The sequence below is a fragment of the Amyelois transitella genome, chromosome 12 (genome assembly GCF_032362555.1).
Source record: "Amyelois transitella isolate CPQ chromosome 12, ilAmyTran1.1, whole genome shotgun sequence".
NCBI classification, from domain to species: domain Eukaryota; kingdom Metazoa; phylum Arthropoda; class Insecta; order Lepidoptera; family Pyralidae; genus Amyelois; species Amyelois transitella.
The window spans coordinates 6,656,637-6,728,725 of record NC_083515.1 but is presented as its reverse complement, the minus strand read 5'-3'; the positions used below and the strand labels follow the sequence as shown (position 1 = coordinate 6,728,725).

The window sequence follows — 72,089 nt, the reverse complement described above, 5'->3', positions numbered from 1 at the left end:
TGCGAGGTTCGCGGTCAATAAAAAACCGGCCAAGTCCGAATCAGATTTGCGCGCTAAGAGTTCTGTACCATCTAAATATATATAAAAGGTCATTTGCCAACTGATTGACGTGTATATCAACTTCCAAACCGCTGAGTCTAATTTGAGATTTGTCATCTGGAGGTGCACAACGATAGAACTTCCTGAACTTCGTTTTACGCGGTTTTTATGTTATTTTTTTTTCCTGTTTTTATAAATACAAAAGAACATTTTAGTAACGGCATCAAAAATAGTATATAATATTCTGTTAAACTTTCAAAAGATACCGCCCGGTTTCACATTTTGGGTACGTAACCCTAAAAAGAAAAATAAGCGAAATAGGGCCGATGGCACACAGGCTGTCATTCCCCTGGGTCTGGCGAGTGCCAATCTAATTTAACATGGCGGGAAAACACGTAAACACGAAATTACTATCGTCCCCAATAGGCGCCAAAAAATTCGCTTCCGTAATTAAAACGAGTCAATTAAGGCGTGGAGATGACACATTAATTAAGCATCGTAATCAATTAAATAAGTATTAGATGCTCATCGACGCAATTAAAATTAGCTTCATAATTGGATACTGATGTAATTAAAAGTACTGCCAGCATCAGACTTCTTAGCAAATTTAATTGATACTATAAATGTACGAAATTCAATTATGAAAATAATTTAAATTTAAAAACATTCCTTGGGATTTCATTAAGTATGATTTTTGTTATTGAAATACAAGTCTGTGGACTAATACGAAAAGCAATGATATGATTTGATTTAATAGATCTACATAAGAAGAATAAGTAGATAGAATACTTATATTTTCTTTCCATTGTCATGATAAGTTTTGTTACTTTGTAACAGTACAAAGTAAACAACTTAAAAACTCCTTCACATAATTTGGTGAAATGTGGCACACGAGTAGTAGGCAGTAACACGATGTTCTCGAAGTTATCATATATATAAAAACAATATTTTCTTTTTTGGCTAATCAGAAATACTATACTACAGGCTAACTAATTCTAAAGACCTCGATTAACAAATCACTACAATAACAAAGCTGGCGAATATAGATAATAAATAAATCACGTAAGTATGTAAATAAAATGTTTATGCTCCGGCCTTTTGAGGCTGCAATTCGCTGTCCGATAGGAGCCCAAAATTATTTAATAAAAAATTGCAAGCACAAATTCACGTTTGCCCGTCGACTTTTAAACCTACATTTTCGAATTACACATGATTTTCATGCTCGATATAACCGGGACGTGTTCTGTACAAACATTGGTGGAAATTCAAATTGCAAAAAAGATTTTCGTATACAACATGATAATATGATTTTCATATGTTTGCGAATACATTTGATCGTTCTATTCATAACTTTGAACAGTGTCAGACGGTTGAGAATAAAACGCGAACCTTTTATAGCAATAATAAGAGAGTAAAAACACGAATTTCTTGTACCGTAAAATAACAAAACAATGAAATGAAATAAATGTTAGCATGGGAAACGAAGATGGAGAGAGATGATGGAACGACTGCCATTTGTGTCGCTCGCATGAAAAATATTTCCACTGATCTTGTTTACATTGACACGGTGATCCGGCCCGCAGGAATTGAACGTTTTACGCCACACAAACAGACGAGCCAAACGGAGCTAATGACTATTACACGTGTGACATTTTTCTACTACTTAGGTACATATCAGTTCTTTACTTGGCTGATTTATCTTTTACAATACTTACAACCAAGAATTTCAAAATTGATTTAACTAAACTGACCAATATATAGGTAGTTTCAATATCAGTTACATCTTAGTTTTACTATCCTAATAAAGTAAATTTCTATAAAAAAAAATTATTATACTCGATAATTTCCCGGGGGTTCACTCCCGTAGGAAATTACTGCCTGTCGCTGTTTCGATTTTTATATGACGTGAAACGGGACACCGATTGTTTTTCGCGCGATGAATAAGGCTTTGCGTGTGCCGTGCTATGTGGGCTGGTCTTGAAGGCGTATCCTATACTAGCGACATGCCCCGGTTTCACGTGAGTAATACAATGCTGATGTTATACATCTAAATAAACCTATTCTTTCCACTTGAATCACATTTTGAACAAAATAAGTTTTTTTTTTAAATTTAAACAGCGAAGTTATAGCTATGGTTTAAGCACATAGGGACAGACATCAGAAAACCTTTTTTTATACGGCATTGTAAGCGCAAAATCAATCTAATAGTATTTGAGGTTATTACGTTACGAAAAAAATTTTTTTTGTAATAGATAACTTTCATACAGTTGCAGATAAAACTTACAAAATGTTCTTACATGCTGACCTTATTTTTTATGTTTTCAATCCCACCGTGTCTCGTTTAGAGAGTTTCAACCCTATCTGTGCGAAAGCCGTGATGAGGGTTGTCAAAACATCAACTTAATTTGTTTTGACACGTTTCCATCTTTATTACTTAACTTCGGCTCCATTTGACCGTTGAGGACAACTTCTAAATAGAAACTTAGTTAAGTAACTTGTAATTTGCGAAGCGCAATTATGTTGATTAATTTTACAAATTGCTAGACATTTTCTCGTGACTTCGCTCCTGTGTTGATTTTCAAAATTTCTCTATTTATTTTTAGGAGAGAAAACATCGTGGCGATATAAGTAGGTATGTTCAGGCAACTGGATGATGTAATCATGATTCAATACGGGTAAGTTTCTGCTGAAAAGTCGAGTCGTACTTAAAATATAGCTGTAATGACTTACCCAATACAGGATCATGGTCAAAAAGACGCCATCTTGGCTTCTATCTTAAGCTTCCTTGAAGTGAGGATGTTACCAGGATAAACGCCTGGAAGAAGAAACACACACGTATCAAAACAGGTTTTAACTATAAATAATCTTTTATATACGCTAACACCTTGCAATGAAGACAAAAGTGCGCCAGTTAGTCTATGAAACTTATATATTGCATAATATTCAAGATTCATTGCCACTGTGTAGTCGTGGAAACTGAAAAAGGAAAATTGAACACTTACTTCAGACAGATGATTCAATATTCCATAGCAATTTAAGCTCACCAGCCAAAAAAAGCATGCCATTTAATTATATCGATATTTTAATTCAATCACGGTACGGTACCTTACTTTGCCTTTCCTCGGAACTTTTTGGGATAATATTAAAAAACCGATAATCAGTTTGTAATCTCCAATATTCCAGTTGGTTCTCGAGTGATCGATAATAATGTACAATTATCATGCATCTTCATTCATCATATATAGTAAAGTTTATAAGAAAGAACTAGCAGCACTGAAAAGATCCGCATTCCAATCGGAGAAATTTTTATGCATGTTGTGAGTAGAAACATTCAGACTGACTGAAATTTAAAAATCACATTTTTAGCCTAGTAGTATTAGTCGTATATATCTCGATAACAAGTTTTTGCAATCAAGTACAGACATCGCTCAGTCACATTTGTATCGTATGTATAGATGTCAGACCTCCTAATATCACCGAAACAAATAAAGCTACATCTCTTCTACCTCATATACATTTCGGCTAATCCGAACACACATTATTCTGACATTCCCAACTTGACATTGCCACAGTAATGTTCTGCTAATGGGTTGTGGCCATTGTCCCTTAAGTCTGACAAGAACGCGTATAGAGAGAGGACACATTAACAAGCCAATATGTCTAGCTTATTTCAATAAGGCTGTATTCCTGGGACGATTGTTTATATTAATATTTTGGTTAATAAAATTTTACTTTGTTATATAACGAATGAACGCACGTACCCTTTCAGTCTTTTCAAGACTTTTACCTCTATTTACCCCGTAAGGGATAAAGTCGTGGTCATATGTACATAATTAGGTATTTATGCATCTTCTCAATTTTTTTCGTTGTTGACGTCAAAAATAGTACACTGAGCTATGCTCGTAACATTCCATACCATAGATAGGTACTCGGAATCCGAAAAATTAAAGACTTATTATAATTAGAGATATTAATTTGGTCCTGCTAACTACAGTGTTTTTAAGCAGAATAAAAAATATATAAAGGTTCTGTATTGAATTATTTTATGATAGACGTTAACGTATCGATAAACCAATTAAATCGTTTTCGTCATCCCTGTTTGGGAAACAAAATCGTTGAGGGAATCAAAATCCTCTTATCGGCCCGAAGCATAAAGCTTAAAAATTTTACAGCTACAATGCCGGATTTTTTATTCACAATTGAATACACACATTTGGATCGACAGAACTTTGATAGACAACAAAATTAAAATTTTAAACCTGTATAAAGTAAGGAAAAGGACTAACTACTAACTCAAAAAAGTTAATAATACAAACACATCATGACAAGACTCGGACGTCACGTTTAGCATAATTGAAATTGAGACAAAGATTTCATAAAACTTAAAAATTAACTAAAAATTATTTTCATACGGATTTGTTGATGATGTGATGATGATGATAATTTTCTAAATAATCATCATTTTATAATTGGCTAAATGTTATATTTACTTTTTACTCAACTAATAATAAATGCATACCGCGATTAACCCGTGTGGAACTGCAAAAAGAACTGAAATAAAACAACCGTCGTCTGATGCCAAAGTCTCAACATGCCGGCCGCCCCGCCGCATGCCGCCCGCCTTCCTACATGCCGTCAATACCAGTCAATCAGTCAATCACCGAACTTGCTGATAAATTTATGTCGACACTTTATATTTCTGGTCGGAGCCGAGGCTGAATCATCTATTGATTGTCTTTGGGTTGACAATATCATCTTGAGTGATGTCTTCCCACGGACATCAATTTATGGAATGTATGCTAAAATTAGCTTTTTGTACAAAGCTCCTAAACATTGGAAACAACTATGTATGTTTAAAATTGTTATATACATCGTTCGTCTTTATATCTTTTCTTCTTATTTATCCTTGCGTTAGTCCCAATTACATACATTCTCGCCACTTCGGGAAGGAGCCCGGAGTTAGACATTTCCCGTGATCCTGAATTAGTCAGGTTTTGCGCAAAAAAACCGCATCGCAATATTTACAGGGGAACCTATGATGGATATTTTATCATGGTTATATATCCAGTTGCTTGAATGTGCAGGTTTTCTCATTATTATTTGCCATACCGTAAGGAAAGGAGTCATTGCTACATGACCAAGGTAAGATTTGAACCTGTGCCTCGATGAGCATCACGCATTTTATACGGATTCTTACAGTTTGACCACCGACGCTATATAATGTATAATTATATGAATAGATTCTTGGGTCAATTAAAAAAAAAACTATATACCTACATTGAGCTTCCACTACCGCTTCATTTTATCACATGAATGCAGTAGTTGCAAATAAAAATTATAGACTACCAAACAATAAAAACGATATAAGCTAAATTTTATACGTCAGAAAGTCGGTTCGTCGAAGACTCTTTCGGTGAAATTTAGTATGAGGAGTTTATAATTTATGTGCATTCCTACTCATTTGATGATTACTATTCTATAACCAAAAATGTTTGACCACTAAATAAACCAAATACGATGTCATCTTCAGACTAATCAACTGGACCAGATACTTATGCGATGTCCCATATCCCAAAGGGCAAGAAAAAACGACGTCAATTTACGCACTGACAAATGACAATCTGTTTACACGGCCTCATTCGTGGTTTATTAATAACAACCAATTAACGATGATGTTGCGATTATGCACCAGTGATCAAGATAATGAATGAAAGGCCAGTGCTCACTACTCAGGGAACTGGGCAAAAGTGTGTTCAGTGCAATTTCAAAGCGAACTAAGTTAGCACTACCAACTTTTCAGCTTCGGTATAATATGGATGAAAAAATTAAAAATGTAAGTTTGTTACGTGATTCATGGTGCTTTGATTAACTTTGTTTGTTTATTTACGGAAGTTTTTCATAGCATTAATTGAGGGCCAAAAGTTTTTGTGTACGTATTGAGAGGAATTTTGTGTAAATTTTTGTGCACAAAATAAATGTATGTAATACTTATTCATTCATTTTTAAGAATATGAAAAAGTGCTTGAAATATTACCAATACTTGCTAATGATTTGAAGCAACTGAATGTACATAATGTTAACTGAAGCAATTTCAATCTGATTTCACAGCAAAGGATTCTAGTTCCACAACGTAGTTCATTAATTTTAATAACATCTGACATTTCACAAATATTATCTATTTGCTGGTGTATTCTCAAGAGGGCAGATAACGTTAATATTCTGAGTTTAGCTATTAAACCCAAAAACAAGATCATTATTAAAATTATTGTTGGTTTTATTAATTTATTTTTATTTGAGGTATTTTTTTAATAAAGTAGTAATTTTAATGTGCTTTTAACTTTGACGGCCTCTATGGCGCAGCGGTAGTGCGCATGTCTGTGACACCGGAGGTCCCGGGTTCGAATCCCGGCCAGGGCATGATGAGAAACGAACTTTCTCTGATTGGCCTGGATCTTGGATGTTTATCTTTATAAGTATTTATTATAAAATACAGTATCGTTGAGTTAGTATCTCGTAACACAAACCTCGAACTTACTTCAAGGCTAACTCAATCTGTGTAATTTATCCCGTAAAAAAAATAAAAATAAAAAAACTGTGCTTAAATTTACAGGCTATAAACCTGGGATTCTTCTTTAAGGCCATGGGCTAGCAACCTGTCACTAAATCCCAAGGCTATCATAAGGCCATCCAGTTAAACGTAGCTTTTGAACCGTTTCGAGATTGTTTACTGTGTATGAATGAAGAAATGATAAAAACATCATTATCTTATACCTACACAAACCGAGTTTGTTTAATACAAAATTCAAGTTTAGTAGTAAGAGGATATTATCTTTATATTTTCAGAAACGTCTACCTAAATCGCTTGAGGATGAACTGAAAAAAATAGCCCAACAACCATCGTGGAAGTCTGACAATGAAGGTATCCATGAGAGAGTCAACTTTGACGACACCATATGGGGCTTCCACCTGGCTGGAGGAGCGTATTACAATACTCCGCTGAGAGTCACACATGTAAGTTTTTCTTTTTTTTTTTTAATTCTTTGGGGCGAATTAAAGTCCCTTTTATTACCATGCAAACATTAAATTCACGCCTCTTTTTTTGAAGGTTAAGCAATAACAATATTTTGCATTCTTCGGATTTTTCCTGCATACGTCTTTCGTTAAATGAAAATTATATACATACATACCATCACGTCTTCCATTCGGGTGGGCAGACACTATGGATTTCTACTTGCTACAAGCCTTACAGACCTGTCCCGCTTCCTTCACTCTCTTCTCATGCACATCTGATAATTACAAGTACTACTATATTTTTATACTATTACTAACAATTGCATACAGAGAAATATGTACTCGTATACGGATGAAATCTAGTCGTATACTTTATACAATACAATGTTACCGTGATTCAACAGTTTGAATGAATACAAAAATTTATATTTGATTGGTCAGTACCAATCACATATAAATTTTTGTATTCATGGCTATATAATCAGCTATCTAGAGTTAAAAGGATAATAAATGTTTACTAAACTATGAAAACCAGTAAATTCAAAGCACCATCCTATTGAAAGCTTTACAAAACGATGAAGTAGTGCTGCTGGTGCTTTCCTAAATTTCCTCATCTGTAGTATCGACAGCATACAAATTTTCATCGTTATATCGATATAATTTATCTTAAAAGTTCTGAAGTATTATTGTCAATACATATCTATGGACTATTATTTCTTTCTTTTTATGCAGCTTGATTCAAATATTTTTAAGGGTAAAAGAGTTTCTGATATCGGTGGAAATATTTTTTTTTTATTATGTCTTTTCGGACATCAGATGAACTCAAATTATGGGTATTCACGAACGTTAATAAAGGCATACGCAGAGTAAGAGGGCATATGAGTTACATGTTTTGTAGATACTTGAGGATAGCCACCCAATTTGGTTACGTTCCATTCCATCTACTCGTACTCGCTAAAACAACAACCTAATATCGACAAATATATCGCTGCAACACTGGTAGTAGAACGGATATGTATACAGCACTCATTCGCCAAAAGTATAAATTAAGATAAAGCTTACAATACTTATTATTAAAATACTTACGAAAGAATAAAACGCCCTTCTGTAGTTCCGAGTAGTGAATATGAATACTGAAAGAGCTTCTTTGGCTTCTTCTTCTGTAGTCTAACTAGTCTAGTCTAACTAATCCACTAATAGTATGTAGTCGATTTGTTTGAGCGAAGTACCAGCACCCTTTTGGAAGGATTCTGTTCTTTAAAAGGATTCTGTGTCCGTTTCGAAGAGCGTTCCGTTCTGTTCTCTTAAAGGGACACTAGCCTCAAGGGGGTTAGGTGCTTAGGTAGTTTTTAGCTTGTAGCTTTACCAATATATTAGATATAAGTTAAATTTAATTTATTGAAATGTAAAATGACGTGAAAAAGAAATAAATGGTTATCAACATTTAAGGATTGCCACCTAAATCGGTAATGTTCTTTCTACTTACTCGAACAACTCGTTATCGACAGACCCATAGTTACGACACTAGTAGTAGTAGGTACGGATGCGGATACGGCACTCATAAACGTCATTCGCTGAAATTCCAAAGCCGCAGTCAATCGAGCCCCATTCCTTTCATAAACTAGAACAGCACTATTGTCCCAGTGACATCAAACGATCGATATTTCAATAAGTGGACCTCTTATTGCATTCTAAATGAATGAGCGTAAATAATGCATTCAGAAGATGTGCCGAGCTATCGATATTCACTCGGTATCCATCACGAGCTTGAATACTAAGCGTCTGATTAAAACGGATTATTTTGTTCGCTTGTTCTACTGTATGAGTGTTACCCAAAATGAAGCTGAAAATTAATTTAAATGTTTAATTTTAAATTTCGAACTCGTTACTTTTTTCTGTGACAAGTGACAACTGTGACAAGACTGATAAAATGATTACAATGACCGCAGAGCAATTCAAAATTTATACTTTTCGCTCACTCATATCATTGTTAAGACATAACATGTCTTATCTTCTTTTCGGATTCGCATCAGAGACACATGCCTGTAAAGTATATGATTCATGAAAACATTACACGCATTCATGAATCATGAATAAAGTGGGCTTTAATTTATTTTTTATGATTAGATAAAACCTGACAGCCGCGCAGAAAAAGCAGGCATCCAGATTGGTGACACTCTACAAAGGATTAATGGAATTGAAACATCCACTCTCACCATACAAGAAGCCCACGACATGATCGTAAGTTCGGGCATCGAAATCAAATTGGGATTTACTGCGTAAGTTACCTTTTTTATTCCCCCTAATATATTTTTTCCTTCTATCGTTAATTCTAGTAACATCCTCTCTAGAGAGGAGCACGGGGTGCACCTATGATCCTAGATTGAAAAAATCAGATTTTACATGAAGCAATTCCCGTCTGATTTCCGTAACCTTTGCAGGGGAACCTAATCTACGAGTATATTCGATTATGATAGAATGAATGTATGATTAGTCGCCTTTTGGAAAAGGATGGAGAGTCTTATTGAAAGAAGAATCGAGATACCTAAAAATAGTTAAAATTTTAAATGGGTCATGAATCTTTTAAAAAAGTGTTAACATAATAAAACTTGGTACAAAAGTTTCTTGTGGATGATACATGTCCCTAACTTTTATGTGCAAAACTAATATAAAGTTGGAACGTTATTTATTCGCTTGTGGGAGCAACAATTCACGTCGGTTAATTATTTTCCATATTTCAGGCCCGACATCGATGAAGCCACACATAGTGTGTACGTGGATGAGATTGTAAGTGAACAGAAATTTATAGTTTTTGTATGCAAAAAGTCTATTGAACTGAAAACTTCTGAAAAATAACTTTGCTTTTCTATGTGCTGACCACCATTGGCTCTGAAATATAAAATGTATTGTATGTCTCTTTACAGGATGACGAAGAAGAACAAAGAAGACTTTTAATGAAATTAAAAACATCGATTAAAGATTATAAGTTCAAAGGCGCTAAAACGGTAAAATAATAATACATACTTACTTAGTAATTTTACTGAAAACATAGTTTTTTACTAAAATTAATAACGACTTTTATTGGCGAATTTTTGTCTTTGCTGATAGAAATTGTACTTGAAACTACAGTAATGATGTATCATCGACTTGTTCGGACGCAGTTTTCGACACCTAATTTACAAATACTTACCACCTTTACAGTATTATAATATTTCAAATTCTATGTCCGAAACTAACTGTAACTATTCAAACAGGATATAATAACTAGAAGCGAGTTTAGAATATAATTGACTTTACAGAACGACGCCTGGAGCATGGCCTGGCCGTGTAACAAGAAACGTGACGTCATGTACCGCGAGTCCAACTGCTTTCTTGTGCCCAGCGCGTACCAGAAGAAACACCCGTAAGTTTCAAACAATATTAACTGACAAAAGAATCTTTATTCGTATCGTATTTTACCGATCGTTCGTTTATACACAAAAATCCCTAAATTCCCATACCCAATTTCTGAAAATCCTCTCTTGTGAGTAAAATAAGTGCATCCCTAAAACACATAAAGATATAAACATTACATTATAATACATTACACATGTCATTTCAAATCTCTAGACCCAACGATTTTGCCTGTTCATAAATATCGTCAATCAGTCAGTCGATGTCCTCTTTTTTATTTTAGATATAGTGAGGAAAGATACATAGATATCGTGGGTTGATAACGAAATAAAAGAAAAATTTTATATTATTTTTCCAATTGTACTTCCCATTCGAAATAACTTTTCGGTGTCTCAAAATAACATCTAAGCCTTAATTATGAAACTGTCCGACTAAACCAAAGTTTTTTAAAGGTCTCTTTGGAACTTTTCAATTAAGTAAGGTATCGAATGTCCGATAAAAAAGCTTAATCGAAGTTACCGAAACTCGGTCTCTGTTATACAATCCTGAACTGTGGTTTCTTTGTTTCAGGGATAAAATTCTGAAAAATCTGATGGGCGCAGTCGCTTATATAGGTCAATAAAGAAAAATAATAGTATGGTAAAATATATTTATTTTAAATAAGAGTAAGGTTAATATATTGTGAAAATTAAGAATAAAATTTGTTCGTAGCATCAAAATTAAGGTTATTTTTATTTCATGAATTTCTGTGATATAAAAAAATATAGGTATATTATTACTATATTTCAAATTCCGTTGAAAATGTCAAAAGTGGCATAACAGTAGTCATTTTAATTTAAATAATTTGTACTTTGCATAGGTACATATTTGTTAACAAGATTTACATTGAAAGTCAATAACTCATTGCGTGAATACGTATTTCAAAAATTGATTGTCACGGAACTACGTGAAAAAAAACTAATATATATACAATGTTATAATGTTACTGTTTAACTTGAGATTCATCTTTAAGGACATAGTTTCTGAATTTTAATTCATCCATCATTAAGCCACCAACTTCACAAAACTATTCACTTTTGAGAGATTACCCCTTAGGGAATAAATATGTGATTTATGTATAATTGAATATGGATAAACAACACTATTGCAATCCAGTTGAAAAGAAGTAATATAACAGTTCACAAAAAGTTCATTTTCAGAATGCAGGCTTAAACGTCTTGCTAGTAGCGAACAACTAAAAAATTTCTTAAAAATAATATCTGATTATTGGACTATCCTTTCCCACAGTTTTCGAGAAATTGTAGCTGGCAATACTGAAATATTTCTTATCTGTGTCGATTTGAATGCATCTTCTTTTGAAAACAATTGCATCACTGAAATCTTAAGAAACTGCATAAAGAACTTTTTGCCAAAATTATACACGTACCACAAATCTTTTCACAGGATATAAAGTAATCTTCCTTTATATTCTTGTCTGTTCTATACGTTAGCTTTTATTATTTTCATAACCTATAGTCTTACGATGAATAAAATACTATGAGGAAATCAGCGCAGCAAATTTAGTTCCTGTATGTGTTACCTTGACTTATGCTAGGTTAGGTTTTCTGCAAGGTTGCATAAGTCAGACGTAATTTTTTTTAATAATAAACACTTTTATAATAATAATAAACAGTTTTATGCATAAGGCTAATCTTTTGTTAATAACGTAGTTTTGGTTTTATTGGATTAAGCTTGCCTTTATCGCATATGGTTATTGTATATTATTTTAAACTAATTTATGGTAGTATGCAGACAAGTATATTGCTATTTACTTTATTTTATCGTCGCTACCAGAACATAGAAACGAGCTTTTTTATGAAAAGTAAAGTACTTACCCCTTTTATTCATTGTTATTTTGATGTGTCCTATATATATCAGAGAGATCGGCCGCCAATAGATCCTGTCTTTAATAAATGACCGGTCCTGGACATCCTCAAAGTAAACTTTAAAATGTCACCTCTTTCATAGGGACGCGAACCCACGTCCCAACTTTCCGAATGTTTAATACGATTCGTCTGCTGATTTCGCGTGGGTTTTGTTTAAACAAGAAGTTTATGTTGTTTTAGGACTAATGAGCTCTTTGAGTTCCGTCACGACACGATACCCAGTCAATGATACGACCCCTGATTGTTTTCAACTTCAAAGTTCTGTATTAAAATTGCTTTTTAGTGATATGTACTTTATACATATTTTGGATTACGGATGCGTGTAATTTTTATGAGAATTTTTTGCAAGAAATACTGCAAGTAAAAAAAAATCGAAATAAAAACAATATTAAGTTGTTGAGGTGAAACAGGAGTCGCTTCATGGAAAAACCTGACGTAGCCAATCCAATATTGGCTCCTTCCTTCTTTCTCTTCCTCCACATACCATTCTTTGGAAAAATCACCCAGTGCCTTATTATTACGTCTACCACAGATACTTTACTTGCTCTGGCTGACTAAAGCCAATATCGCACATACAAAAATGTTAGAATACCAAAATATACCAGCGATACTGAAATAAAATATTGATGATCCAATTTCAAATTTACGACTTTTCCGTCCACGACTAGCCAAAATGAGCAATGACATCCGTAGTTAGTAACCACTTTCAATACATTATCTCTAGACACGATAAAACAAAAGCAGTAAATGCTATCTAATGGACGGCGTTAATACTGACTGGTAGGAGATATGGCTTAAGAATAATGGATTGCGCGATCTTATCCATGGATACGCTAACTTCAATGTGTGCTGGGTCAAAAATAAGTACCTTATTTCGTTCCACGTTACGATTGCAATGTTTTTGTTTTATGTAAGTATTTTTTTATCCCGTTTCTTTTTTATATTTTTGTTGAGCTTACCCAAAAGCAAGTTCGAAATTGGTTATGTGATGATTTATTTAATATCACCGTTTTTTAAACACTACCTATCTAAGATCGGGCCATTGGTTTCATTTTAAAGAGGTGAAGAGAAAACAAACAAACCGTTTTTCGCTATTATAATAATAAATTATCATGCATACGAATATTTTGATGAAGGCTAATATTTTAAGTTACTTGATTAAAGTGAATAATTCAATCTTTATGAAGTATCGTACACCGAAATTAAATTTACATAAACCCAAAATTTTGACGGAGATTACATCAAGGTTCATTATTACTACTGATTTACTTGAATAATAAAAATTTTATTTTAAAATAAAGTTGTTTTATAAATTACGAATACACTTGACTGACAAAATTACGAATACAAAATAAACATCGCCATTGTAACTATATTTGTATTCGCGCATATTTACGAGACAGGTACTATCCCGTACGTATTTTATATAAGACGTAGATGACCAAACTTTTTAAGTATCCTTTGTTACGCGAATGGTAGCAGACATTACATTTCAAAGTTTCTGTGATGTATCTCCAATGCTGGCTGGAGAGAGCATCCAGTGACAAATGAGCGACATTCCACTACAATTTAAATTACCGTGCAAAACTTTTGCACGTTACTGCTCTCCCATATCAAACGTGGGAAAGCGTTTACACGATGCGCGGGAACACTGCGCCGGGTAGTGGCCAATGTAATGTTTTAAGCTTATTTTTTATTATTTTTATTTATTAAATCTAGGGCATTTCATACCAGATAACTGAACGGGTCAAGTAACACATAAGAAAATCGATGATAATACATATGCATATATCTTGAAAGCATCATTGAAAAATAAATACATACATATGGTCACGTCTATATCCCTTGTGGAGTAGACAGAGCCAAAAGTCTTGAAAAGACTGAATGGATTTTTTAGCTTTATGATAGAATTGAGATTCAAATAGTGACAGGTTGTTAACCCATCGCCTAAAAAAAATCCCAAGTTTGTAAGTCTATCCCCTAGTCGCTTTTTACGAAATCCATGGGAAAGACATGGAGTGGTCCTATTCTTTTTTGTATTGGTGCCGGGAACTACAGGACACTTTAAAATTTTTTAATGGTATTTCTTCATCTATATCGATAAGTCACAGTATTTAAAACGAATAACAGCAAGCTCTCTCAACTCTTAGTAGCTCAATGTCGTAGATATTTAATTACATATCCAGAGCGCGCACGTCGCAATCGCGTTAATAATGTGAAACATACCTTAAACTCGAACACAGAAATATCAAATGTACAGAACTTTGGTACCCGTTGAAACTGTTTCGCAAATTGCATGTAATTTGCGTGGCTGCTTGAAAAGGAATCTGCTAATGGGAGACGGAGCCTGGGAGTGCTATTTATTATTAGTTGACGTGCAAGCAGCACATAGATCTCTTTACGCTATCTAAACCTTGAGGTAGTTTCCAAGGAAGAGGGTTTTGGAGTGCTTAAATTACTCGGAAATAACATTGCATAAAATTTTCTATTTGTAGAAATCACAATGTTCCCATAGATTATTAGATTAAAATTAAACTTGAAAGGATTGAAATATTAGGTGTATTTGATCTAAAGCGACCAGACACACAGCTCGGCAAAGCAACGGTCACCGCAAATAAATAAGTAATTTTAATTACTACTTTAAAAAAAAATATATAGTAAACAGCAACTTTTTAGCGCTTAATAAAAAATCTGTTTGTCCCCCATCATGTCACAAAAAACACAAACAAAAAAATATATCTGACACGCATTTCCACAAGCGCATGTTTCGCATTTGTTCCTGACATCGGCAAAACGTGGTTTGCGGCCGGTACCCATATTCTGCGAATTTTAATAGCTGTGGTTCTTCCCTGATTTAGTTGCAATAGCTTTATCGGTTAGACCTGTTTATGAGTAATTTATTGAATTGTTGGCTTGAAAAATAATTAACAATTTTAAGTTAGTGAAATAACGGTAATTTATCCATTTGTGGATTGAGTCATAAACTATTTTTTTTGTAATTGAGTAAGATTAATAATATTCTAAGATCAAATAATATTCGTCTAAGTACATATATGAACTATTAGCAAATTTAGAACTGTGTAAATTTCTGTGCAATAAAGATATTACAAACAAACAAACTAAACTTAGTTTTGAAATAAGACGATCAGAAAAATACCAAAAACTTAATTATAATTTTTTTATTCCCCTTTGATTGTATGTTTCGCATTATTATTATATCCAAAAAAGATGAACCATATTTAACCAAGTGATAAATGGCAATTCTCATTTTTCATAGAAATTATAATGTAATATCAAATCAATTAGAATTCTAAATATTTATGAATCCAAAAATTTACCAATACTTTATCTAGACCGATTTTAATTTGGGTAAGGCAATACGGACAAGAGAATATTGGCAGAGTACACAGGCCAAATGAAAGGTGCTGCTAGACTGATTGGCGTTTCGGCGGCCGCCCGGCCGGCTCTGATTAACGAAATTCCCACATGCCACTGACTCCAATTGTATTTAGGGATGTCGATGTCCAAAGTACTAATAAACTATTAAGGTCTTAGAGATAGGGACGAAATTAATGTAAAATTAATATATATTGAATCATTTAAAAAATCATAGTAATATTGTAATGTTAGAATTCGCTTGTTCGCCCATCATTCACGTTAGAACCACTAAATCGTACTCCATGACATATCGCATGGAGTTACGGAGAAGAACAAAGCACTAAGGACAAAGAGACTAAAGAGTAGAAAGTTAAAGGGTACATCATAACGTGGGCGAAAGATTGTTGATGAAAACATTATGATGCTACTCGTATGTGTATCTTATTCATTAACAATTTTCCAACGAGATATACTTTGCAATCCTGAAGTAGAAGTCAATCGCTACTTTTACAAGCACAGCTTTTATTGCGTTCCGTTTCTTGAACAACAAAATTGAACTTTCTGAAAATACTATCCAATCAAGGGGTCCAATCGCCCGAATTGCATAAATTTCAATCGGTGCAATCTACAAAGCAGAAATAGCTTAAGAACAATGGGACCGACTTCAAATTGTCTTTAGACACAAACTTCAGACCTTACTACTGTCACAGACGAAAAAATCTCGACAGAACGCGGGTATTTTGTTTAATATGAAATGTAACGCCTTACTGATAAAATTTTATTGTAATGTATAAATGTTAATTATTAACTTAAACTTTATTATAATTGATAGATAAGTTGGCTTTTTGGAGTTTTACAGAAACAAAGTAATTTTAGAATGTCGATTATCTTTGCTAAGAATAGTTCAGAAATAAACAATAAGAGGTCATTCAATGCAAACTCTTTATTATAGTATAACTATTAAAGTATTGTGCAATACAATTACTTCATTCCAAAACGTCAAATGGTCTTCGTAAATGTACGAACTTGCGTATTCATAGTATGAGCAAGTACCTTGACGTTACAGACATATAGTAGTGCCCCAGCCATTGACGCAGAGATTAACGAACATTTTCGCACATTTCGTATTCGACAGACATCCGGCATTGACAAAAGATCCGCTAACCGCGATGATAAAACGACTGGAAAATCTCACTAATTCTGTTTTAATCAATAATGCTTTATTTATAACAGTAAGTTAGTTTCATCTTAGCCATACGGCAAACTGCTTTACTTCTGAAAATAATCACTTTTATTACAAAAACCAAATCTTTATATACATATAGTCAAGTCTATATCCCTTGCGGAGTAGACAGAGCCAACAGTCTTGAAAAGACCACGTTCAGCTTTTTGGCTTGATGACAGAAGTAAGATTCAAATAGTGATGGATTGCTAGCGCTTTGCATTCAAGAAGAATCCCGAGTGTATTATAGCCTACCCTTAGTCACCTTATATGATATCCCTGGGGAAGAGATGGAGTAGTCCTTTTCTAAAGTGTCGGGAACTACACGGTATCATAGAGATAAATAAAGTGATTCTATTACAATCGACGACGTCTCAGTTGGCAAACCCCTCACTAGCTCGGGGCTTAAATGGTAGAAGTTTATAAAAAATACGACTAAATAAAAAAATAAATTGAAGATCTTCCCACTTCTTTCTTTCTGCAAATCGCTTACTCTGGCACCGACCACATTCGTATGAATTTTGATGTAATTTTTATTTATTACGTATATAAATTATAACCGCACAAAACCGGGGATCTCTTGCAAGATATAATTGCATTGAATTGAAATTTTCTAAATTCGACCTTTATAATGATTGGGATGTATCAATCCATGATTTACATGATCAAATAAACTTTAAAATATAATCTGAATAGGAACCTACTCAAGTGTACTGGACATGTAAAAATATTTAAAATAAAATTGAGAAAATGAAAATATTTGGTAGGTAACTGTTTTCTATAAAAGCCTGTCGTTATTAATTTGTAATTTTAATAAAATATGCGTATCGTCTCGTGTAGATGATTAAAATTCAAGGCGGTTTCAACTTGAAATACTAATAAAACAAATAGCTCTCTAGAATTAAGATCGTCAGAGGCCCTGGGCTACGGGTAACAAGGGATTATAAACGGAGTATCTACATAATTCACATAAAATTTTGTCACGCAATAATTTATAGCAGAGGTAAGTTCTTTAGATATTATAAAATTACTAAGCTTTTTTATTAATATAAGAAAGATAAAGAGTGCAATTTAAAATCAAAACATATAAAACAAATGTCAACAGGCTGAGTTATTCCATTTCGAGTATTCGATTTTGAGAAATCAACATTCATACATATATCACGTCTATAAATAGTCTTTGAAGACTAAATCCCATAGCCTCGAAAATATTTTAGGTACAGTTTAGCTGGAGGATGATGTTATTGAGTTTCAGATACTTAATGACATATACTGTCCCTTAAAGAAGAATCTCAAAATTGTAAGCCTCTCCTTTTATTGCGAGGGTTGTAGAGGAAGTAGCTGGCATACACTATGTATTTTCATCGTTACCAAAACTAACAAAAAGATACATACATACATATAATCACGTCTATATCCCTTGCGGGATAGACAGAGCCAACAGTATTAACAGACTAATAGGCCACATTCAGCTGTTAGGCTTAATGATAGAATTGAGATTCAAATAATAACAGTTTGCTAGGCTGTCAGCTAAAAAAAAATCCAGATCAGATAGAGAAGAAAGATTACAGATCCAATATATTTTATTCATCTATAAACGTCTCATATTAGACGAGAATCATCCCCCAAAGTTCATTGTTTGGTCTGTATTGCCGAGAGACTTGTCAATTTATTTTGTTGTGTTATAAAATGGGGATTTACTGTATTATCATCTAGAAAGGAGCAGACGCGTTACATATCCCCAAAAGGAGATAAATATTTTATGTCATAATTCATCCGAGCTATAAAAAGGGTGAGTGTATTCGAGACCGTCTCGAAATGATTTCGTCCCGCTGGGATCGTGGAAGCGAGGCGAATGTTGATATTTTCTTTAATCTTACAATAAATGGAAACACCTAATAAAATTGTGTATTGTGTCTGTCAATTTGATATGTCTAACGAGGCGTGTTATGATTATACCAAACGGTACGTGTTACCACAACGAGTCATTAAGCATAGCCTTCAAATGAAAATGACATACAGACATAATGTAGGTACGCTATATAGATTTGGGAATTTCGTCTTAATCTTGAGTGTTGTAAACATGTTTTATTTGTTGTGCAAATTTTATTGTGCGATAAAAAAAATATATCATTAAAATGACTTTAAACTTAAAATAGGTTTTCTTTTAATATACCAAATAATTAGCTTGCTGATAACAATATCCAGATAAGTCTAATATGAATCTCATTTATAACTTGTATCATAAGATCTCATCCTAAGAGTATTATCTAAATGGACAGTAACAAAGCATAGAGCCTACATAATAGTCCCAATTTTATCAAATTCTCTTATTTAATGGTATAATTGGAAAAGTTGGTCCACAAAGCGCTGGGCATCCAAGGAAGAACTATAAAATTGCAGTTAAGGCACGAAACGACTTCTCAATACCATTACTCTGAAATACGATCTCAATGAGTATCCTTAGGGGCACGGGACACACTGATATTCTATGGTTTTTAATACTTAACTTTTTTAAACAAAAAATTAAAAATGTTAATCAAATCTATCAGTGAAAATTGAAATTGAATCTACTTGTTCAACTTTTGAATTGCCCATGTAATCCGTAAATTACCGTAAGGCATAAACTAACCTTTTAAATACGCCTTAGTACCTTACGTGTACAAATTTAAAAGTACATAGATTAAACGTGAATAGATAATACAACCAAAGAAACGAAATATTCTTTTTTACTTTCGCATTCATGAGTTGGCGTTGGTATAAGATCATAAAGATACGTTCGATAAATTGTTCAATTTATTTCTCCAAAAAATATGTTATTTTCATATAAAAATACTATAAATGCGATCAGTATAATGGGTAATATTATATTGATATACACCTTTAGTTAATATATTTTTACCACATCAAAGTTCGCACCCATAAAGTTGTTTGTTTGTAACAAAATCATGTAGAAAAAGGGTTATGTTAAAGATTCAAAGATTTCTTTTATATGAATTTTACGTAGGACAAGTAGTGTCATGTTTTTGAATAATATTTTTGACCTTGTCCAATACTTGCGATAGCAAATATTAGTTTCACAAAATATCAATGCCTGTATGCATACATGCATATTAAATTACACTTTTAAAGTTTAGTACTCACCCAATCTTATTATATTCCTATTTTTAACGAGCAATATGATACTTTTCTTTTCCCTTCCCAAAATCGTTTTCCCATATGAGATGGTTGCTGGGATACGATTATTGTGGTTTTTCTGGTGGCTTTGAAACAGTTAAAAAAACACTGATCTCCGCTCGGTCACCCAGGTACTTACTATAAGTATAAGCGTCCATAAAAACAAAAGAAGCACTGAATAATAGCTGCGATAATAATGAACGCTTGCAAAAATAACTCCAGTAGGGGGGATGTGACAAACCATTCTAGTTACCTCGGTGACACAAAGTAATGCATGGAGTTTATCAAACGAGCTTAGGGGAGAGAACGCTGTGACTCGACGAAATGCTGAAATTTTGACAAATTATACTCGGGGATTACTCCGCGGAATATGAAGAAAACCACGCATACCCACAAATTACTGACTGGTGACAAATACGGACGTAGATGACCCTCATTTGTCAGCTGCTAAATCTATTTAGAGGGAATATTTCAATGAGAATGACGTAGTAAAGCAAATCTTGCTAAAATTGTATCACACAAGAAGAAAAAAATACAGATATTTTACATATATACTAACATATAGTCACGTCTATATCTCTTGCGGGGTAGACAGAGCCAAAAGTCTTGAAAAGACTGATACGCGACGTTCACGACGACGGCTTAATGATACTCGTAGAACTGACATTCAAATAGAGAGAGGTTGCTAGCTCATCGCCTCAAAGGAGAATCCCAAGTTTGCAAGCCTATACTTTAGTCATACTCTATGGATACTCTAATATTTTACCAGATTTATTGACAGATGCTTAGACAAAGTAAATGCCACCTTAAAATAAGATATCTACAAAAGAACCTTAAAATGACTTACAAAACATAAATAATGATAGGTGCAATAAAAATAAAACGTGTTTTGCAGTGAGATCATTTATACCGGTTTTGCCACTTTTTATTTCTTTCTGATGTAAGTATATAAAACATTCCTATGGTTTTTTTTCTGTTCTTTTAAATACTTTATACAAATTAAATTTTATTACCTGAACTAATAACCTAGGTTTTGTATCCTAACATATTATCATATTGTTACACAATATATATGCTAACATCAGGTTCTAAAAAATATAACTGAAAGCATTATCTTTATTAAAATAATATTTCAATATTAACTTAGAAGATATTTGCGTAAGTTAATCAAAATAATATCAAATAAATACATCTTGCAAACGTTTCTGTTCACCAGGGTTGGTAATATTTAGTGTAAAAATATGACTTACACAGTCCAGGGTCATGGTCAAAGGTCACTCCAGAAAGGTACAGATGTAACTAGGCTAACGTTTGAAGGAAGTAGAAGGTCTACGTCAAATCTAAGTAACCAAGGCTTAAAGTTTGAAAACTCTCGCCCTTGGTTTGTATAAAGGCTGTAGGAAGGTAACGAAAATGCAAATGACGCACTAGAGAAGTATTAAAATATATAATAAAATAGTTGTTGCAAGGGTTATCAACCGGAGTTGTGAAGGGTTAGAAAATTTTAGGTCGGCCCAGGGGATCGAGTGGCTTCAAAGTTACCCGGAATTTCAGCTCTAAATTAGGGTAGTATTACACGTGACATTAAAATTGTATTGTGTTTTTGCGCTATATAAATGCCTTATACTTATTTCGAAAAGCTCAGTCACAAACTAGAAGAAATAGAGTATTCTAAAAACACCCAAAATGAAAATGTATCAAGTATCCTTATAAAATGTGCAAATATATTGCCAATGTTTTTCACAACAGATTTTACTTTAGAATCCTTATTTTAAATCTATATGTTACATACAAACAATCACGCCTGTCTCACATTGCGGTAGGCAGACTATGGATTTCCACTTGCAACGATCCTTACAGACCTTTCCCGCTTCCTCCACACTCATTACTCATATTCGACGATTACGGGTACTCCTTACATCTTTTTAGGTCATTCGAAATTTGGTCCTTGAAAGTTCGACGAGGCGGCCCTGTCCTTTCGTTTGTCTTTATCCTCATCCATTCCCTCGACATGTCCATATCATCTCAACATATCTTTTTAGGGCCGTGTGATTCCCGGGTGCCGTGTGATTCCCAGCACCATTAAAAAAAGAAAAAGATCACTTTTTCTTTGCCATGGATGTCGTAAAAGGCGACTAAGGGATAGGCTTACATACCTACTTGTGATTCTTATTTTAGGCGATGGGCTAGCAACCTGTCACTATTTGAATCTCAATTCTATCATTAAGCCAAACAGCTGAAAGTGGCCTTTCAGTCTTTTCAAGACTGTTGGCTCTGTCTACCCCGCAAGGGATATAGATATGATTATATGTAATGTTATGTTCAAACCCTTTTCAATTTTGGACACAAAATTCTCTTTCAAACCACACATTACTCTTACATCAATATTTTTAATTAGATCTTTTAATCTAACACCACACCTACTTGAACTCTCATTTCTATTGTGTTAACTCTACTTTCATTCTGTTTCTGCCATACCAAACTCTTACTCCCGTACATAAGTCTAGGCATTAACACACCATCATGAACGGCCAATCGGGTATTTTTTGTCTTTAATTCTAACTGCTCTAAAAATGCAGTCAGAAATATGCGGTAATTATAAAAAAAATGTATACAAAATAAAAAATAATCTGTAATTCTTCCAACAACAAACGCCATTAGCTTTTACATTATAACCGACAACAGACTAGTCTCTTTATGTATGTAAATAAACCATGCACCTTCCAAAACAGATAAAGAGATATCACAACCATGTTTGCCAAAGAAATTTCCATCATGGATACATTTATTTAAAGAACAACTCTTGTGCACGATCAATTGCATTACCTTTAGATATCTGAAAATAACATATCGTTAGCCAAAGCAAACAATGTTAAAAGTCAGAAGCTGCCTTCAACAGCTTATCTCTAAAACGCGATGTACGAATGACGCTGTGAAGTTTGTTCTCTTTGTTTGTTACCAGTATTTTTGCCGTCTCGATAACATTGTCAAAGAATCCCCTATTCCCTCAGGGTTTGCGAAGATATGACGTCAACAAACTTTAATAAAACATATAATCTTTTTCTCCTAACCTTTGAAATGTTTTGTTTCGATAGTGGTTTAGATTATGAGGGAAAACTTCATTTATTGAGTTAGGAAAATAATGAAGGTTTATTCTGAGCCAAGATGTTATAGTATTATGAACTTCGGTAATGTCAGGCTTAGTGAACAAAGGAAGTTGAATACTTTTCTTATACAGCTGAGATTTTCCTGATAAAGCTGAAAGATATCCCGGTGTGAGGTTCCCGCGGTTTATTAAGGAACGTGTTTATACACCCTACTAAATCCGGGTTCTGATTATGCATAAAATTTTGTACAACAAAAACGTACTGACGCGAAATTGACCGACAAATCCTTTACAAAACCCGGATTCCTGACAAGAATACGTTTCTAGGGACACTCAGATCCCTTACCCCTTTCTTTGTTATGTAAATATCAGTGTCTGGTGAAAGTTTGCCAACAAATATTCCCTCCGTGTCGATCCATTAGAAAATGAAAGAATGTTTGTATAGAACGAAACAAGAGCTCGCTCATTCCCGTTGATGATATTAGGCACTGAGGTACACCCGTTTCTTTGTTAGACCAACACAGGTTAATATTAGTTTAGGACTAATGATTCATTTGGCTCGACTGGAATTACACGTCCGTATTACGTCTGACTGTACATGTATGACGGAAAGTTCTTAATGTTATTGTTGTTTCGTCCGAATGGGTGTAACTTCAGTTTGTTTGGAAAACAACGACTTATGAAACTCGAAACGACAGCTAGTAAAAGCTACGTCAGAACATTCACTGTCGTACAATGAAATTTCATTACATTTTCAGTGAAATGTATTTGAATTCATTAATAAACTGGACCCGAATGTCTGAATTGATACGAGTATAATGTTTATTGTTCGATTGAAATTTCAATAAACTATACATTAGTTAAGTGTAGCTATATCAGGGAGTTCCCCTTAATGCAAACAAGACACATCGGAGCGAGTGAGTAGATACAAGACACCCATTGTTTATGAAGCCGCCGTAAGAGGACGACGTCAAAGCTCATCCTCTATTCAAACAAACGTGTAGTACACATTGGATCTTACGGTCGTATCTGCGTACTGAACACGGAACATTCCTAATATGTTAATTTCAAATCCGGGATAATCAACGCCGGGACCGAACGCCTTCGGGAATTCAAGACGACGTTTGTAAACTTATCTCGTGTTCTCGTTAGCAGCGGGCGAGCCTCCTGAATACGTAAACGTGTCATTCATGATTAAGCAACCGTTCAAGACGTGACTGTTGACAAAAACACTCAAAGAGAATCCTGATACCCTAGTGAGACCAAAAATTCAGACTCCTTACTCCGGTTGCGCTAAAATATTCAAAGGGATTAGCGACAAACCTGGAGGGATTAACTCGGTTTAAACAGGGAATAAATAGCGATATAATACAATTTGTAGGGACAGTGTAAGAGATGCGTACGTAATGTATACATGTGTATTTCGAAATGAGGATCACGAGAAGTTTGAGAAGCGTATCATTGGCGTCCCGGCGCGTGGCAAACGACCCCGAAAATTGCTTGCAATTTATTCGGTTCAAGGGTGACCCGGGATAAGGAGGAGCGAGACGTTTGTCACTCAGTATATTATTTACTTGTGGACGCTGAAAACCAATCCGCAACAATATGGGCTACAGGATTTTAGTAATACAATTTCTAAAAGGATTTCTTAACGATAAGTCAAGTATGATTTATTTAACAGGTATATAGTATGTTAGTGGACTGGCTCATACACTAAACTCGGTTAAAGAGGCATCTATCTAGATGGTCCAACTTCAATTCTAAAATCCATCAAAATCAGCTAAGCACTGTGGATGGAAAGCGGGACATACCTATACCTGAGTAGGTATAATGATTATTTTTTGAATTCAAAATACAATACATTTGTTTTTACCCCAATACGTTTTCCATGCATCATCATCAATGTATGTAAACTTACGCTAATGAATGAGTGCCTGACCAACAGACAACTATTGTGCACCGGAAAGAACGGAAATTAGATTTAAAATAGCGCTAGCGGAGCTTTGGACATAATCTTGTTTTTTAAAATATTTACCGTCTCGTTAACATATTGACTTAAAAATTCATCATGAAATCAATAAAAGCATAACTCTGTTAAACCTTAGTTCAAGAACAAGAAGTACAAAAGTGAAGGTTGCGTGTCACATATTGTTGTTTTTTATATTACAATTTCAATTAACTTGTAGAAAGGTTTGTAGGTATTTCATTAATACCTTAATTAATTATAAATTATCTATTATTTGAATAGCCCTAATTAATATAATCATCACACTTGATCATAATAGGTACCTAATTCTATTTTCACAAAATAGTGGACGCCCAATTCTCCAAAAAATACAAACACAATAAAAACTACACGATTCATGTTCTATTTCGTAAAAACGTGCCAAATTATCAATATTTACGGTTATGACTTATTACTATTTATCTCTTTTATATTCAGAAAAATGTTCCGAGCTCTATAAACAAGGTAATCTTTTGTCCCCCGACTTATCTCCGGTACGGGGTGGCTCACTAATTTATTAGGCAACTTGTGCAATAGGGCGGAGGCCACTGATGTCGCATTTACATAAAACTTTCACATTCACTGTACACGGTCACGTCTGAATGTCTGAACATTTGTGCGCCCAAACGACTGCTGGGTCGCTGAAAGATCCTGCTGATAACACGCAAAACGGTGATAGCATTCTTGTTATTTGTAGATACGTACGTATTCGTTTTTTTTTTTTCAAACCCTATTTCGAATACATTTGTTTCCTTTTTTGTGCAAAACACATGTTAACAAGTAATTTATTTGTTCCTGTTTAAGTAAACTTTTAGAACAATACGAGATAAACTGATAAGTTAGGTATCTATAATCTAAATTTTCATGTATGCTTTATCGTACGTTAAATGTAATGGCACTCGTACCTATTAATATTAATATATGTCTTATTGTTGCTTCGCTGATAGAGAATTCCCAAACGCGTAGGTCTGTGGTGGTAGCTTGCCTATTTACTCGTTGGTAAAAAATAAACTATTTCCTAATGCTTCAAACAAAATCATTTTTAAATGAATTCGATAAAATCCTATTTTTGGCAAATTAATATTAAACAAAAATACTTGATTCTCCGTACGGTGCAAAAGTTAGAAAATTAGCACCATATTACTCTACTATTTTATTTATTGTTTTATCGGAATAAAATATTGAAATTAGTTTACGTAGGTAACTTTGTACTGGGTTAACCTACATCACTTAGTCCTCTATGCCAATACGATAAAAGCAAAACCTTGTTGGCAAACTCAGTTGGCTATTTAAACCAATTTAAACCCTTTATCGTTTCAGGTACATTAGGTATAGGTGTTTTGTTGACAGATAAGGCCAAGCCAAGTTTCGGTCTGCCGCAGAGCAATTCAGCGGTTTTACGCTCTGCGTCCTACAGATAAACCTTTGTTGCCTTATCGCGTTCCACAGCGGCCGTCTTACGCCTAAATTTAAAATGTAACTTCCCATTTAAAACGTTTCTTTTGTGTAGAAGATTTAACAAAAGATTGTTCTGTCATCCTTCTTCAAAGAACGAGTTTCGCTACTGGGACCTTTGTTGTTGGAAGCATAACGTCGTATTGCTTGTTATGATAAATTAAAACGTTTTGTTTTTATGTTTATGGAAGATGCAAAATTCATATTTGACATACAAAAATAACTGATTTCATTCAAAGGCATTGCATTGTAGGTGATTTGTATTCGTAAATATTTCTAATGCAGTAATTCCATTTACTTCTTTCTTTTTACTTTACAAAACATTATTCCTCTTATAATTAAGCTTTTTTTCTAAACGTCAACGAAAATGTATTCAAAGCAACTCAAGATTAAAGGTGACTAAAATGTTCGCTGTAGAAACAAATCATAAAAGGCAAATGACTAAAGACACATCATCATGATATTTGGGTACTTAATAAAAAACATGCAAAACCTTCTTTCACGAATATGTTTTGGCATTCAGATGAGAAACTAATAACCTTTGGTCCATCTACGTGTTGAAACTGGTTTCCGAGGTTAAACATAGATTTATAATAAAAATATCCTCAGACGTTTTAAAATTTCTGTCCCGTTGATCGTGTCTACGGAGTGACAATGAAGTGCCTTCTATTAGGTGTTTTTGTGTTTGTTTTTGCATCAGTTAATAGCTATAATTTTGACACAGCATACTACGCACCCTTTGGCTTACGAGGACCAAGATCAAGATTTGACTATGATTTTACAAAATTGTCACCACAATATAGAACATCGCCTATAAAATATGATTACTTTGATAATATACTTACACATCAGACTTCTAGTGAAAATCCCGGCCTTAATAAAAATAGACCAAACGCCGGAAGCGAAGCAGCTTTCAACTTTGGTTCTACCCAAAAAATTGGTGAACCTTACAAATCCCAAGATGAAAATATTCCAGTTGACATTCAACAACAAGGTATGCCTAATGGATATTCTTATTCAAATACTGAAGGATCTTCCGCACCTCAATTTCAAAGCAATTTGAGAACAACTACAACTTCCACCACAGCCGAACCAACACAAGGTAAACCTCCTTTATCGATGTCCGCACATCTATTAAGCAGTTTTTCTGATAGTAATTTCAAATATAATGAAACTGACACGGACTACTACGATTTCGACGACGCCGCTCTTTCAAGACCGCAGTACGATATAAGTTCATCAAAGCAACTATTTGCAGAATTTGTTAAAAAATATGGAAAGCTATATAAAGACAAAGAAGATGAAAACAGACATTACCAATTTTTTGTTCACAGTTTAGAAACCATTAACAGATTAAATTCTGAAGGTAGTTCTTCATCTTTTGACATCAATATAATGTCGGATGAAGATCCTAAAATATTTGGAAAATAAAAAGTGGTAAGAGTTCTGAAACAGCATGATTTCAAAACTAATTCAGTTGCATGATTTGCAAGCTTTAAGGTATGCAGGCTAATCTTTGTATTGGCAATTCTAATTTTAGTCTCTTAACAAACAAAATATTGATAAAAATAATCAAATCAACAAATTAAAAACACTAGCCAAGCCGTAAATATTCCATAATATATAGATATGTGAAAAAAGGGGAGAATTATTTATCCATGAGAGCTTCAGTGATGCCCAAAATAACTATTTGCAAACTTTTAAGACTAATAAAAAGGGAAACGTAGTTTACATTCATATTTATGCAAATAACAACAGATATATACATACATACATACATACATAAAATCACGCCTCTTTCCCGGAGGGGTAGGCAGAGACTACCTCTTTCCACTTGCCACGATCTCTGCATACTTCTTTCGCTTCGTCCACATTCATAACTCTCTTCATACAAGCTCGGCGGTTTCGGGTACTTTTGACCTGACCCTTTACCAGGACGTCCTTAATTTGATCAAGATACGTTCGTCTAGGTCTTCCCACTCCGACCTTTCCCTCCACACTCTCCTTGTATATCTGCTTAGTCAACCTGCTTTCATTCATCCTCTCCACATGACCGAACCATCTTAACATACCCTTTTCTATTCCTGTAACTACATCTTCTTTCACATCACAACATTCCCTTATCACGCTGTTCCTTATCCTGTCACTCAATTTCACACCCATCATACTCCTTAACGCTCTCATTTCCACTGCATTTATTCTGCTTTCATGCTTCTTTTGCCATACCCAACTTTCACTCCCATACATTAATGTCGGGACCAACACGCCCCTGTGCACAGCCAGTCGAGCCTTTTTGGATAGTTTCTGACTGCTCATAAAGGCATGCAAAGCTCCATTCACCATGTTCCCCGCGTTCACTCTCCTTTCAATATCACTATCATACTTGCCATCTGATGTAAACTTTGATCCTAGATATACAAACTCTTTCACTTGCTCCACTTTTTCTCCTCCAATCAAAATATTACATGCTGTCATTTCTTTCTCCATTTCAAAAACCAGTGTTTTAGTTTTACTTACGTTCACTTTCATTCCTTTCTCTTTTAAAGCTTCATGCATACAGTTTACCATCTCCTGTAACTCCTCCGCTGATGACGCCAGTATAACCTGATCGTCGGCATAGAGCAGACATTTGACGAGTAACTCATTCATCCTTAATCCACTTTCAGACTCTTTCAAATCTGTCAAGCAGCTATCCATAAATAGGTTGAACAGCCACGGTGACGCAACACATCCTTGCCTAACGCCTTTCTCAATCTTAAACCACTCAGTGTGCGCTCCGTTTATCCTGACACAAGCACTCGAATCCTCATATAAGGATTTCAGTGCTCGTATTAAGAGACTGCTCACCCCATGCATAGAAAGTGCTGACCACAATTCATTCCTCTCAACTCTGTCATAGGCCTTTTCCAGATCTACGAATGTGCAATAGACTTTTTGACTCTTGGCCAAAAACTTTTCGGCTATGCACCGCAAGGAAAAGACCTGATCAGTACATCCCATTCCCTTTCGAAATCCCGCTTGAGCATCCCATATTTTGTCATCAGTTTCATTCCTGACTCTATTAATCAATACCTTAGCATACAATTTGCCGACGACGCTAAGCAGGCTTATACCACGATAATTTTTGCAGTCCAGCTGTGACCCTTTTCCTTTGTAAAGTGGCACGATAACAGCCTTACACCAATCTTTTGGTACTCGGCCGCTTCTCCAACACAAATTGAAAAGGCAGTACAACTGACTAGCTACTACGCCTTTTCCTGCTTTAAGCATCTCGACCGACACTCTATCACACCCAGCAGCCTTTCCCGCTTTCATACTCTTAAGTGCTTCCACAATTTCGAACATTTCAATTTCGCCTTCCATCTCATTCTCTTTTTCTTCGCTATAGCAGAAATCTTTCTTATTTCCTTCCTTTTTTTCAAATAAACTTTCAAAATAGTCCTTCCATATCTTTAGTACACATTCTTCTCCTTTCACAACGCTACCATCCTGGCATCTGATCCTAGTCAGCTCTCTGGTTATAGTATTTCCTCGGGCTGACCTTACGGATTTCCAGAATACTTTCAGATTTGACTGAAAGTCTTCTGATAGCCTTTTATCAAAATCCTCTTTATACTCTTCTTTCTTTCTAATCACAGCTTTCTTAACCAAATCTTTCATTTTCTTATATTCCTTACGTGCTTCATTCACATCTTCATCTATAACCTCTTGCATTCTTAAGTTAGCTTTTGCTGCTAACAAATCCAGCCATGCTTTCTTCTTTAATCGCACAAGTTCTTGCACATCTTTACTCATCCACGCATTTTTGTGATTTTTTCCTTTCCTTCTTCTACTTACACCACACACTTCAACAGCTACTTTCACAATTCTTTCTTTAAATTCCTTCCATCCATCTTCAATATCGCTCATTTCATCTAAATCTTCAAATTCATCCTTCAGTCTATTAATATACTTCTTACCTACATCCATATCTTGCAAATTTTCTACTTACAGATATATTTCAGTAACAAATATTCATTTTTTGTCAATTGACCATCCTTCTAAGAGGGAACAATTTTATGGGGATCTAGTTCAGTAAAAGGCGGTTAATATGCAAATTGCAAATCCGATGAGTAAAAGATCGATAGGATGGGACTGTAGCTAGGTATTTTTTCGTTTCAATACAAATACAGTTGCTAAATATAAATACATATCTCTAAAGCAAGCATTTTTATGCAATTTCTTGAAACAAAAGTAGCCTTTTTTTCTAGTTTATTATGTAAACATACATATAAACATAAACATCGAGTCATGTCTATATACCTTGCATCACAAAAACACTAAAAGACCACGTTCAGCTGTATTGTTTCATGGTGGAATTGAGATCAAATAGTAAGAGGAATCCCAAGTTTATAAGCCAATTCCTTAGTCGCCTTTTGGTAAGTCGATGATTATGTTTATATGTAATAAACATAAACATCGAGTCATGTCTATATACCTTGCATCACAAAAACACTAAAAGACCACGTTCAGCTGTATGGTTTCATGATGGAATTGAGATCAAATAGTAAGAGGAATCCCAAGTTTATAAGCCTATTCCTTAGTCGCCTTTTAGTTAGTCGACATCCATAGAAAAGATATGGAATGGTTCTATTCTAAAGTGGCAGAAACGACACGGCAATCAGACATAGTTGCATAAATCACGCGTTTTTCCCGAAGGGGTAAGGAGTGACATCTTTCCACTGGCCACAATTCCTGAATTCACATTCATCACTCTTTATGCAGGTTCGTCGCAAAGTTTTATCAATATTGCGGCAGGAATTGTTCTATTGAAATTCGGTTGAAACGATGACGATTATGATGACGAAAGTATGATAAAGTTTAAAAAGAAATTTCTAATAATTTTGGCAGGCAATAAACTTTTTACGCTTGGCGATCACTAAGGACAGCAAATTACTGGCTGTACCTACCATAATTTTGAAACGTAATGAACAAACATCAGGCCTCATTTGCCACGATCCCTGCAAACTTCGTTTGCTTTATTCATGAATGATGATCTTTTCAATCATTAAGTTCTTCTTTCCAAATTAATCAGCTATATTCATTGTTTAAATCGTGCGGAAACAATTGATTAATTAACTCGACTCATTTAACTAATTTTGCAACTGTCTAACAAATTGAAGGATTGTCTTAAACTGTATCATTTCTACAATTCCCATATGGCCCTAGGTATTACCTTTTCAAAGGGGAAAATGAATGTCCGTTAACAAGAGGGTATTATCAAAGAATTTTGCATAGGGACATTTTCGCCCTGTCGAGAAAGGGTCGACACAAGGCGGCATAATGAATTAAATTAGGTCCACTGATAACCTCTCCGCACAATCTCGGGTAGGAGCTAGGGTTGACACGTGGTTATAGAACCTACTGGAACTGTCTCACTCACTTACATCATCAGTTTCAAATTTTTAGAGCCAACTCTTGATGGTGGAGTTAAGTGGAGCGTCCTCTATTCAATCTCTTCCTCTTTTCTCTGTTATTTTTCTTTTAAAAGTATGTTGTAAGGTAAACTTTTTGCTTTGTTTGATCAAATTATTTTATTCTTGGTCTTCCTCTCTTTCCATAAATTTTTCCCTCGATTAAAGTTTTAATATTCGTCATGTCGTATTAAATGGCCTATTATGGAGAGAAAATAAATAAATATGATAAAAGGAAAATATTAACATATTGTTTTTATTAGATACTTATAACAACATAACAAATAATACTGACTTAATTTACCACTTAAGTTATCTGCTTGCCAAGGCAACTTGTGTATATGCTATAACTAACATTTTTAATACAATATGTTTTTTTAATAATAATCAAAAACTTAACTAAAGAAACTATTCACTTTATTCCCTGTAAAAAACATAGCTGCAATATTTACACACTGCACTGTAATAATGAGAAGGTAGGTAGCTAATGAAATTAATGAGTACTAACTGAAAAGGTAAATAATAACACAAATTATTATATTTACATTACAATGCCCTTTGCATTTATTTTATTACTTGCTTATTAAGCATGACAATGTGCATGAAGAAACAAAACTAATTTCGACCGTTAATACTAAAGCAACTTAAGTATTTGTTTGGGCATATGTTCTATATCATCTGACTCCTACATAACCACCAAGCAATGGATTTTAATAATAGCTATATTCACCATCGATACTACAATCAACTGGCTGTACAGAGGTAATTGACCTTAAAATTAGAGACTGTCACTTCCAGACTGTTGATTCAAATCTATGAGACAAGACCTTGCTAATGTCAAGTGGTCCGAAGCCCAAGAGTTATGTGCATAACGCCTGCCCTGTGATTTATCTCGTTTGAGATCCTACCCACATACATATGTATGGCCACATACATTTTAACACACGGTTTTTGACCACAATTGAAAAGGGCTCGGCGGTTTTATTTCGAAATGTTTATGTATTTTTTTATATCTGTTACAGGTTGAACAGACAGGCAGAGGATGAAGGACTGAAGATTTTGGGATCGCAAAGATCAAATATACCTAATATAATCAAATTACTTAGATACTAATTTAGGTAATTATAACCTCATCAAAGACAAGTATGACTTTTAATTTTCAAAATTCAATGAATACGTAGTATCAGAAGTAAGACTTTCAATTAATTGGTTTACTAATCCTTGATCAATTATATTACCTAATAAAAATAAAAATATTTCGGTATAAATAGTAAGATTTTTATTTCATTGGTTACAATTAACAAATCCTTACTCAACTACAAAGAATAAAAATAGTCAAAAATTATACCTGGGCACCCGCCCCCGTCGCAAAGCACGCACGTCGCCGTTTAATCGCGCGAAAAACTATCGCTGTTTCGTTTTTTATTACGGTGTGAAACGGGACGACGATAATAGTTATTTGTGCGAAGAAAACCGCGGCGTCGCACGTATCATGCTACGGGGGCTGGCCAATACCAGTCGAAGGAAAACAATGTGATTTCTCTCACTGCAAGAGCAAGGGTATCGGTTACAAGTACATAACTCAGAAAAGAGTAATTGCTACATGGCAGAGGAAGGATTTGCACCTGACACTCACACATAAGAGAAAAATTTAAGGGAAATTGATCTAGCTTAGATACTTAAAGCAAAATAAATAATGAAGTTTAAAATAACATACCCCGAGGCTTTCCATCAGATTTTATAAATGCTTATTGCGTTTCAAGAAGCTTCTACAAAAACCTTTACATTGCTTGCTCAATCATCGCCTGAGCACTCGCTGAACGACCTACTCAAGCACGAATGGAAGTAATAAGTGGCATTAAATAAAAATCATATCACTATTCGTACAACAATAGATTAGACATTATGCAAAACAACGATGCGAACTTTGGAACTCTAGAAGAAGTCCTAATAGGTAGGTACCTACCATTTCTCTGCATCATCACGTTGCATCCTAGAATAAATTTAGAACCCTGTACAGTATATATATAGTTGATTTGGCTTGCAATAATAACTATTTTCAATTTTATTGTTTAAATACAAAATACTACCGTTTTATTTCATAATTGTAATTTCTTTAATACGTAATATTGTTTTAAAGCACATATGTAGGTATCTTCATTACTTGCAGGTTACAAAAATTTGATTTTGTAATAAAAACAAAAAAGGTACTATTTTTTTTAGTAAGTAATTTTATCTATACTTGGTCAGTTTTATAATTATATACCTACGTATTAAGATAGTAATAAATCGGTTCCTTATAATTATAGTCCCGCACCTATATGATTACTTCCCAAGGGATATAATATTATATCACGGCTTTTTCTATCTTACTGTGACATATAAGTACATAATGATTACATATCCGTCTTGTCTCTTACCATTTAGCACAGCGCAGCATTCCGATTGCATATAAATAGCTTCTGCTCATGCTCACATGACCTCTCTGGAGAGGAGCTGAATTCGGAGTCTGACCATGATCGTGGATTTAGTAAGAATACTTTTTATAAGACACGGCTCTCATCGTCAATTTACAAGAACAAGGTTGCAGATAGGTGAACCAAACCATATCAAATAATGATAAAAGCTGCACTATATGAATGAGCCTATTCCTCGAAGCTCGATCATGGTAACATCCATTTACCTGAATTTCCGGATTTTGGATTGAAAACGGCATCAGTTAAAATTCTTAAATATGATGGGTACGTACTTGATCTATCAACATGCCTTGATAATACCTCTATTTACATTAGCTGGGGACGTCGTGTGATTCGTATCTAGGTAGATATCTTACCTACTTAATACGTTCCTACCGCTCGACCACCGATGGTCAACGCCATGGTTTATTATTTACCAAATAAAATCTATACTAACATATAATAAATCTGTAGAAGGGTCAATTCTGTACATTGAAAATATTGAAAAAATAAATAGCAGGGGGTGTAACTGGATCGATACCAAACCCGAATATGTGATTAAAAATTTTTTGTCTGTCTATCTGTCTGTATGTTTAGGCATCACGTGAAAATTAACGGTTCGATTTCGATGAAACTTGGTATAATTATACCTTATTATCCTGGGCATAAAATGGAATTCTTTTTATCCTGGAAAAATACGTATAAAAAATAAATTTTAATTTTCCAGTTTTATCCATAGAAGTTGTTCTTTAGAACCGCGAACACACGTTGCATTACCCGTATTTGGGTCCAATAGATATTTATATGATGGCATTCTCAGAATTACTCAAAATGGAGAAATAAACCATCCACGCGAAGACCGACATCCGCGCGGACGGAGTAGCGGGCGGAAGCTAGTAAAAAAATAAAAATAAGCATTAATTCTCTCCACAATCTTTTATCTTAAAAATAAATTGAAATGAGCTAAAATACAAGTAATAGAGACTTCCCAAAAAAAGTTTGACATGGAATATATAGTATACATTACTAGGTATGAAGATTTCATATAAAAAAATTATTATTTATGTTGAAATCTACTAACTTGAAAAAAAAATGTGACTGAGTCGTTACCTGCAGAAGCTTAAGAAAAAATATAATGACTGAGGTATTATTGAAAATAGAAAAATCGTTGACTCGGCCTAGTTAAGTTGAGATTGGGCTGGACGTTTCCTTTGTTAGCTGCATGCCATCATATATGCACCTTAGCGGTGACTGAAGGGCGTAGACCTAAGGCAAAAACTCCGAAGGAGGTAGCGGTATGACATCGACATGATTTGTATAGGTTGGTTAATTTCTGCAGTCATGTCAGGAAGTTTGCACAGTTTGACAACGTTATCAAGATAGATTACAAAAATATTGTGGCAAGTGGAACGCTGTGATCTGTACCTACCACTCCGGAGAAGAGGTGTAATTGATGTATGTTTATGTGTAACACGCAATAAGCACGGCTGCATACAAAATATTCTTCGCTTAATTTAAATTTCGTGCAAATGTCATTCCATCACTATCATGTCAAACAGCTGTCATATGTCATATTCGACAGGCGGCATGAAAAAACTGTCAGTGTCATTGTCAACTTCGTAGGTGGATGTTGTGTTGTGGGTTGGCGATTGTATTAAAAACCTCTTATTTAATTTTGAATTAGAAAATGCTCATCAAATCAATAAAATGTTTAATTTGATGGATTCCGTATAACATCGTTATAAGTTCTATTCATTTGAGACTCCAAATTTACAAAGGTAAGTTATATGTTTATTTATTGTTAAAAATTATTACGATCGTAACTCGTAACAGCTTTCATTAAATTCAATCGTAGCACATTACGTGACTAGAAATGAACCAGTCACATATAATTACATTTACTGCTATAAATTCAAATACTTACTTTGACAATAATACAACTTGTATATTTAACTTTTGGGTTATTTTAAACTTTGACATAAAAATAGTTTGAAAACTACTATGTAGGTCAGTGCTAGTGCACAACAATTTGGGTAGTTAAAATCTCAAGTTTCGGGTTGAGCAATTTCAAAGATACTTCCATACATAAGTAGGTACTTCTACAAACTTCACTACACTACAAAATAATAATAAATGGGAAACAGTATGTTGGCTCTTCAAGCTATATCTTAACTACAAAACTTTCTGAAACTTTATTCAAAAAAAATTATAACCACTAAGAGAGAGTATTTTAGACCTAGAAAAAATAACACTGTTTCTAGAGATATAGAAATATTATTTGTCGGTTATAAATTTGGTGTTTTAGATTAAACTAATCCGTGACTTTTACTTCAATAAAGATCTTCAAAATTATTTCAAAGTTTTATGAAATAGGTGCTGTTTGGTTTCTGATATGTTATGCTGATCTGATAACAAAGAAAAAACATGTATAGTGTATCAGCTGCTTCTCTTCTCATGCAGATTGTAAAAGTCAATCAAGATAAAGGTTAATAAACTTGGGAATCTTTTTGGCAGGAAACCTGTATATGATTCTCATTCATCACAAAATCATCCAACTGAATGTGTCCTTTCAGTCTTTTTGTGACTGTTCACTCTGTCTACCCCAAAAGGTATAAAAGGGTGACATGAAATTACATCATCAACTGCTTACCTTATAATAGTCGTCACCTTTTGTAGCTATTTTGAGGCTCAATAGAATAAAAAAAATATTGGCTCCTGTTACTTCACCAATTCACTTAACATTACTAAACTACCACTTAATTATAGTAGTCATGTGCATTATTTTTTTTTTAATATTTTAGGATAAAAAGGATTGCATGCGGCAGAAAAAAACATATATCATTCCATATGTGGTAGATGGAGCCAAAAATCTTGAAAAGACTAAAAAGCCATTTTCAGTTGAATAGCATAATGATTAAATTGATTTTTATAAAAAACTTTTACAATAGTGACATATACATAAGTCTGTCCTCCACGAGATAAATCTGAAATAAATCTTAATAACCCAAATTATTAAGTCATTGTTCAGGGTTTACTTAAGTACCTAACCTGCCATATATCAATGACTTAAAAATGGATGTGTAAAGAAAAATACTATCCAATGACTACCTATTCTCAAATTGCATTAAACAGTGGAAAACTGACCTTATACATTTCTGAATATGAATGTCATGTATAGAATTGTTATAAATACACTGTTAAAGTCCATTTGTCAAGCAGTAACTATAAAGCATAAAGTGCGCACGCGCCGATGCGGAGTCAGTGAGAAGCCGCCGGTGTTTTGCAAGTGTGTTTATGTCGCAAAATTAATAATTATGTATTGAATTTTTTGCTCGCATTTAATGCGATGCGAAATAAGTGCTGGCAGTCGCAAAAAGTTCCATTTCCTGATTTGATTTTTAATTTCGTAAGTAGCTCAAACTACTTTTGTTGTTTTGTATTTGAAAACAAAAATTGTGATATGTTCATATACGAATTTATATACGACATTATATAAGGATTTTATTTTATTATGGGGTATACGTATTTGGATATAAATTTTCTTAAACAACCAATTTTATCCCTGGATACACAATTTTCAGCTTGATGGCATTATAAAGATTTAAAATTCTTTCTTCGCCAGCCTATCACCGAAGCTTGCACAAGACGAATGTGCTTTATTTGTTTAGTCGCCATTTCAACAACTAACTTTCTTAAGTGCCGGAACCACACTGTAAACAATTGTCTTTCTTAATTTATACATACATACATTTAACTAAATAAAAATTTACATCGCGTGTAAGAGTAGGTACCAGTTTGATAACACTTTGGTTTCCCGATAGGTAATAGTAGGTATAGTCAATCAATTATTACGCAGATTAGCATATCAATGTTAATTAGTAAATACCATGAATTTGTACGTGTATTTCTAGAGATTAGTGCCTATACACCACCATTTGTCTATATTGTTGTTCTAGACTATTTATTCTTATTATGATATAGGTGCCCACATAAAGTTATGTTCCATTTTTTTATTTATTATTTCGCAAAATAAATAATTTATTTATATACAGATATCAGAAAAAAGGAACTACTAGCAAGATGTAACTCTTTCTCGGAGAGGTAGGCAAAGACGTACCTATGCATGTATATATATTTCTACTTACCACGATACCTATAATGGTTTTGCGTAAATTTTACTACTTGCTCTGATACTGCGATAGCACAAATTATTTTAAGTTTTTAAATTGCATGCAGGTATCCTCCAACAGAGCGAGGTGGAAATCATATGGGGAGGTGTGTGTTCAGCAGTAGCCGTCCTACGGCTGATATGATGATGACAATCATAGGATCAATCATAGGTGAAGGCCAGACCCATGATTTGATAAATTATTGTTGCATTTGATACAACAATCACGAGGAAGTTTATCTCAGCCATTATCTAGCCGGTCAATTTCAGTAGTTGCGATAGTTGGAAAGCGCATACAACCGGTGAATCCTACTTATTATAGAGCAACATACGAGTATTTTGAACTGAGTCAAAAGGATTTCCTTCTTTTCCACATTTTTTTGAAGCAAGAAGGAGTAACTTTCTGAATCAGTCTGCCAGTTGACTCCAAAATAACTAATGATTAGCAAAAAGCATTGAATTATATTTAATTTTGACTCTTCAAAATCACACTTCACGATTTGTAGCGGTTTTACCTAGCTTACAAATTTTACCTTTATAGTATGCATGACTCAAAATAAAATAACATACAGTTGGACAGTCAAACATAACGAAACTACGATTCCGTTTATGCCATTTTGTTTCCGAACCCTGATCACAAATTGATTATCTTTCAAAGTACTTTTAAAATATGATCTTGCTACCAAATCTTAAAAGTATAAGAAATGAGAAACAATCTTAGAATAAGTATAAGAAGTAATCATCAGATTACACCCCTTTGCTAGCGGCTGGTTTACGCCATAATAAGTAATCACTGCATTACTTCTTTGGCCAATTGTTTCTAAACTATATATTTATTGCTCTTAATATAAGAGTACACTTTAAGTACTCAATAGACAGTGTAAATGAAACGAATGTATCCATTGAGAGAACATCACGAAGTTAAATTGTTGACCGCAATTGTTCCTTTTGCTTTGTTTTGAATGTACCGGTGATAAAATCAAAAACTCACGTGTGTCCATGTTAAACCACATTGTATTTTATATCTTTAACAATGTCTAAATAATATACGTCGCACTGGGATTAGTAGCGATTACTCACTATATTTATTTAATTGCAAATAGGTATTTCAAGAAAAATTAAATTTTTACTCTATTAACAATCACTAAAGACTATAAGATGTTGCTTACAAAATTATGAATTTTGCTGTTGATAAAATCCAATGTAATGGTAATTAATATTCAAAGTGCCGTGTGGTTCCCGGCACCAATACAAAAACGAATAGGACCACTCCACCTCTTTCCCATGAATGTCGTAAAATGCGACTAAGGTATATATAGGCTGTAAGCCTATAACTCAGGATTATTTTTTAGGAGATGTGCTAACAACCTGTCACTATTTGAATCTCAATTATATCACTAAGCCAAATAGCTGAACGTGGGCTATCAGTCTTTTCAAGACTGTTGGCTCTGTCTACCCCACTAGTACCCCACATGTATGTAGGTACCTAATATACAAATTTCATTCGATTTATTTGCGATTCATTTCGTTTTCGTTATTGTAATAGAAAACAAGGATATAACGCAATGTCCTTTCCCAAAAACACGGAACCTATTACCGGGATTTTTTACAATTCCGTGGTTTATAAAATAACTAAATAACCTTCTACACGACTTTCGTCTTAACGAAAGTCGTTCAAAGCTAGATCACCCTTCACTGTCACCCTGGAGTCAGGTTTTATTATAATAATAAATATAATGAGCAAGTACTCTTGTATTACCTTACACGCTTTTGGTGGTATATCACACGTAAAATTAGGCACTAAAATTTCGTATTATAATGGTGTTTATTCATGTTTCATGTTTCACCTTTTGTGACGAAATATTTGAACCGATATCTACCGTGTTTGTTATGAATATAATCGAATGATACATATGTCTAAATGCAAATCAGATGCTTGATTATTGTGATAAACAACAATTACATTTATTAACTTTAATACAAACACGACTATTTTGCTTCCATTCTTATAAAAAGTAAGGGCATATTATCGAAAAATTCCTAAGGTTTTATCAAACTACACTTTGTTCAGAGATGTAAGTACATCAGCGCGTCGATCCTATTCCTGTTTTTAAATTTAAAGCATTCAGTACAGAATCCATTCATTTTGAAATCTATAGTGATTGCTGTATTATTTACTGTATTCATTGCTGTTGTAAAATCAATTCCACGATAAATCCTTAAATGTTTCCATAATGCCAAATAGAAAGATCTTCTCGAACACAGGTCGCAAAAATAACACTAGATATCTTTCTTTGAAAACTTTCATCACAACTGACAGCCTGCCTCCCACTTTTATTGTACTCTCGACTGGAGTGTCAGGCTTCCACGACATTCCAGTGTTTGCCGTCTGCCACGCGACACCATGCTCCCGTATCGGTTTACTCGAAGCCACATCCAATATCAATCCGTGTATGAAAAAATAAAAGTATTTGTTCTTATTCTCAGGATCGTGTGTGATATAAACATATTTCAGAGAGAGAAAATGTTATTTATTTTATAGCTTAACTGCGCCTTCGTCATTCTGGTGGTCTTTCGTCAAACCTGTGGTACAAACCCTGAGGAAAACATGGAGTTGCTTGTGGTCTAGGCATGTTTACCCCTAGTATTGTAAAGCAATTCCCTTCTCGCCGTTTAAAGGCAAACTTTCCCTTCTTGTAAGGTAACACGACCAGCTTGTATCATTGTTGCACATTCAGTTGCATAAATGTTCAAGAAACCTCACGATGTTTTCTCTCGCTAGAAGGAGTGTTCAAACGTTAGGTAATTTAAGAACATTATAGTAGTAGTAACTCAATTAATAATAAATAAATAATAAATATATACGGGACAAATTACACAGATTGAGTTAGCCTCGAAGTAAGTTCGAGACTTGTGTTACGAGATACTAACTCAACGATTCTATATTTTATAATAAATACTTATATAGATAAGCATCCAAGACCCAGGCCAATCAGAAAAAGTTCTTTTCTCATCATGCCCTGGCCGGGATTCGAACCCGGGACCCCCGGTGTCACAGACAAGCGTATTACCGCTGCGCCACAGAGGCCGTCAATTACCTCTCTAGTTTATTTTATGCCAAACTATTTTCAAAAATGTTTGCAATTACTACAGTGATAAAATAATAAAGAGAGAAACCAAATGAATATTTTCACATTATTTTTAGTGCGTAGAAAAATTCCCTGGACTACTGTTGAGTCGTAACTGGAAGCTACTCTTGTTATCTTATTTAGAAAGCTGGCAGCCTCCGTGACTTGAATAGGTATTATTCGTTTAATATTCCTAACAGAAGCGAACTGATTTTGTTTACTTAAAAGGTATTCCTCCACAATTCCGGTTTACGATCTCTAAGAGTATGAATACTTCACAATTTCATATGTAGGTATAGTTAGTTTAAGGGTAATGTACATGTACGAAAAAACTGAGATTTTTTTCGAGATCTTACAGACATATATTTTAACTGTTTTCACTGCTGTTTACAAGCTTAAAAACATTTTTAATTTAACACTAAAATAATGAAATAATTATATAAGCACTTGACCATGACTTATTTGCTGTGATTGCAGGGGTTTATAGGCATTTGACCCATTTGTCACCCTTCCCTATTATACATTCAGTCAGAAAAGTATCGGGAATGGATTATCTATTTATGGTTCCAAATTCAAATTTTTGTTTTTTTTGTTGTTGTTAGATTGGCACAACTGTTTTCCATTTTGACGCGGAGTTTGAGTTGCATCTGATGTTTACATTAAATACAGTGCTATTTTTAGTTATATCATATCTAGTGTGTATTGCTAATTTCATAATGGATAAAAACAACGAACAAAGAGTTTGTCTTAAATTTTGCATTGCCAATGGAATATCGTGTTCGGAGTCACTGAAAATGTTACAGAAGGCTTACGGTGAATCGACTTTATCAAAAACTCGTGCTTATGAGTGGTACAAAGCGTTCAAAAGCGGTCGAGATGTGATGGAAGATTTGCCTCGCTCTGGTAGGCCATCAACGTCTGCAACTGAAGTTAACATCGCAAAAGTGAAGGAAATAGTGACTGAAAATCCTCATTCAACTTTGAGAGAGATAGCCACCGAACTTTCTGTATCTCACGAGTCGATCCGTACCATTTTAACTAATAATTTGGGTATGAAACATGTTGCCGCTCGGCTAGTCCCAAAAGACCTGAATTTTTTTCAAAAACTCAATCGCATGAGAGTTGCTGAGGACATGCTAGAACGAGTCAATTCCGACCCAACATTCATGAAACGCATTGTTACTGGTGACGAGACGTGGGTTTACGAGTTTGACATGCAAACTAGTCAACAAGCTTCGGAGTGGCGCCTTCCAACTGAACCGAAACCGAAAAAACCACGCCAAAGTCGTTCAAAAGTCAAAGTCATGTTGACTGTTTTCTTTGACTATCGCGGTGTTGTGCACTCGCAATTCTTGCCGGAAAGTCAAACGGTAAATAAGGAATATTATTTGAGTGTTATGCGGCGTTTAAGAGAGCAAATCCGACGAAAAAGGCCAGATTTGTGGAAAGAAAATTCTTGGATTTTGCACCATGATAATGCACCTTCGCACAAGGCCATCATTGTGAACGAATTTTTAACCAAACACTCAACAAATACCATCGAGCAACCACCATATTCACCAGATATGGCTCCAGCCGACTTTTTTCTTTTTCCTAAACTCAAATTACCACTTCGTGGCACCCGTTTTCAATCGGTAGAAGACATAAAAGAGAATTCGCGGCGAGAACTGACCTCAATTCCGGAAACAGCGTTTAAAAAATGTTTTGATGATTGGATTATTCGTTGGCGTAAGTGTATCGTTTCTAAAGGAGCATATTTTGAAGGTGATAAAATAAATTTGGATGAATAACAAACAGTTTGTGTATTATTGATCTTTTCCCGCTACTTTCTTGACAGAGTAGTATATCACGCTATAAATAATATAAATTACTACTCGTATTATTTTATGTTAACAAAACTATTAAACTTTTTGGCCACATGCGCGTAAAAATGGTCAACTTTTGGATATTGTTTCTTATACGACCCTTAAACTCTGCTATATTTTGAGACTATGGAGCAAGCGTTGCGGAATTTCACGAAAAGCTATTCGTATTTATGACTTCTTTGTACTGTATTGTTTTTTCTATTGGCTTATTTATAGTTTCTTCTGCTATGATACTATTATATCTATTGGATCATTAAGCGGACTTGTTAATATCTATCAAATATTACCGAATTCTGATTGATCAGCATATTAAGAACTGCTGAATAGCACACTAGCAGCGCGCAAAGCGTCGTTTTGATATCTTGCAATCTGAAGAATTTATTGCTTGTGTTTCTTCGAAATAAAATGGGTTCGTTTAATCAACACTCGGGAATCGGGCCTTCGAAAAATTAATTTTGTTGTTCGACGTAGGGAGTCGCTGCTCTTAAGTCCCGATAGCGTTGACGAATCGCGTCCCGGACGGGTCCAATGGATGGCCGTACTACGTGCCAAGTCGCGCCGAGTGCCGGCTGATGAATCGGCGACTTGTAATCGTTGGACTAACACGGATCCCATAATTTGTTACGGGAACGTTCGAAAGGGTCGACCCCAGCAGATGTGCACCATCATCAGAAGAGCAATTTCATATTTTATGTCCCTGTAATTTTTCATACGCGTTCTTGTGTATAGGAGGCATGAGACCCGTTCGTAGGGCGTGGCAACTTTTAAATATGTATCTAACAGAACAAATGGCAAATTACTAAGCAGCCAAGATTACTGTATATTTAGCTTAAGAGCATTTAGATTATTTAAGAAGTTGTTTCTAAGAAAGGATTTCCCAAAATTTCGTACGAGGAACATAAAGAAACGATTTAATAAATATGTAGTTGAATTTCAGAAAATTTTCCTTAGTTTTCCAATTTCACATAAGTTCTAGTTACAAACTTTTAGAGAAAACTAAAGACCGCCGGGATTCTACTAGAGCTTCCTTTTAACATACACATACACATAATCACTTCTATATCCCTTGCGGGGTAGACGGAGCCAACAGTCTTAAAAAGACTGATAGGCCACGTTTAGCTGTTTGGCTTTATGATGGAATTGAGATTCAAATAGTGGCAGGTTGCTAGCCCATCGACTAAAAGAAGAATCCCAAGTTTATAAGCCTATCCCTACGATACGAGATGGAGTGGTCCAATTCTTTTTTATTGGTGCCGGGAACCACACAGCACTATCAAGTCTCTGATGCCATATTATATATTTGTTTCTTACATCCAGCGCACCATTTTCATCTCATTGACTCAGCTAGTTTATTGTGCTCCCATTCAAAGTATTAAGTAATGGATTTTAAAGGCCCTGAGAAGCCAAACAAAGAAGCAACAAAAGATGATTTGAAGTTATTTATGCCCATTCAACATGGAAAGTGCGAAAGCTATAGAAACATATTGTTTGTTGAAATGTTATCCTACATGGCAGTTAACCTGTTAAATGTCTCTATTAAATCTCGGGCATTGACATATAATGGGTTGTTTCGGAAGTTACAGGATAACACCTGTTCTCCCCTTCCGCGTCCCTTTCAATGGGGTCGGAAAAACGGTCTTGAGTATATTAATGAGTTGTTTGGTGCGTGACGCCTCTGAAACTTTAGGGTGTAATCTATTCGTGATCTTTTGGGCTCACTCATGTTGCTTTTATCTGTTAAATATATTCTGTAAGTATATCTTAGAAGGTATAATTGATATCTAAATCTAAAGAGAGACTCAAGGGTAAGGCTGCGAGGGATAGAAAACAACACGCTTACTTTCGAATAAATAAATCGTGAGATAGGTACTTAACTATTTGACTGAGATATAACACGCATTTTGACCTACTTCCCGCAAATAATCATAATCACTTATTCAAAGATTATCTGAAGATTATAATTGTAACTGATTATGACACATCGCAGTAATTCAGGGAGTAAGCTATCTTACTTTATCTAAGACATTATCAAGGCTACGAACGCGTTTATTTTGACTCATATTGATTATATTGTTATCGAATATTTCCTACGAACGATAACGTCGAATTTGTCAATATCAAGGTTACGAGATGGTGAACACGACCTATTAAAAAAAATATTATAAGCGGAACCAAATAAATTAAAAATTTTGTTACTAAATATTTTATTATTTAGTATCGTATTTTAGTATATAATTAATATTACGTTCTTTCAAACGAAATGCAGGGGACATTTCTATGGTTATGGATTTATACACAATCTTTCAAAACACACGTTTAATTGCAAAAAAGAAAAAAAATAAATATAACACTCAACTATTAAAATAGGTATTACATAGATTTTGTTTATATCGAAACTTAAAACTACTGGACCCGTGTTGATGAAATTTGACATACAAAACCTTTAAAAGTGACAAAGTAGCGTATTTTTATTTTTTTACTCCAACTAGAACAAAGCGTCACGAAATATCTAGTTGTCTCAAATTGATTAACATACTATAATAAAATTCTTATCAAAGGCTTTACACTCGCTAAATCCCGTTATGCATATAAATATTACTGGCTTTTTTGGAATGTGAAAAGTTTACAGCCTGTTTCTCAAACGCCTATATAATTTGCATTAATAATATTTATTTTATACACATACCACTACTAAAGTTTTACTTAAATATATATTTAAAAGGTAAATGGTACAATATATTGTACTTTACAAATATTACAATTATATTGTTACCATAAAGAATAAATATATATATATATTTTAACTTAATAGTAAATAATTATTTCAGTCATTTAAGGTATCACATTGTTTTCATACGATTTTCAGAATACGAAGATTTTAAGTGTTAATGTTTTAAAGTAAGTTTATGTGATGAAACGTGGATAATGTAATAGACCTCATGTAACATTATATTTTCTAATTACTTACAACAACAACGTAATGCTGCATCACAACTGACTTGTTCATTGATAGTTTGCAATGGGTATTGCTATACTAAACACGTTGAAACGTTGCTCGCTTTGTCCGACAACGTGAGATAAGCCTGTTTTGCAGTCGGTATCTAAATTGGACTATAATTCACCGTACGTTACAAGTTCCTTTTCAATTCAAAATTTTCATATCATTATCCTTAATCACAGAATAATTAACACTAACTCAACTTGGAATTCGGATTAGTTTGTAATAAAATTGCCTATCAAAATTAAGGGAATAGGTAGTAATTTGGCTTCAGCATCTGCATCTCTGTTAACATGTATAAGAATCTGAAAAATATATATTTTACTAGAGAACAATAGCGGCTCCGCTCGCGTTAAATGAAATTGCCCGTTATTTTTCGTTCCCGCTGGAATTTCGAGAAATTATATACCCCTATTGCACCTAAGGAACTTATATGACAAATTTCGAGTACTAACCTCAGCTTTTTGGGCTGTGTTTGTTTCGTTTATATATTTAGATAAATTATAGACAAGTATGCACTTATTAAAACATCGCAGTAACGACAGGTCACCCCTATGTGAACGTAACTCGGATTATCATTTTTGGGTTACGTCTTGGTGACACATTCGTCAGGTCGACGTTGACGGATCGCCTTGCCCCGCTCAGGGTAACCAGGTGTGCTGTATTCTTGGACTATTATTAGAATTTTTCTACTTTTGATCCTATATAAGTTGGTCTATTCAAGCGACGAAATTTTATCTATCTTCACGAACGACTGGTTTAATTTTATCGGATGAAGAGAAGTATATAAAATTTTACTTTCATATGTTTCGGAATTTCAAGGTATTCAGAGACCAAAAGTTGTATTTTCAAATAAAAAAATGCCCTGATAATCATCAGTCATTGACTTGATAAAATGTTGTTGAACTATATATGCTCGAGTATATTCCCTTCTACATAAATCGTTGTTCTGGCCACCCTGTCGCCGACGCATGTCGTCGGATTGATCGCAGAATTACGTGCCTACCACCGTCCCGAAATGATAGATAGCCATTCTGGGATAGGGGAATTACTGCTGAATCCAAAATCGGCGTTTACTAGGCGACAGTTGATTGTAATGACGCAACGATACTATGCCAATGCTCTATTCATCTGTAATTTATATAGTTTATTGCCATATTGGCTGGTAATACGTGATTAAACATACATTATTTAGAATTGAATCACCTAAGTGTGTAATATATTAATTCCGTGCTTCAGAAGACAGATTCATTAAGCCGGTGTTACCGGTGGTCATCTAGTGGTTTAATTGCCGAACTTAACCATGTTGTCCATGCAAATTTAGTCGAAGTAGGTACCTACTAGAATTTTTTTATCTACGTTAATACTCAACCGAGCAATCCAATTTAATTTTTTGACGAAGGATTCACAAAATATCACACTCTGACGTTACAGAATTTTAGTTTCCACCTCTTTGTTGTCACGATCTAAGCCACGCTACGTGATACTGTCATCTTCTATTAAGGTGGTACGAGGGAAAATAAGAAATCTGTCAAAAAAGTTACTCTAGAGATTTCCCGCGCAAATATGAAAAAAAAAATGCGATGTACGCAGCGGTGTTGAATAGCGGTATTCAGGGTCTCACATGAAAATTAGGTGTGTTGTTTCATATCATAACAGAAATGAAATCTAATAATATATTAAACCTCAAAAAATGTTTAAATAATGAACTCTATTTTGTTAATTTTATCAAACTGAAATTGTTGGTTGTTTGGCAAACGCATGATTCACTGATTTATTTGTACATACTTCTTAACCCAATTTTTGCCATGGTTTCTGGTCCTTTGATTTTATTGTGATAATTTATTATACGTATTTCTAAAGGGTTCCGTTTGAAAACTGATGGAATAGGTACTTGGTATACTTACTCTTGCCTACCTAGTGTAGGAAATGAAATCTCAAGGTAAACTACTATCATTCATACAAATTTATTTTATATTATTAAAACTTTATAAAATATTCGATTGTGTTGTGGCTTCTATTATAATATTTTTTTCCAATCCTCTGGTGACTTTCATAAAAAAAAGGAATTACATGAAAGAGGCTAACCTCTTAACTGATTTTCATGTAATTCGAATAAGCGAAAAAGACAGATAGACTTTCGCATTTATAATATTAGTTAGCAAGGGTTTAGTACAGTAGGTAATTAGGGTTAGCATGTAGGCATTCCTGATTATTGAAAACTATTATGTTTTTTTATTGTCCACGAGTACGGTTATTACCGTAAAACGTAAATTTATCTCGAATTCCAAGGTTTCTTACAAATGTATATGTAACCAAGGCTAGGCGTTATGCATGACATCGTGTAAAATGATTCTGCTAATTTACGAATGACATTACAAAGGTATACTTTATATTATTATTTTTATTACGTTTATAAATCATAGATACCTAATCAAAAGATTAATGAGATAGATTGATACTTATGGATTGTAAACAAGCAGATGAAGATGATTTATGTATATTCATGTATAGCATAGTAGCACACGCACAAACTATACCTATAATCACTACCTTAAACTCGCAAAGTTTATACAATAGTTCTAAACTTAATAACTTCTTAGATACCCTTTTATGTACAAGCCAGAATGGAATCCTTGCCCAAATTTCAGCGAGTAATTGCTTAGACCCACCTGTTTAAGGCAACAAAGCCCCGACCGGCATTGTTCAACGGTTTTATCAGGCCGATGTTACATCACGTCGCAAATTAACACGGGGAACCACCAGTATTGTCAGGAACATGGCCAAACGTCCGTGTCCGAACAGCCCACCTTAATAGCTAATTTTCCCGCAATAGTTCTCCGTGAGAGGTGAATTGACAGTAATTGATTTGTTTCCCCCGCCTCCCTCTCAACGAGTCATTACCCACGGACTCAACTTCGTTGTATTTCCACTTCTTCCACTTCCTTCGGGATATTCGGCATAATTGAATTTTGTTCATAGCAACTTTACTAGTTTCCCCTGCGGACAAACCATTGCCCTCACAAAATATCAAAAGTCATCAATTCCTATTCATAATCAACTTTTTATACTCAAACCGTAATCCAATTAAGTTAATGCTCGGATTTCCTGCTTTCCGTGGCTAACGAACCCTTTCAGTGGCTTCAACAAAAGCTTAATAGTGTTCTCAATATTTATACGTATAATTTGAATTCCTAACAATAAAACAAGATCCATCGATTATTGTGTTGTGACCCTTTTCTGTTTTGGGCTTATGGCCTTTGTTTTTCCCGGTCTTGTTTAGAAACGGGCGTTTATTAGGAAATGGAAGTGTACGGCGGTAGCACAAAGGGTCTTAAATTAAATCAAGTGACCCGATATTCTCTATGGGAATGCTTTGTAGGCTTCGCGAAGGTAGAGTACGTTTTAGTAGACGCCTCCCTATTTTATCTGGTCCTGGATTCTATATAAATCCGTAATAGATTTATCGACTATTGCTTTACTCTAGATGTAATATAATCTGTAAAATGGTTGTTATGTATTTGTGTTATCAAATTTGTAATATATATTTTTCACAGATACCTGAAACATGTCGTCGCCCTCGAAACATCGTTACAAGAGGCAGTCCTGGTGCAGAAGGTTTATGTACAAAAGATTGCCCATCACAAAATGGTTACCAGAGTATAATTCAGAGAAGGCACTCGCTGATGTAATAGCTGGAATCACTGTGGGTCTGACAGTTATACCACAAGCATTGGCATACGCGACTTTAGCTGGTTTAGATCCACAGGTAACTTTTAAATCATCATACTCCAACTTCTTACCCTCATTATCATCCTATCCGTGTTACATCCCTAACTATGTTGCCTCAGAGCCCAGGGTAACCTATCACAGGTATTCCAAGAATTGGAATAGAAAGACGACCGACCACTTGCTACGGTTTCTGCATAGATCTTTAACTTCACCCACATCCTTCACTCTCTTCATGCAAACTCTTCCAGAGAAGTATACAATAAGCTCTTTAGCTAATCTTTCACTAGGTCGACCCCTATTTTGTCAAGGTACATTAAGTTATATTAAAAAGTGTTATTTTTCTTGTTACAGGACGGTCTCTATTCCTCTTTCATTGGCTGTTTTATTTACATTATATTCGGCTCGTGTAAGGACATTACCCTCGGACCCACGGCATTGCTGGCACTAATGACGTACCAACAGATACAAGGAAGGAATTCAGACTACGCTATATTGCTATGTTTTCTTACTGGCGTAGTTCAACTGGTCATGGGACTGTTACATTTAGGTAAGGAAATTGCCAATTTCGATTAAATTGTGACAACACGAGACTCTTTTGTAATAAACTTCTGGAGCGATCGGACTGATATTTGGTATGCAAATAGACAAAATGCGATAAAAGGGGATAAAAAATTATAAGAAAAACAAACGTTTCGCCTAGAGCGGAGCTGCGGGAAGCAAATAGTTTACGTATAAGAATAAAATACTGACAGAAGATATGTATAGTTACGCAGTTAAAATCCTTAGTAGTTATGTAGTTTCACTTTCCATTAATTGGCTTTATCCTTTTTTTTAGTGGATACAACGCATTATAGCAGAAAATTAATTGAATTATTTCAACGTATTTTTGTCTGTATTGCACACACACACATACAAATCACGTCTAGATTCTATACTCTCTACGGGAAAGACAGAACCAATGGCCATAAGTCTCAATGGTCACATGTTAGCTACATGATCGTTTAGTTTTTTATAAGTATTAAATATTTAATATGTAGCATGTATTATTTAATATATGTACCTCACATAAATTTAATATAATTATTCAGATAGGTTCAGTAGTTAAATTGTGAAAAGATAACAAACAAACTCACTCTCGCATTTATATATTATTATAGATGGATAGTATGGATTACCAATATGAATTATTACCTCCTCGTCCAATCTGCTAAACCAAATACGAGTATAATTTTACCATATGAAACTTTCTTAAACACAATCTGTCAATCAGGATAGCTGAGATGGAGAGAAAGTGCCATCAGCAAAAAAGTGCGATTCCTGTAGCATTTTAATCTTGCAAATATTTTTCACTATTCTTTTTCCCGTTAAACATAGGTATGCGTATAAAAGCCAGCTGCTTAAAAACATCTCATTTGTCTGCTCTAAATAAATTTATTTTATTAATAAACAAACCTAACCAATGAAAAATTTTATTATGTCCCTCCTTTTATTTTATTGTATATTTGTAAATGACTCACGGTTGTTAAATGTATACTAATTAGTTTATATTTTATCAGGTGTTCTAATAGATTTCATATCTGTCCCTGTGACCGTGGGATTTACGTCAGCAACGTCTGTGATCATAGCTGTGTCTCAGCTGAAAGGCTTGTTGGGATTGCAGTTCAAGTCTGGAGGATTTATAGACACTCTAAAAAAGGTACGCATCCATTGTAATTTAGGTTAATATAGCAAATAGTACAAAAAGCATATGTACAACAAACACGCAAGCAAATTACTGCACGCTAGTGCTGTGGCGAGATGTAATTTCAAGGACTTTGAAGATCGTTTGGTCCACCTGTATGCTATATTGGTTTCTTTCAATAACGTGTTTTTGAATTTTTGAATGAAAAGGCTTAATATCTATATTCAGTCCAAATTCTAGTCTAATTTTATCACTTTTTGAGAGTAAGAAAAATTAGGTTTTGGTCGTAAATCCTCAAAAAAAAATTAATTACTGTCCTAAAAGATTAATTTTAAAGTAAGTATGTAGATATCACAATTCACATGATTTACTCATCCAAACTGAAGATTCCGATTTAAACACTACCGCATATTGGTTTGAAAGAATAAAATTTACAATTCAACCCGTTTGTTTTCTTTTTGTTTGATTGCATCGTCCCGATTTTACCCATTATATCGTGCCACGAATAAAAAATCGTCGTGCAATTCATTAAAATGCTTGGAAATAATAAGCGATTTGCAAAAGCCGCGCTGTTTAATTCCAAAAGGCCGAGCAATCGGCTTAACTTTACAATATACAGGAATTACTGCCATCGGAACTGGATCTTGCGTGCACGGTTGTGTGCCGGCCAAGTTCAGAAATAAAATGACCTTGTTAATGCCATTAAGCATATTATACTATTAAAACTGCTATTCATCGACTAGCAAATTGTTTCTTATTCGACAAGGTTTGACTGGTAGAGAATGCCTTATGGAATTAATCCACCTATTGAACATTTTAAGTGCATAAAGTTTAAATAAATAACACAGTTGTACAGATACCACTTTAAACTTACATAAAACAGATACTATCGGAAAACATAATGCGTCAGTTGAAAATATATTTATATAAGTAGTAGTATTTGCTGTGAAATTATTTTTATTCATTATTCGTTTGTCCATGTGTAGCAAGTATTACTTTAAATATATCTACTATTTATAGAGCTAATTAAGAAGCAATAATGGGAATGACGAACGTAAACATAAACAAGAATGGCTGAAAACAAGAATAACATAAATAACCATAAACCATCAACAACAGTCAGTTGCAACATAAGAAAATACTTTATTGTTCAGTAGAATGTGAAGAGCACATTAAAAATATGAAACATTACAAAGGATTATCATAATTACGGACTTGGCTCTTCTTTTCTCTTGGGCGGCTTAATATGGGGATTACTGTAATCCTAATGTATGTCGATTGCAGGTAATAACCAACATGCCAAACGCAAGATTCGCTGATAGTACACTGGGAGTGTCGTGTATTGCTATTCTTCTGTTAATGCGGGTAAGGATAAAAATATTTAATAATAATAATTATTAGTAAGTTATATATCTAATCAACCAATATATTTTTACACGGAAATAATATAAAGAAACTTTATGAAATAATGCAAATATGATCCTCAGTAGTCAAATTGCTAAGTAGAAGCAATAACTTTATGACACATTTAAGGATTTATTACAATTTCCAGAAAATGAAAGATCTGAACCTGCCGCCAAGTCAAAAGGGTCTGAAGAAAGCGCTCTGGTTGTTATCCACGTCCAGAAACGCAATTGTAGTCGTATCATGTTCGTTGATAGCTTTCCTAATGGAGGCGCATTCAGAGTCGCCTTTCAAACTCACGGGAACTGTGAAGTGAGTATACTTAACTGTATTATTAAGTTAAACTAAGAAATCTATATATGTAAATCTACATCTCAATTCCATCATAAAGCCATATAAGTACATCTGAACGTAGGTGGTGGTAGGTTGTAGGTTTTGTAAACTCTTGCGGAGGAAGCTGCGGGCAAAAGCTAGTATAGAAGCAAACCATAAAGTCCTTTTACGACAGTAATACTACCAAAAATGTGGGTTTTAAAATGTTGACCAAAACATAATTGCAGCTTCAATAAACATATTTACGAATAATTGCGTTGTTTTCGTTACTTTGTTTCGTTTGTGAGAGCCATTTTGCATTGTGAAGTATGAAACATCCTCTATAATACAGACATACATAAAACCACACCTCATACTTTATTATTTAATACTTTATTTATTTTTCATTAGTATTATGATACAACTGCTCAGACTTCTCATTTAAAACTTGTTTGACAAATCTATTTTAATTTTTGCCTGTTTTTGTACTCACAGTGTAAAAAGAAACGACTAAATTCATTGAAGAAGATTCAATTAAATTATCAAGATACCAAGATTCTGTCCTCAACTAGATGCCCACAAAATCCTGTCAATCTCTTTTTCTATTTCTTCTACATTTCCCAAGGAAAATACATTATTAATTTCAGCGTCGTATAAAATAGACACACCTTTGCTATCAATTACAGGGTAGCCAACAGCCAACAGTCTCGCAAAGACTGAAAGGCCACGTTCAGCTGTATGGCTGCAACTGCAGTCACACTAAGATTATGATATATTTTTTTTTAATTTACACCCTTTATTTCAGAGAGGGTCTCCCGTCATGGAACGTGCCACCATTTACTACCAGTTATGGAGGCAGAGATGTATCTTTCATTGAGATGTGTTCGGACCTCGGATCGTCCATAGTATTAGTGCCAGTTATAGGAGTCTTAGGAAATGTCGCCATAGCTAAAGCTTTTGGTAATTGTTTTATAACTTTATCGATTGTTTATGCAATGATTCTATAATAGACAAAATTCTATAAAATAATCTTATATATAAAATTCTCGTGTCACAATGTTTGTCTCCGTACTCCTCCGAAACGGCTTTACCGATTTTAAACCAAATTTTGCTTGCATGTTCAGTAGGTTTGAGAATCAGCTAACATTTATTTTTCATACCCCTAAGTGTTAAGGGTTGTCCACCCTTAACATTTTTTTTAACTAGAAATTATTTATATGGCAAAACAACGTTTGCCGGGACAGCTAGGAATATTTAATAATGCTTAAGGAGTAGTATAATAAACGCTAATAATGCATTCAACATAATGCATTCTTTTTTTTCTCATAAGATTATATTAGAGTTAGTTAGAGTTCAATTTCTCTTATATCAGCTTTTTTCTTATGTTAATTTATTTTCATTTCTTTCCAGCCAGCGGTGAATCAGTGGACGCAACGCAAGAACTACTAACCCTGTCGATGGCCAACATATTTGGGTCGTTTGTGGGCGCTATGCCCATAACCGGCTCGTTTTCCCGAAGCGCTGTCAACCACGCCAGCGGTGTTGCCACGCAGTTTGGTAGTTTATATACTGGTAAGTAGTTTATATAAAAATTCCTAATTTTGAGTTATAATCCAGTTCCCAATTTTATTAATTTGATCAAACCGAATAATGTGAGCTAAAAGAAAGAAGTATGCATTGAGCAAGTGATAAGATATAGTTTCTGCCTATCCCTCCGGGAAAGAATTACCTTCACAATATCAAAATCGCGATAAGCCTGAAAGGGCCGGGCCGTGTAGTTCCCAGCACTTTAAAATAGGATCACTCCATGTCTCTATGGTGGAATACATATGAGGCGACTAAGGTAATAAAGTTACATGACAAAATTCATTGAAAGTAAACTGGTTATATTCATGTTATAGCAATGTCACTCGTAATAAAAGTAATTAGATATGTAGGAAGTACTTGTCTCTTATCTTCAAGAGTCATTGTACGGTTATATTTCCATTAATTAAAAACTAGTAAAGATATAAATAATTGCGTTGTTATTTTTTTATTCAGATCACCTATTTGTTTAAAAAGGCTTGCTGCTTGCCTGACCCAACTCAGAAAGAAGTAGAGTGGTTGTTGTTGTAGTTTTGTGCCAGTGAATAATCGACTGAAGATTTTATATATATCTTTTTTTAATATATCTATAGTATATTAGTACACAGATATACTCACACTATTAAGTTTAACGCACCCAGACTATTATAAGTCTAGTCTAAGTAAGTTTATTCACTATGAAGCGACTCCCATCTGATCTCCGTAGTACTTGCAAGGGATAACCCGTAATGGATCATGATCCATAAATTCTGCAATGGGGATGAATTTGCCTATTCTTTTAGTCGCCTTTTATGTCATCAATTCGAAAAAGATTAAATGGTTCTAAACTATCGGAAACCACATGACCGTTGGCATGTATAAATTAAAATTGACGTGTTAAAAGTAGAATTTAATTTTCAGGTATTTTGGTGATATTGGCCCTGAGTCTGCTGACGCCATACTTCTATTACATACCAAAAGCATCATTGGCTGCAGTGGTGATTTGTGCTGTGATATTTATGATAGAATATGAGGTGAGTGACAACTTAATCTTGTTACAACTTTTACGTACTTCAACGACTCTCATTTCCGTCATTAAGCCATATAGGTGAATGGGACTTTCAAAATTAGGGCATAAATTAAAGGTATAGTGTAAAGGTTGTAGGCTTAGAGCGTGTAGTTAGTATTTTTACATGAAAATTTTGTTGGTGAAACATTTATTTAGGATTGCTTCCATGTTCGTATGAACTTCCGTAATTCCGACCGTTTGTTAAATAGTAAAGCCATATTACCGTTTCATAATTGTTGATAGTGTTTTTTTATAATGTCAGGTAGTAAAACCGATGTGGCGGTCTCGTCGCGCGGACCTGGTGCCCGCGTTCGCCACGTTCGCCATATGCCTGGTGGTCGGCGTGGAGCTGGGCATACTGGCCGGAGTAGCGGTTAACGTCGTATTGCTACTGTATCCGAGCGCCAGGCCGCAGTTGGAAGCAGAGATCATTACGGTAACAGAACATTTAAAAATATATGAATTAATATATAAGAATTAATCGTGTGCTTCCCCAACTATTAGAAAAAGGAATTAGACAAATTCACTCAAATTTTTAAGCAAACTGGGTTTACATCATACAATTTGACTGTGACAAGAACTCAAGGTTTACTAACGCCATCTGTAATAAAAAAGTTTTAACGACAAGATGGCGCAGCAGTACAACCAAATCAAAAAAGCTTAATATTGCTTAACTTTCAATGTTTCAATTTCAGAACCCGTCCGGTTTCAGCTACCTACTAGTGACGGTCGGCAACAGCTTGTACTTCCCCGGCGTCGAGTACATCCGACAGTACGTGGAGAGAGCCGCCAAGAAACAAGGCGGCTGCAGCATGCCCGTTGTCATCGACTGTAGATACGTTCTAGGTAAGATCCCTTAACATTCAGTTCCCGTACGAATTTCGAAAAATCCTTTCTAAGTGCATCCTTAGATCACATAAGGAAACTACATATCAAATCTCTAAACTCATCGGTTTGGGTTCTGAATCGATCAGAGTCTTCTTTTTATTAAAGACTAGTATTTGAATACGCCCCCCGCGGCTCTGTCCACGTGTAACGCGAAATCCCGCAAATTTTCGTTCTTGTGGTAATTTCGTAAATCATCTCTAAGTGCATCCCAAGACAACATAAGGAACCTTAATGCCGAATTTTCAATTGCGAAATAGAGAGGACTTGTATTCCGATGCAGAAGGCTCAAGAAGGCGGTACTAACCGGGGCCGCAAATCCAGAACATCAGAAAAACATTACCACTTTAAAAAAGACACAAAAATTTTATTAATTTAGAAATCTTTTATTCCAGGTGCCGACTTCACAGCAGCTAAGGGTCTCTGCGCACTATCGAATTCGCTGTCATCTCGCGGGCAGCCCTTAGTTTTGTTGTCGCCTCGAGCCAGCGTAGCTTCGGTGTTCAGCGGCGCGGGTTCCAGTGTAGTATTAGTTTTGACACCTAATGACCTGGATTCTACTTTGCAAGGTGAGTCTTATTTGCCTGATTTCATTTTTTATATGAGGTTCTTTTGTCATTGCAATATTTTAATTCATCTCCACTTTTCTTTGACATGATTGTTACAAACTGGATTCCAGGCCCCTTATTATTCCCCTTATAGAAACCTCAGTCAAAAGCGCTTATATTTAATCTATTTATTTAGTATTGTAGCTTTATTTGATCGGTCAAATTACTAACTGACAAAAATCAAGTCCATTTAGCCAGAATCAGATGGGGACACCAAAATAAATAATATTGACATTTTTTCCAGATCTAACCGGTCAGATTCCAATGATCAGTACAAATGAGAGGCGCGCCACTCCGCCACCAAACTACGATTCCGTTCGCCAACACGACGACGAAATAACTGAAGTAATCGTGTCCAAAGACCACAACAACGTACCCTTACTGCAGAGGAACGGCAATGGAGCCTCGAAATCTTACGAATCTGAGGTCAATGACACGTGACGTATTTTTATATCTACCTTTTAGTGTAGAGTAGATTTACTTTTAGTGTTTAGATGACGACAATATTTAATTTGAACTGGACTCAATTCAAAAACAAACATGGACTGCATTAAAAAAATCAGTAAAAACTAAGAAATCATTTGTGTAAATCTCGCAATGTGCAACTTGATCCAGTAAGAAAGTCTGTATACACTAACTGTATTATGTAGTTCAAGGAAATCTTTAGAACCGTTTAACAACTACATTTCTACTGACACTTCAAATATTCAGTCCAGCTAAAAATTCAAGTCAATGCCATTAGAAGTTATGGAGCAGTTTTACCAAAAGTAAGTTTTATTACTGAATTAGATGCTAGTATTAAGTACTTTTTATTATTAAGATAAATGCAATTTTAAGTTTAGTTAAGGTATTTTTAAAGACGAAAACTGTAAGTTCGAAGTTTTACACACGTTTTGTTTATTGCATTATAATGCATTGCAGCATCATAAAAAATCATGAATTGATTTGATTGTTTAAGTATTTTGTGTGGTGTGATTTTCCTACAAATTGTTTGCAAAGTTATTAAATACATGTAATCAAAAACTTACCAATTTTTTATCACCAATATTGAACTTCACAGTGAAAAATTTGGCAAAGCTTTTGACGAAACATTATGTCAATCTAAGGGATCCCCTAGATATAAACAAACAGATACACCTACAAAACAGTTTCAATGTTCGAATTTTGTAGCAAAGATCCATCTCAGTTACATATTGTATTATTGTCTAGTACTTAACTATTCTATATTCTTTTATATCACGCCAGAGAATGTGTAATTTTTCATTCATCTGTTGGTTTTTCATTTTTCTGTATTAAAGGAAGTTGAAGTTTGAACTACGTTCTTACTTAATTTGTACCTAAGCATATCTTTGATAGCAACAAAACTTAACTTATTAAGTTTTCTAAGTAATTCGTTTTACAAATATATGATAATAATGAATGTTTAATGAAATTAATTTTGTGTATTTACTACATTTTATTGGAAAATCATACTTAGGTCTGTCTTATGATTATGTTTTGTCTCTCTCACACTTTTGAGATAAAAGGAGTTTATAAGTTTCTTCTTTAAACTAAGAGATGATTTTATTATTAATTGATTAATAATGGCTATTGCCATTGCCATATGAAATATGTATTAAATACTTTACTCTCATATATGTAGTTAAATAACTACGAGTATTCTCTCTGCTGTATTTTCTCTCTCACCAAGGTTTTGGAGTCTCAACGATAATTTTATTTAGTCTATAAATATTTTTATGCTTATAACATTTATCCTTTTTATTTATTTATTAAAACCTGCTATAATGTGGAATTAAATTTCAAATCTGATGTTTACAGTTATAAGTTTTACAATGAAATTGTAATTTCCATTGAATTGCTAAGAATAAATTGCACCATTTTGAACATTGACTTGAATTATATTATTTACCGACTTTTAACATCTAGCTGCCACCAGTGACAACCTCATAGCTCTAACATAAAATTTTTTTCAAAACCGCAAATTTTTCAGCACCTGTTCTTTTCGTTTTCTGACGTTGGTCAAAAATTCCTTACGACATTGATTTCCCCAATATAATAACCAATTACTTATGTCGTTCAAAGTGTGTATTCACCATCGTTAACGAAAATAAAATAATAGAAGTTAATTAAAATACTCCTAGCTACCTAGGCTCACTACTAATATGGCAATAACATGTGATTATCAGTTTAAAATAATACAGTTCGCAGAATATACATACATACATACATATCATCACGTCTATATCCCTTACGGGGTAGATAGAGCCAACAGTCTTGGAAAGACTGAAAGGCCACGCTCAGCTATTTGGCTTAATGATAGAATTGAGATTCAAATAGTGACAGGTTGCTAGCCTGTCGCCTAAAAAAGTTTGTAAGCCTATCCCTTAGTCGCCTTTTACAACATCCATGGGAAAGAGATGGAGTGGTCCTATTCTTTTTTTTTATTGGTGCCGGGAACCACACGGCAGAATATACTTAGTAAAATTAGTTCAACAAGTAAAGAAATGCCAGTAATTAGGTAATAATTTATTTTCTTCGTATCTTTAACTATACATAAATAAATGCAAGACTGTATAACTTAGCACCATTAATTACAAATAGTAAATGCACTTCCTGACTAATTAAATAATGAGTATCTTAAAACTTATACAGTACGTAAATGTTTCGATACTAAAAATCCGACAGCACCTGAAATTTTAGCTAAAAGCCTTGATATGTCAACTATTTACAACTGAATATATTTGTTACAGTTTAAATCTTTGTCGTTTAAATAGTAACAAGAATACTTCAGGAGTCCAATTTTCCCTTACAATTGTCACCAGAACTCCCCAATCTATTTCCCTTACCCTAAATAATTGTTAAGTCTAATAAATGCACGTTTCAGTACTATACAAAATTATTGTCGATCATAATAGTTGCGTCATGGCTCGAACTACGGGAACTCTTATTGTTCCACGTTCTGGTGGTAGAACATTGGTTTGGAAACAGTCAGAAGTTTTTCGGAGACCACGTGGGCGATTCTTGCGCTTCGTCTCCACACCAACTCCCTGGTACGTTCGTGGTTGCTATCAACATTCACCTGAAAAGATAATAATATTAATGAATAAATTCTGCCGATCTGATGTGTAAGTGTCATAATAGGTACAGCATTATTTATTTACAGAAGCAATTTCCTCAGATCTCTGAAAAATACTCTTAGTGCTTCCATACACTCCAACATAACCGTTCGTTGATCGGTCTATTTCTTCTTTTATAATAGCCCGATCATCAAGTCAATGAACTTCGGGATTAATTTATGATTATTCCATTACGGACCATCTATCCTTCTCATTGGTTTTGGTTTAATTTCAAAAATAATTCTCGTTATAAGATGTGCCGTAAGCGTTACCACGCTAAATAGCAATGGCCATTTTTTTCAAGAAATACAAGTCGCCAGATTTTATATTTAAATTAAAGCTTACCTGTTTAGGCTGCAGCACTTTGATAGAATGCAACGTGGCGACACCCAGGTTGTTGACTCTGAGCGTCAGTTTTCCTGTCATCTCAGCGGTAGTCGCCGTCGCCGATTTGATCTCCTTTTTGGCTCCACGACCAACCTGATAAGAAAATATTATTTGAATTCTTTTAGATTACAGCCTTAACTCTTGCCAGATAATAATGTTGATCGTGAAATATAATAAAGTAGGTAGGTTTTATAAATGTCTTCTTGTCTGGTAAAGACATCAACTATTTTTGTACCTTTGGTTTTAATTTTCCGATTAGCCTTTGTGTTTGTAAGCTACAGACTGATTAAATTCAGGCAGCCACGCATATTAAAATAATAACTTTATACCTTCCTTTTTGTCTTGTTGTGGTATTGTTTGCAGTTACAGTACTTTTATAAGTAGATAAGATAAAGTAAACACAGGAAAATATCGATGTAAAGGAAGAAACAATTCATGACATACCTCTTTTTCGACTCTCAAAATAAGGGGTCCTACAGCAAAGTTGCTCTTCACGGTTGTGTGATCCGACATAATGTTCACCGCAACATCTCCAACTCTTCTCAAAGATGACAGTCCATACAAAGTTCCCTTCGCTCTAGGCTTGTTCTTGTTACTGGAAGTCTTTACCTTATTTTTATCTTTCTTAATTACAGGTTTTTTGGTTGTAGCTTTAGGTGGATTAGGTTTACGCGTAGGCTTTGTTTGTTTGACTGGAGGTTTTGGTTTAGTGGTAGTAGGCTTTGCTTTGCTAGCTCTAGACTCCGAAGGATCGTTCTGCATTTGTTCAGTCACTGTCTTTACAGTTTCTTCTGGTTTCAGATCTTCGACTTTGTTTAGAGCTTGGTCTGGATTTTGAGTGGACACTTGTTCTAATTTTTCCTGGATTTTTTCTGCGTGTGTGCGTGCATTGTTCTTCTTCTTTTTATGTGCTGATTTCCTGTTTGTAAGTCTTATGTTAATGATCTTTATTCCAATTTATTTATATTACAAATGAATAAAATATATTTTCTGTCTATAATACGTTACCTACTTACAGGATTAGACTTAACATTTATTCTCTCTCTCTCTCATTTTGCGTGTTCCTAGTTGCACCCTCCACTGCTTTTTTTCAAGGTTCGATATCGGATACACTTACTGCATTAGCAAAAATAATAATGAAGCAATAGTGAGAACCAAAAACTAACCTCTTATTGTTTTTCTTCTTATTCTTATTCTTGTCTTTTGGCTTGCTGTTTTTCTTGTTAGCATCAATAGGTTGAAGTTTAACGCTGACAGGATCGTACGATTTTTTTAAGATATCATTCATTTTGTCTAAGATGTTGTCGACGAATCTATTGTACTTGACGATATATATGGCTGGAACTGGCTCTTTCTTTGGAGGCTCATTGGTCAAGGCACCTGTTTCAAACAATTCTTTAAATCAATTTTCCTTCGTAATTCAGAAAAAAAAATTGCAACCCTTTGTTAGTTTTTATTAATTTGCGCTAAGCCATTGTTTAACAGTTGACGATGTTTATCTATTTATAGTTTTTAAAATGTTGAATTAAAACTTTAGGCAAATTTTTACATGATTAAGTATACCTGTCTCATTATAGAGTATTCTCGGTCGTTTTCTTGCAATGCATTTCGAAAAACGTTAAAGTTTAAATATACTAAAGCAGTTTTCCTTGGTTCATCATAATCAACGATAATACACTTTCATCGCAGGTATTGATTAACAACGCCATCAGAAAAGTTATATTAATCTAGATTATGTGCTGTAAAACTACAAAAAAGGGAATCACATCAAAGTACATTTTCTACCTTGCAATCATGGTTAGGTTTCGCGGCATTATTACTTGCGCGTAAACGCTTATACAAAAATGACTTAGTTCTGAGACTTACACTGAACTACAAACATAAAGTTGCCTGAACCAGTACGACAATTCCGTATCTGTCTTCTTAACTAATTTAAAATCTCTGGACAAGTGTCGCCATGGATTTCTATTATTGAAGCGGAAATTGTTTAAATTTAAAACCTGATAGATAAAAATTTGTTTGTTCATTCTTTATAAAATTATGGCTTTAAAACGAAATATTTATTAGCAGTCTTAGGTGATTAACATAATTGATAAGAAAGTCTGTCTTTTGCACAATAGAAAAACAGCCTCTTATAACGAAAAATGTTTTGCTCGTAGTGGTGTATAATATTATACATATTTGGTATTTAGGATGGATTCCGCTCAATTTCGTAAATATTTTTGAAAATGAAATAGAGAGTCATCAGAATTATTAATTCAACCTCAATAAGTAAGATTTCTCTTTCCACGAAAAATGTCAGGTGACTAATTTGTACTGCTTGAGTGGCATGCAATGTATCTATATCGGTAGTATCGATTCCAATTTTATAATTATGCGACCAAATAACTATAGGTACCTAATTCGATCCGCGTCGCCACGGCACGCGAGCTAACAGTACCGGGCGATAGGAACCGCACTTGAATTCTAATACAGTTACAATTAATACGACCACTCAACGGTGGAATTTCTATTTTCCACACGTAAAAGAAACTGCGTGCCTAGCAGCTAATATTCAAAGAAATCTAATTGTGTTGTGGCATACAATATTGTTTGAAAACCCCGTATTATAATGTCATGCGACAATTTCAATAACCATTATTACATAGCACTATAGATAATCTCAATCTCGTTGCGAATTTAATGAATTATGTAAGTTTATAATACATCTTTTGGTTATTTTCTGCTAATCTTTACATTATTATTATGCTCTTTAAACATTATTTGATCATAAAAGTTTATCGCTTTATTTCATTTCCGTGAAAGGAAGCAAACATTGCGAGTGGAACAGGTGTGTACAGAGCCGGTAACAAACGAGTTCCATTTAGGTCGAATATGACTCCTCGCGACTCTCCCTACATTTCACGACGACAAACATTTAAAATTTCTCTTTTCGCATCTCATTATCTCGTTTTCACTAAGCCGGACATTCAACACGCAAATTTCGCGGCGAATTCGTCATCGAGTGAGAGTAATTATCTGGTTCGATTTACTTTCTATCGGATCTTGTGTCGAAATGTCGTAGTTATAGCCGTCAAGGTCGAGATTGGGCTTCGGAGCAAGGTCATAGAAAGTGTCAAGGCTGTAGAAGAGATCGGGCGGGTTCATCGTCCGGGCCGGGAAAGTAACCGGCCGACCCCTTAACATACATCGACACCGGACCAGTCCCTCCTCGAAGACACCTTGCTGCGTCCGCGCCGGTGATTTCTAGATGGCTATCGCCGCCGTCCACTCCCTCCTATCATTTAATGGAATCTTGTTCGACTCGAATAGATGTTACCGTTCTGAACTGGATGATGGGAAAGGAATTAGAGATCGGTTGTGCGTTAGATTATAATATATAGATAAATCGGTCAAAAGGCTAGTTATTATAACTACTTTTAATCTCTACATATACAATACTGTTATGTAACTGCATGATAACAAGGGAGATGTAAAATATATAAATAGTTGGATATAAACATATGTAATACTTATGGGTAGAGGTATGAGGAATATTCATAAATACCTAATTCTGACTAGTCAACATTTATTTATACTACCAAAATTAAATTAATATCACTAGATAATGTCACTCGATTAGCTGACAATGAAAATAGTATAGTCAACTAGAATTTTGACCGATGCATTGGAAGCTTGAAAGTTTATTACGTATGTTTTAAAATACGCACAAATAATCTCGATGGTATGATAAAAAATTTCACACAACAAAAGTATAACAACAGATTTATTCCAAATAAATTGCCACGAGACCAGTGTGACATGATCTAGACATTAATTTAACTTTTAACTCTCTCGGTTCCATACTCACGCTTTCACACATCAGACACACGCACTTAATAAATAAAATAAATTAATAGAATAAATAAATAGTCAATAAATAGCTAAGCTAAAGGAGGGGACCGTGGGGCCTCTCAGGTGGATTTTGTGGCGTGGCTCGGCCATGGCTCCGGCGGGCCTACTCACTATCTTAATTTTTTATGTTCCGCAGTCGCGGGTGCAACTGCAGCGGACGTTGCTTTGGTTTTCTTTACTTTTCCGATGTGATTCGCTTTTTTTCCAGTCTTTTTGGCATATGCCGCGGCGCTCGCCTTCAGCTTTTTGGACTCACGTGAGTGCTTGGCGGAGATTTTCCTTCCGAGGGCGTCAGTAATGTCGTCGTCATCATCGTCGTCCTCCTCTTCATCTTCGTCATCGTCATCCTCCTCAGGGTCGAGGGCGTCAGTGATGTCATCATCATCGTCATCGTCGTCCTCAGCATCTGCTTCAGCTGGGGCAGCCTCTGCAGCGGGAGCCTCTACCTCGGCACTAGCGGGTTCCTTCTGTCCTCCAACAGCTTCCTCTTCGCCTTCTGCGGCGGCTTCAGACTCGGCCGCTTCTGTTTCTTCTACTGCGGCGGCAGCTTCTTCAACAGCTGGCGCGGGAGTTGCAGCAACGGTGTCTGCGGGGGCGACCACGGGCTGAACGGCTGCTGGCTCATCATCATCGTCGTCTTCGTCTTCTGAGAGATAATAAATATATAAATAATCGAAGTTTTATCATATATCAAAACGTATATTGACGAATAAATTTTCGTTACTTACCACCTCCTAAGATGTCGTCGAAGAATCTCTCCAGGTAGTCTTCATCATCGTCGTCATCGTCAGCTTCCTCTTCATCATCATCATCATCGTCGTCGTCGTCATCATCGTCGTCTGAAGCAAAATATTAAGTTAAAATCTTTACATTCTTAACCACTATGATACAAAAAAAAATATTGATTAATATTTGTTCTACATATGCTATACTTATTAATATAATATTTTATCGTCGTTCTACATTTTCTAAAATATTAAACCTATTTAAACCCGTTCTTGATATGAGACCGGTTGATTAGCGTTATTAACACCTAAAAGTAAATGGACTGTTAAACAAACAGTTAATCGGTGAGCGCCGCACGCCGCAGTGCGTGACGTCCAGAACCGATGCTTTCCTCTAGAAAGCAGGGGAGCGTCAATTTCTCTGATTGAGTCTGTTTTAATTAGTTATTGAGAGCAGCTGTCACGCTGCCCGCTTCACATTCCGTATTGGCCGCACCACGTTCTGATTCTTAGGAATGTTTATCGTTGGCACGTAACACTTTACTGTAAGTAGCGCGAATTTAAATTTTGAATAGTAATTAACACAAACTCTATTTTTAGAATAATATAATCTAAGCTCAAAACGGAAATGCAATTTAAAATCCTAGAATTCACGAAGCAAATCATGTTAATATGATTTTACGATTTTAACTCTATTACAAAATTATTGCCTTGCCTTTAGTATCATAGAATTGCGGTTCTTTATAAGGTCGATGCTTACGAGCAATAAATTCTTTTGATTAGTATGAGAACTAGCACGTCGCAAGAGTTGATAGCCGATTCAAAATAATTGGAATTGATGAATGAAGCACAAGTCTCACGGGCTATATTACATACGTCTTTACCGTTATGACTACCCATTTGTGTGGTTTTCACGCAAGTAAGAATATAATTATTCAACCAGACATTGTTTTAAGAAAAAGTACGCATAAATTCATACTATTTTCCTTTTATATTTCCTATTTTACTTTAACCAATATATTTGAAGTTTAACTAAAACTATATTGTTTCTGAAGTTTAAGCGCTTTATCAATAGTAAAATAACAAAACAGATTCGGAAAATAAAAACACAGACGCACCTGCTGCTAGCGCGTCATCGAGATCCAATTCTTCATCGTCATCATCGTCGTCGTCATCATCATCGTCGTCATCGGTGGCGGCGGGCGCGGCTGCAGGCGAGGCTGCCGACTGTCTCGCCACCTCCTTCTCCTGCTCCTCAGACCGCGCGATAGGGCTGGCATACGCCGACAACACTAAGCAGCACAAAGCTGCTAACAAGAATAACGACCTCATCTCGTATCTGAAACAAACATCACCTTTAATCATCACCGTCTACCCACTGACACTTGATCACATCACTAACACGAACACAAGAGCACGTGCACTGGTATCCTTGACACTTCACCTTTTGACGAACTGTCACTTTGAGTTCGGCGGAAGGGTTCCGCCCGCGTCCTTCTGATCCGTGCTCGGGACGCTGTAGCCGTGCTTGGCGGACGGAAACGGTATAGCGGCGGCGTCTTCACCGCACTCTCTTTTATAGAGTTACGTCACACGCAGGGAAGGAAAGTAGTGATGGCCACTGCTGCCGCCAAAGATCACCGACTACGCAGACAGGTGAAAGTTCTGGCCGATGCGGTAGTCAACATTTTATGTACATATGTCTGTACACACATATCCTTGTAAAATTCACTAAGAACACTGCAAGGGATAATTATTCTGCAATGTTCGGACAATGGACAATTATGGTTTCGCATTTTGAAAGGAAATTAAATTTTACCGCAATGGCTGATACTTAGTTCAAAGGATATGCTAATAAGGAGTAAATTTGGGTCGGGTACAATCTGGGATGGTATTTCTTATACATATTTAATTAATCAAATTGTTGATGGTTCACTTAAATTATAATTTGAGTGCAGTATATAAAAAAAATTTAATAAAACATTGTCACCGAAAATTAACAGTTACGTACTTACGTGTCTTGTACGTTGTGTATGTTGTATATGTGTTATGTTGATCTGTCTTTAAATTAAGGTCAAGGTAGTATTACTAAGAAAATTTCTGAAAATCAACAGTTTCAATAACTTGCCTAAAACCCGATGTCGCAATCCATGACTTGGGTTCATCTTGATTCATAATCTATGACAAAGGGGGGTTGGTATACTTCGATCATTAATTTATTCAGCTTATTTACCGACTCGCCATGTCTCGACGGAGAAAAGTGTGGGCACTGCATGTGTGAAGTCAGAATCTTAAACATTTTAAACATTAGTATGAGGGGACCGGTCCTATACTTTCACTTGAGGTTATGTATGTAAACGCGCTTTAAGTAATTGATAACGTGACGTAAAATACTTACAAGTAATAGTACGAATATTGAAGACTCAATCGCAATAAATGAAGTTTTGCGAAATTGTACATTGCGACAATGAATACTGTTATAAATTTTTTTTCATAGATACTTACTTTATTTGGGTTTGTTTAGAGAACAACAAAATTAAATGGCACAGGAACTATCATATGTATATAATATTGTATCTTTTATAAACCAGAAACTTTATTCTAAGATCATTCCTTAAGACGATAGTTAAAAGATAAAAATGTAGAGAGCAACATTAATAAACTCATGATATATAATTGTAAAATATTATTTAGGGAAAATTAAACAACTGAAGCCAAAAGAAGGATTTATTTCTGTTTAACTAATTTGGCTTTTAATATTAATGCTCAAGATAAGCAAAGTCTATTTCTATCAGATAATCTTATATTATTTTACCGTTAAATCTTTAATAAGCTTATCTATTCTGATCAAAATATTCAAGTTACGCTATGCACTTATTCTGATAGTATTAAGCTTAAAATACTTGCAGCAAAATTAACATAGATAACGAACAATAAGTTACATAACTCTTTAATCAAATCTAACCAACAAGATCAAGTTCAATGCTTCTGAACTACTACTGTATATGTTTATCGCTGTACCTACGTAGCTTATGGATATTGAATTAAACCTTTTATTACATAAAACGGACGAAATGCAGAAGAATACTTTTCTTTATGAATTAATGAGTGAAACTTTCACTCAAATGAACCAGGATATAACATGACGACACCATGTCGTTTATCTTCTTTTTTAGTGATAAAGCGTTATCCATTTATCTGAAATTTTTTTTTTATTTTCCATGACTTATTTTGTGTTTAGTGTAAGACTGTCTTATCCTAAACATTTTTAATGAAAGTGTGAGTGTAAGTTTACAATTAAAAAAAGATTTCTTTTTTTTTGTTTTTATTGAGTAAACTCACAAATAACGTAATACATTATTGATTTCAAGGTCGGTTACCTGGAAGAGATTACAATTGGATAAGGCTGACTTTGTGTTTTCCTACCATTTTCGTATATAGATATCTATTGTTCTGTAATCTTTTATAATGCAATAAACAGAAGTTTCTAACTATCTAATAAAAAGATCGTACTTTACACCACGGTAAACTCGTCCAGAACACACTTGATATGATTAACTAAGACTGTCAAAAACAATCATCTTAAAATCTAAGGAATGGGTTGGAAACACACTGATAAATGACCTAAAATTTAGAGTGCGTGTTTGTATGTAAATATTTTTTTTTTTTGTATTGACACTTGATTTCCTGACCTTTTCCCATTTTGAAAATAGATGTATGGACAGCGTTAAGGAAATTTTGAGTAGAAAAGGAGTGACCAGTGATGGCAAGAAACAGAATTATTTGGAAAAACAAACATACTGTGCCGACCCCAAGTAAAGAGTGGAAAAAGGTAACGACAAAGAAGAACTGGTAGATAATTCTTAAAGCTTAAAGGTTACCTTTTGTAACTTAGGGCTCAATCAACTTACAAGCATCACTTGGATACCATATGGCCAGTTGTTTCAGCATTTGCCTACGTAGATAGAGGCTTTGCCTCTTTGAAGAACATGTTAAGGCTTGAATCACTTTACGTATGATAAGAAACATGATTCCGTGCTTCAATAATAAGGTCAAACTGTTCCAAATCGCCATTTGCATGAACACTTAGGTAAACTCAGTATGTTAACTATATCTTATCCGATAAAAAAGATGTAGTATACTGTCTTGAACTAACCTCGAGCCATACAACCAAAAATTTAATGGCGAATAACAGGCTTTAAAAAGAATGGAACTAAGATAAAAAATATGAATGATAGCTGACTCGACGGACTCCACGAGACATTCTTTTCAGAAAAATGTTATTGCTTAATGAACCTGCTATTATTTCTGATGTTGATTACGTATCGTCTACCCCATTAGACCATAAGACAAAGAAGAACAAATTTATCAAACTAATAGACTCTTATCATCCGCTGTCTTGATATCGCGATGCTACGACCAAACCTAGAAAGGTCTAAACCCGTTTTTGGTATTGTAGGCGTCCACAAATATTTGTATGCGCGTTGTGAATGGGCCACGAGGACTTTCTCTTGCAGCCACTGAGTCTCTAACGCACACATTACATGGCCGTGTGTAGACACGCAATGTTGCAGTCAATATATAAATACAGGTATTTTTGATTAAGAATTTTATTAGATATATATTATGTTTTTTCGAATCAATATGATGTACAATTCATCATTTGTATTATATAAGTATATAAATGAAATTTTCATAATTATTACACCTGTTAAACATTTTTGATTTGATTCCAGATATATCTACCTACTCATAATTTTTAATAGTAATACAAAATATGTAATCTATCCGAAGTCCCTTAGAAATTTTTCATAATATTACCCACAGTTGTTTTGCCACACACACAAAAAAAAGGAAAACAGGAATATAATAGAAATCGGTCTTTATCAGATTTTGATGTGAAGCGTAAATACTCGTAAATCACATATTCAAGGAAAAGATACAAACATAATATTAAAAACAATGCTCCGTTAGACATACCGATGTCTTAAATTCTCGTTTTTTCTTTATCTCATTATCATCATCCTTCTGACATTCTTTTCAGTTGACGATTCTGCCTTATTAGAGTACAATTTATTAGAGTAAAATTCAGGTTCCCAAATCCGTAAATAGAAGAGGAAATACTTGTGACTTTTTCTAAAGTAAGCAAACACACCCTTCTTATTATTATATCGATGCACACACAAAATCATTGAATAACATTTCAGGATTTTAAGTTATTAAAACTAGACATTTGCGAAAAAGTTTTTATTTTTTTACTTCTAGCCACACACACACACACACATACAAACCACACCACCAAAGGCACAATCACACTTGTCACCGTCGTAAGGTCAAAGAATTTGATTTGGCGATACAGTTACACCAAATATTGGCGTAACTCATTCTCAAGTTCCTCATAGCTGCACCTGTTTTAATTAGCATATTGATGATTTTTGTTAACGCGAGCACGAAGTATACAATACTGCGTGTACTGTTGTATATGGTATGGGCTAAATGTTTAACGTGATTACCCTTTTAATGTGCGATCGATTTTTTGTAAAGAAATATATCTTTTTATGGTGCCGAGTGGTTCTCGGAACCAATAAAAAAAGAATAGGACAACTCCATCTCGTGTCCATGGATGTCGTAAAAGACGACTAAGGGATAGGCTTAAAAACTTAGTATTCTTTTAGGCGATTGACTAACAAACTGTCTCTATTTGAATCTCAATTTTATCATTAAACCAAACAGCTGAACGTGGCTTTTCAGTCTTTTCAAGACTGTTGGCTATGTCTATAGACGTTATCATATGTATGTTTGTATGTAAATAATTGAAATAAATGTTATATGTGTACCTATGTATGTATACATTATAACATTGCAAACAAATATCCAAAATTCACTTGTTGTATGAGCTTTAAAGACTTAATTATCATATTTGGTTGACTGGTT

At 34.6% G+C, this 72,089-nt stretch overlaps 4 protein-coding genes across 9 annotated transcripts; 3 read left to right on the top strand and 1 right to left on the bottom strand.

Annotated features, from left to right (window-relative positions):
• The first annotated feature begins 5,851 nt into the window (after nucleotides 1-5,851).
• LOC106142451 (uncharacterized) lies at nucleotides 5,852-11,155 on the top strand. Its single transcript, XM_013344209.2, has 7 exons — nucleotides 5,852-5,872; nucleotides 6,883-7,050; nucleotides 9,178-9,329; nucleotides 9,792-9,837; nucleotides 9,975-10,055; nucleotides 10,350-10,453; nucleotides 11,014-11,155. Exons 1-7 carry the CDS (start codon nucleotides 5,852-5,854, stop codon nucleotides 11,063-11,065), a joined length of 624 nt encoding a protein of 207 aa, XP_013199663.2. The 3' UTR covers nucleotides 11,066-11,155.
• A 16,140-nt stretch (nucleotides 11,156-27,295) lies between these two features.
• On the top strand, nucleotides 27,296-33,401 carry LOC106142404 (uncharacterized). 2 transcript variants are annotated; one of them, XM_013344151.2, is made up of 2 exons: nucleotides 27,296-27,813; nucleotides 33,187-33,401. In XM_013344151.2, exons 1-2 carry the CDS (start codon nucleotides 27,366-27,368, stop codon nucleotides 33,189-33,191), a joined length of 453 nt encoding a protein of 150 aa, XP_013199605.1. In that variant the 5' UTR covers nucleotides 27,296-27,365; the 3' UTR covers nucleotides 33,192-33,401. The 2 variants fall into 2 exon arrangements, with proteins under 2 accessions (XP_013199605.1, XP_013199606.1); XM_013344152.2 differs by having other exon boundaries at nucleotides 27,300-27,705; nucleotides 33,187-33,389.
• A 2,834-nt stretch (nucleotides 33,402-36,235) lies between these two features.
• LOC106142682 (sodium-independent sulfate anion transporter) lies at nucleotides 36,236-59,902 on the top strand. 4 transcript variants are annotated; one of them, XM_060946996.1, is made up of 14 exons: nucleotides 36,236-36,398; nucleotides 38,857-38,960; nucleotides 50,337-50,548; nucleotides 50,863-51,058; nucleotides 52,068-52,207; nucleotides 53,477-53,557; nucleotides 53,745-53,908; nucleotides 54,714-54,868; nucleotides 55,319-55,480; nucleotides 56,393-56,505; nucleotides 56,803-56,976; nucleotides 57,236-57,386; nucleotides 57,821-57,994; nucleotides 58,278-59,902. In XM_060946996.1, exons 3-14 carry the CDS (start codon nucleotides 50,348-50,350, stop codon nucleotides 58,472-58,474), a joined length of 1,908 nt encoding a protein of 635 aa, XP_060802979.1. In that variant the 5' UTR covers nucleotides 36,236-36,398; nucleotides 38,857-38,960; nucleotides 50,337-50,347; the 3' UTR covers nucleotides 58,475-59,902. The 4 variants fall into 4 exon arrangements, with proteins under 4 accessions (XP_060802979.1, XP_013199998.1, XP_060802980.1 ...); XM_060946997.1 differs by lacking the exon at nucleotides 36,236-36,398 and adding an exon at nucleotides 37,855-38,026; XM_013344544.2 differs by lacking the exon at nucleotides 38,857-38,960.
• Nucleotides 59,903-60,538: 636 nt separating this feature from the next.
• Nucleotides 60,539-68,480, bottom strand: LOC106142431 (germ cell nuclear acidic protein). Of its 2 annotated transcripts, XM_060946950.1 has the most exons (8): nucleotides 67,600-68,480; nucleotides 67,274-67,494; nucleotides 66,159-66,269; nucleotides 65,687-66,076; nucleotides 62,703-62,916; nucleotides 61,981-62,455; nucleotides 61,495-61,629; nucleotides 60,539-61,112 (listed from the first exon to the last, which is right to left on the bottom strand). In XM_060946950.1, exons 2-8 carry the CDS (start codon nucleotides 67,485-67,487, stop codon nucleotides 60,978-60,980), a joined length of 1,674 nt encoding a protein of 557 aa, XP_060802933.1. In that variant the 5' UTR covers nucleotides 67,488-67,494; nucleotides 67,600-68,480; the 3' UTR covers nucleotides 60,539-60,977. The 2 variants fall into 2 exon arrangements, with proteins under 2 accessions (XP_060802933.1, XP_060802931.1); XM_060946948.1 differs by having other exon boundaries at nucleotides 67,274-67,676.
• Nucleotides 68,481-72,089: the final 3,609 nt, after the last annotated feature.

Coding starts and splice junctions, on each gene's coding strand:
- LOC106142682 (XM_013344544.2), top strand. CDS start 50,348: ATGTCGTCGCCCTCGAAACATCGTTACAAGAGGCAGTCCTGGTGCAGA. Junction 51,059..52,067: donor CATGGGACTGTTACATTTAG/GTAAGGAAATTG, acceptor ATATTTTATCAG/GTGTTCTAATAGATTTCATA. Junction 54,869..55,318: donor CGCCATAGCTAAAGCTTTTG/GTAATTGTTTTA, acceptor ATTTCTTTCCAG/CCAGCGGTGAATCAGTGGAC.
- LOC106142404 (XM_013344151.2), top strand. CDS start 27,366: ATGAAGTGCCTTCTATTAGGTGTTTTTGTGTTTGTTTTTGCATCAGTT.
- LOC106142431 (XM_060946948.1), bottom strand. CDS start 67,520: ATGATTAAAGGTGATGTTTGTTTCAGATACGAGATGAGGTCGTTATTC. Junction 66,077..66,158: donor CGACGACATCTTAGGAGGTG/GTAAGTAACGAA, acceptor ATTATCTCTCAG/AAGACGAAGACGACGATGAT. Junction 62,456..62,702: donor AAGAAGAAAAACAATAAGAG/GTTAGTTTTTGG, acceptor ACTTACAAACAG/GAAATCAGCACATAAAAAGA.
- LOC106142451 (XM_013344209.2), top strand. CDS start 5,852: ATGGATGAAAAAATTAAAAAT. Junction 7,051..9,177: donor CTCCGCTGAGAGTCACACAT/GTAAGTTTTTCT, acceptor TTTTATGATTAG/ATAAAACCTGACAGCCGCGC. Junction 10,056..10,349: donor AGTTCAAAGGCGCTAAAACG/GTAAAATAATAA, acceptor TTGACTTTACAG/AACGACGCCTGGAGCATGGC.